The sequence below is a fragment of the Hoplias malabaricus genome, chromosome 8, assembly GCF_029633855.1.
Source record: "Hoplias malabaricus isolate fHopMal1 chromosome 8, fHopMal1.hap1, whole genome shotgun sequence".
Taxonomy (NCBI): domain Eukaryota; kingdom Metazoa; phylum Chordata; class Actinopteri; order Characiformes; family Erythrinidae; genus Hoplias; species Hoplias malabaricus.
In genome coordinates this window covers 7,615,149-7,687,237 of record NC_089807.1, presented here as the reverse complement: position 1 = coordinate 7,687,237, position 72,089 = coordinate 7,615,149, and the positions used below count along the sequence as shown (strand labels likewise).

Below are 72,089 nucleotides of genomic sequence, written 5' to 3'. Positions count from 1 at the left end.
ACGGCGCCTGGTGAGCAGTTGAGTGCTAGGTTCCTTGCTCAAGGGCACTTCAGTCATGACCTGCCAGCTCTGGGGATTGAATCAGCAACCTTCCGGTTACACACACAGTTCTCTAACCACCAGGCCACAGCTGCCCCAGTATTAGTATGCCATACTAATATACTAATTAGTATACTATACTTGTGTAGTATACTATATATAGTATAATGTACAAACTAGTATACTGGACCAAGACAGTTTGCTTTTTCATTCATTTACAGACACTGGGACTTTGTAAACACTGGTTTCGAGCACACAAACAGACTTTTGAGCTGGCGAATGGTGAGAAATACCTGAATTTTATAAAAAAGTGTCTTTTGATTACAATCGTGAACTATGTGTTTAAAAAGATCAAGATTGTTTTTATCACCGTGTCAAAGGAAAACATGGTATGCACTGGAGCAGCTGCATGGTTGGGATGAGTCAAACTGGCATTTGTGAGCCAGCACTAATCATTTAACATAATTGATCCCTTTTGGCTGAATGTACCAGACTTCTCAGAAATACTTAGACATGGGTGTAAAAGAGATATGCGTCATCTGTTACCACAGGAAAATTGGACAAGCTACATAGTAATGCGCTTTGTATTTATAAGAAACCTTGGCAGGTGTCCATATACTGTCCAATTTATAGTGTGCAATGTGTATAGTGTAACAACGTTTCTTCATCCAGAATCCTGGTTATAATCTACAAAAGTTGCATAAATATAAGCAGTCCAAAGTTGCAGGACACCCTTCTATCCGAATAACTCGGCATGTAATCAGAGAGAGGTCTGTCTTTTAGGCTGTAGTGTATGTTGGTTTGTTTTTGATCATACACCGTTATACCTATGTGAATATATATTTAATATATATATTTATATATTGTGTTTATAGCGTTGACCTTATTCAAGCTCTTATAATTACTGATATTTGACTAATGATAGCAATTAAAGTTTATAATTGGCTTAAACAATTAAAACGTTACTAATTAGTTTGAGAATGAATAATAGTCAAGCTAAGTGAGATCTTCAGGATTTTCAGAGATTTTAATGAACAAACTGTATACACTGTGATTTCAAATAGTGAAGATGTTTATTAACAAAAGAAGAAGGATATTTACTTAACATAGCGTAATCTTGAAATCTCACGGCATCAACGCAGGGGAAGCCGATTCGACTTTAAAGATAAGCTAGGCACTATGGCTTGTGATTAAAATGTGGCTAACTGAGGTTTGATTAAGTGTAAATTTATAAAGGGACTAAATTAGGCATCAGCTCATGGAGAATGTGAGAGTTCAGCTTGCTTACTCGTTCGCCGTTTTTCTACCGAGCCGTCGGGTCCCAAGGTTTGATTTCCGTGCTCCGGTTTCGCCTTTCGTCCACGCAGCGCCGTTAAAAGGGAATTCCTCCCGTGGTCAGTTAGAAGCTCTCGGCCTCAGGCGTAATGGCGTCTGACGGGTTGAGTTTTCACGGAGAACCGCGGGCCTGGACGGTTTCCTTGAGAAAGGGGAGGCTTCTTCCGAGTGGTGGCCTCGTGCTCGCTTCTCCAGAGACTGTGCCCTCAGAAGTCGGTTTATAACGCTAATATATATATCCGCTCTCAACTAATCTAAAAGGGTGATATCTTATTCTGGCCACGAATAAGTTTCACCTACTTTGATTACTCGTGAGATCAAACTTCGAGGGGCGATAAAACAAAAACACAATTAAAAGAAAAGAAGATATTCAAATCACTCGACGTATTCGTAAATTTCTCTCACACTAGCTAACTCAAGACGTCTCCTGGGAGCTTAGTGAGGTTTCTTCAAAAGTCTTCGTTCGTCGGCGTGAAGAGGAGAAAGCGTCTCGCTGGGAGAGGTTGGAGCTTGAAGAGATGAAACAAAGAGAACGCGTGCAGGCGTTCAGAGCGGAAACGAAGTTAAGAGTCAGAGAGAAAGAGCGAGTTGAGCTTCCGATCTTCTTGAGCTGAACTGCTGAGCTGCACTGCACTGCACGGGCGAACTGCTCTCTGCACACACACTCTCTGAACTGATGTGCCGAGCTGAACTTCTTTTCAAAGCCAGCGCGGTCACGCCCTATTGGGAGGTGTCCTTTCTTCGATTGGGTGGCGAGTCCGAGGCTCACGTGACTCTCCCGAAAGAGAGAAGAGGGGGGAGGTTTGAATCAGAGACTCACATAGAAGGAATAGAAATTTTGCGTATTGAAATTTCTTATACATGTTAGTAATATACAACAATGAGCGTCCTGGATTATTAATATCAAACATTTACATAAGATTTCATCTTGGGTACGTTGTGTTTACGTCCCATTTACGATATTGTTTTTAGAAGGTATTAATTCGTTTTTTTTTCAGAGACAGAAACTTCCTTTCATGATAAAAACAGTAATACACATCATTTCATTAGAAGGTGGATGTTCATCTGAGGACACAGAGAGTGACATTTATACATATTGCATAGACATACTTATTAAAATTTCATTAAGTCCATCATGTATTTAGACGGCCTTAGGCGAGACGTGATTTCGCAAACGTCCACCTGGGGTCGTTGTTGGTCCATGCCAGTTTGAGCATCTGGGCTGTCTGTTTAGTGGGCTCGAGATAAGGACGAGACACTTAGGCGCCACTGTCATAAACGCTTATAACTCCCCTCTTTGTTTGATGTCCTGTTCCTTAAGAGCATCATAAAGTTCATTATCTTTAAATTTCCGAATGGAGGAAGGGGTGTCTGGGCCAGGTGTCCTGGTCCGTCTTTTGATGTTAGATCTTATGTGCGTGCGTGTGTGTGGGGGGCTGCAGGGTCTTTGCCCCCCCGCGGTTTGTGGAATGTTAATTCGGTCGCAGACAGAAGATCCTGGTCAGAATGAAAAAGTTTTAATTCAAAACTTTTCATTTCTTCATTTGACTTTTCATCTCGTTATCCGGTCCATACTCCACTACAAGGCTTTGTCCGGATCTTGAAAGCCACCATATTGGATCAAGGGCAAGTTTTTCCAATAGGAATTGGTCATGTAGCATATCAAATAAATAAAAGGGTGTCTTATGATGTTTTACTCACCTGTACATTTCCAGAATGTAGTTCATCTGTTGCTCTGCATAGCCCCCTTTCACCATATTTTTCAATGGTCAGGACCCCTCCACAGAACAGGTATGATTTGGGTGGACAGTGACACTGATGTGGTTGTAGTGAGTTAGTTTCCACCCTCTTAGACACATCTACCTCATTGGTCCACCTTGTACATATAAAGTCATCCTCTAGTTCTTCATCAGTCCAGCAGTTTGATCGAGGAGTTTAATAACTCCAGCAGCACTGCTGTGCCTGATCCACTCGTACCAGCAGAACTCATACTACACATACACTAACATATCACCGTCAGTGGTGTGTTGTGGGGGCCCTGACCATTGAAGACAGAGTGAAAGAAGACAAATGTTTTCAGAGCAGCAGACAGCCTGTATCTAAATGTAGGACTACAAAGTGCACTTATATGGTCAGAAGAGCTGAGGTAATGGACAGTGAGTACAGAAAAAGTTTTGGAATTCTGTCTAGATCTGGAAATAGAAAAAATACTGAGAAACAATAATTTTCTCCTAGAATGGTCAGTAATGCAGATCACAAACAACATAGAGCTGCATATATTAGTTTTGACACAATCTGGTTGTTTATATTAGTGAATTTTATTTTATATTTTATTAATTACAAACTGGATTCCAAAAAAGTTGGGACACTAAACAAATTGTGAATAAAAACTGAATGCAGTGGATGGCAAATGTCAATATTTTATTCGTAATAGAACATAGATGACAGATCAAAAGTTTAATCTGAGTAAATGTAACATTTTAAAGGAAAAATATGTTGATTCAAAATTTCACAGTGTCAACAAATCCCAAAAAAGTTGGGACAAGTAGCAATAAGTGGCTGGAAAAAGGAAATTAATCAAATAACGAACAGCTGGAAGACCAATTAACACTAATTAGGTCAATTGACAACATGATTGGGTATAAAAAGAGCTTCTCAGAGTGTCAGTGTCTCTCTGAAGCCAAGATGGTAAGAGGATCACCAATTCCACCATTGTTGAGCAGAAAGATAGTGCAGCGATACCAGAATGGTGTTACCCAGCATAAAAAAGACTTTTAAGTTATCATCAACAACTGTGCATAACATCATCAAAAGATTCAGAGAATCTGGAACAATTGCTGTGCGTAAGGGTCAAGGACGTAAAACTCTACTGGATGCTTGTGATCTTCAGGCCCCATTAATGCAGATAACTATGTTCTGGTTCTAGAACAACATATGCTCCCATCTAGACGTCATCTCTTTCAGGGAAGACCCTGCATTTTTCAACAAGATAATGCCAGACCACATTCTGCAGCGATCACAACATCATGGCTACGTAGGAGAAGGATCCGGGGACTGAAATGGCGGCCTGCAGTCCAGATCTTTCACCTATAGAGAACATTTGGAGCATCATAAAGAGGAAGGTGCGACAAAGAAGGCCCAAGACGATTGAACAGTTAGAGGCCTGTATTAGACATGAATGGGAGAGCATTCCTATTTCTAAACTTGAGAAACTGGTCTCCTCTGTCCCCAGACGTCTGGTGAGTGTTGTAAGAAGAAGGGAGGATGCGACACAGTGGTAAAAATGGCCTTGTCCCAACGTTTTTGGGGATTTGTTGACGCCATGAAACTTTTTTTGAATCCGGTTTGTATTTAAACTAATTTTTATGTGTTTTAGAGATGAGGTCGGCAGTTCAGATAAATATATTTCAGTTGTATTAGAAGAGTGACAAAAATAACATGACTAGTGCACTCAGCGTATATTAAGTGTAACGTAATATAATTTAAATTGCATATTAGTAGTGAATTAGTAAATAACAATGTAAGTACACTTTATTTCTTTTGACAAGGGGTTTATAGTGAATCTTCTGCATGAAAAGGTCATCTGAAGTTTATCGTTGTTTAACTCTGACTTCATCTCCAAAATCTGGCTGAGGTAAGTCATTACCTCATGTTTTAACAATGAAGTCTAAAATGTCTCGAGGTGGTCTTGCAGACAATGGGACCTTAAATGTTCTGCTGTGCTCCGAGGAAGAATCTGGAGCATCTAGATACAACAGTAAAACAGTGATCCAAAACATTCAATGAAATTAACATGGAAATACACCCAGAAGAAGGGTCACGGTCTGTGAGGATTGTGGTATGTTCTTTTTGTGTCTGTGTGGGTGTCCTCTGGATGCTCTGGTTTATACCACAGCCCAAACACACCTCTGTATGCGGATTGGCCGTGTGAAATCCTCAGCAGGTGACTAGGTGAAGGTGTGAAATTGTCAGAAGGTGTGAGTGACTGGATGAGTGTGTTACATTATTCACAGGTGTGAGATTATCCGCAGGTTTTTTGCTTGGCGATAGACTGCAGTTCTTTCTCACTCACTCACATTCACCCTGCAGGTTGGTGGCTTTGTTTATGACTGCACTAGTCCTAATTAACACTGGAGAAACTGATGTCAACTTGTCATTGGGGAGAGAGCTGGGATAATACATTTTTCTTGAGGGACATCTGACTCCAGGGTCATACACTGGGAGAACAGTGGACAATATCAAGTCCTGGTACCCTGCCACCTTTTTCCTTTCTCAAAGACGGAAAATAGCTCATCTGTTCTTCATCTGTTCTGTCTGATGACCATTTCTGTAACACTGTGTGCATAGCAACACCAACTCATTTGTTTGATGTTTGATCAAGATTAGGGGTGTGGTGTTTGAAAATCAGAGGAAAAGTCTGGAAAATTTTGGCTGTGGAATTGGCAAGGAATAATGTTTTTGTAGCAGAGGCGATTGCTCTAAGACTGCACGGGAAGCTCAACTTCCCCTAAAATATCAAAAAATAAGTGATCAAATATATACTGTTGTGTGTACATGTCATTGAATAAATATGCACTACAACGCGCTCAACTTTTGTTCAGATTCAGCTTCTTATCACTGGTAAAGACGCAGCTTTCCTCTCAATCATTCCCGCAGCTTCACGGTGCTTTAAACAGACGCTGAGTGTCCACAGAGTTCAATTGCGAAGTAGCGAAGTACAGCGAAACGAGACGAGTCATTGGATAAATGCTGGGTTTTGTCCCGCCCATCGGACCCTCAGCGTCTCTGGGGGTCTATGGGGCAGTGGGCTGGCCTTGGCTGGCCCGGACGCTCAGCTTCTGCATGATGATTGGATGATCTGTCTGAGGTTGAATCCCTTTTTGATTGACAGCGAAATGAGCGAATCAGCGATCCTTTGGTGTAAAGATCCGTGGGAGCGTTACATTTTCATTCTGTTCTGAGTTGAACCGGACACTTTCTTAATCCTCTTAGCGGCATTTCGAGCTTCTATTTCTGGTGGGGTTTTTTTGTAGCTGCTTGTGTTTGGAGACTGACTTCTATCACTCTTTCTGACTTCTATTGCAGTTTCTGTCCAGCGGGTGCCTGTGCTCACAGATTTATTTTATCACAACTTATTATGTTACAGCTTCCAAAGCATGCACTTCACTGTCATCTATTAGTCCTGCCCTCCAGCAATGAGAACCAATCACATTTCAAGTTATTTAAAGCAGTAAATTTACTGCAACTAGAAGTCATTATGGACTTATTTACATATGCTTTTTTTTTTCAAATTCATTGTTTTATTTGTGAATTTTGCTTGAAATGAGTAAAGGACGTTCTTATTTAGAGTATTTGTTATTTACATTATTTATAAATCTTGTTGAAACATGTTGAAATGTAATTGAAAGGAAAAATTGATTTGAAATTCCATTGTTAACGACATAAAATGTTGCTATAACCACAAGGCTGCTTCAATATGCCGAACGTGGCACTGATCATATGCAGGTTATACATTAAATTGGCTTGAGAATATGTTCTCTAACTGAACCTCGTTGAATTGAATGAACTACCCCTGCACTACACTATCAAACCTGATCCTTTGTTGTATTATCACATTTAAAAGGCTATTTAAATGCAATAAACTATACTGAAAGCTTTGCAGGTAGTGTCACACAGTCACACAGCTCCAGGGTCCTGGGATCGTGGGTTCGAGCCCCGCTCTGGGTGACTGCCCCTGTGTCTGAAATGGCTCCCTCTTCACTAGTCCCTATTATTCACTATGTAGTTCACTATTATATGGAACTGGATCATTAGTAAATGATACCAAACAATGCAGTGGATTATGGGTAATCTGATATCTATTGGTGTACCTGGGTTATAACTACTCTTTGCAGTGCATTGTGGGATTGTTTGAGTGCACTGAATATTGTCCATTATGTTTTCGGACACTACTACAAAATGGCCGAACTCCAAAATAGTGCACTATATAGTGAATATGGCACAGTTTCAGACACAGCATGTCTGTGAGTAGTTTGATGTGTTCTCCACGTGTCCGCGTGGGTTTCCTCCATTGGTCCAAAAACACACGTTGGTAGGTGGATTGGCGACTCAAAAATGTCCATAAGTGTGTGTGTTACCCTGTGAAGGACTGTGAAGGGTTACAGACAATGAATAAATTAAATAATTAATGAATGAATTAGCTATAAAGCACTAAAAGATACACAATGTTACTTTTGTTGGGCATCAATTAAGAGTGATACCTGGCTTTATAGCCTAATAATCGTTACATTTCTCAGTTTTTGAAAATAAAATAAAAAATGTTTTGCAAGTCACACCAACTATGGTGCTTGCGAAGGTACTTGTTTTATTGTTATTAAACAACAATGAAATATGAGAACATACTACAATATAACACAATTAAACAATTGCACTTTGGTGACCAACAGAGGATCTTATTTAACTCTCTTAGTACCTCTGTGAGATATGTGCCACAAAACGTTTCTGGTAACAGAATGATTAGCTGTCCTCCAGTCCTCCAATGACCATAGTCCTGGAACTGTGTTAAACAATGGAATGATTACATTTCAAAAAGATCAGGCTTAACAGTGTTCTTTCACTAATCTTGGCTCTGTGTGGGTGCATGATAATGCTTCTATACAGTGTTGATGGTAAAGTTAATAAATCAAAAGAGAATATTTTACGTACATAACATGATGTTTGTGTGTTCAAAACTGCAGTGTCTACCTATTAATCGTCTTACGCTCACTCTTCACTTCATCTGGAACTTGCACATGTAGCTCTAACCAAAAGATGTAGAAAGATGGGTCTAGTAATGGGTCTAGTAATGCAGATATCACATGGACAGCTACAAATGGAAGCTCTACTGCCTGTCACATGGACCAGCATCAAAGAGAGTTCTGCAGTGATTTCACTAAACCAACACAATAACAAGTCGTATTCAACACCCTGATGAGGTGGCTGTTTGGCTGTTAAGGGAAATTACACAAGGAAGCCCTGCATTTACAGTACTTTTCCACTGTTATCTACTTTGCTTGTGATTTTGCCTTTCCATGAGGCCATTCTGGTCTGGTACTTATTTTTAGTCCTTGTTTGCTAGCGATTGTAAATAAACGCTGAGTGGCCAGAGAGACTTGTCATTCACCATGAAATACACACCTCAAAATCTCCACGCTACCTCTGAGATTGTGTTTGTTTTTATCTGACTCACACTTGGTCATAAAATTACACCAGGGTTTTTGAAGAGTTTCAGATGCTCATTGGTTCAGTGTCCAAATGACTCCAGAGAGTGGGGCGGAGCAACAAGGAACATTAAGACCTCTACTGATCTATGAGAACTGGGGAGTAGCATATTCAGTCTCAAAATAACAACAACAACAACAACATGCAAATACACAACCTGTTAATAAAGCTAAGCCAATATACAGTGAGGCAAGAATTTTCAGTGAAATCACAATTTATTAAATCAGTAAAAAAAAAAAGACATTAACAATAAATAAATAAATAAGAGGGATCCCCATGAACACAAACAACTGTAAAAGAATGGCAAGTGTAATATAGAAAAAATAGTTCAATAAAAACAAATATGATTAAAACTTCTACAAATTCACGTGGAGGTAGTTTAATGGTTCAAAACATGCTGAGTCTCTGCAGAGCGGGACAGTCCCGGAACACGCACCAACTCATTTGTTTGATGTTTGATCAAGATTAGGGGTGTGGTGTTTGAAAATCAGCGGAAAAGTCTGGAAAATTTTGGCTGTGGAATTGGCAAGGAATAATGTTTTTGTAGCAGAGGCGATTGCTCTAAGACTGCACGGGAAGCTCAACTTCCCCTAAAATATCAAATAATAAGTGATCAAATATATACTGTTGTGTGTACATGTCATTGAATAAATATGCACTACAACGCGCTCAACTTGTGTTCAGAATCAGCTTCTTATCACTGGTAAAGACCGGCTTTCCTCTCAATCATTCCCGCAGCTTCACGGTGCTTTAAACAGTGAGGACGCTGAGTGTCCACAGAGTTCAATAGCGAAGCAGCAAAGTGCAGCGAAACGAGACGAGTCATTGGATAAATGCTGGGCTTTGTCCCGCCCATCGGACCCTCAGCGTCTCTGGGGGTCTATGGGGCAGTGGGCTAGCCTCGGCTGGCCCGGACACTCAGCTTCTGCATGATGATTGGATGATCTGTCTGAGGCTGAATCCCTTTTTGATTGACAGTGAAATGAGCGAATCAGCGATCCTTTGGTGTAAAGATCCGTGGGAGCGTTACATTTTCATTCTGTTCTGAGTTGAACCGGACACTTTCTTAATCCTCTTAGCGGCATTTCGAGCTTCTATTTCTGGTGGGTTTTTTTTGTAGCTGCTTGTGTTCGTAGACTGACTTCTATCACTCTTTCTGACTTCTATTGCAGTTTCTGTCCAGCGGGTTCCTGTGCTCACAGATTTATTTTATCACAACTTCCTATGTTACAGCTTCCAAAGAATGCACTTCACTGTCATCTATTAGCATTAGCATATGTGCGATCAGTCTGTGAGTATGGAAAGGGTTATGAATAGGCGGCCTGCAGCTTGAGTCCAGACACTGTCCGATCCGGACCTGGACCTGTAGCTGATAAACTATTAAGAGCTGTTTAGTTTTTAACAGAGTGCTTGTTTTAAGTGGTGTGACTCTTCTAGTTTAGGTTTAGCGCTCCAGGAAACTGACAGACCAATCGCATGTGTTTCTGCACATCACACGTGAGGCTACTCAGCCAATCAGATCTGTGAATTATGATGAGCAATGTGACTCAAATGAGTGAAAATTTAAAAATAAGGTAACGATTACGGGTTGAAATTCTTATAAAACTGAACATGGATTCCCATCCTTCAGCATAAAGAGCCAACGAGCTTACTGTTAACGGAATGAAGTCCTGCCCTCCAGCAATGAGAATCAATCACATTTCAAGTTATTTAAAGCAGTAAATTTACTGCAACTAGAAGTCATTATGGACTTATTTACATATGCTTTTTTTTCAAATTCATTGTTTTATTTGTGAATTTTGCTTGAAATGAGTAAAGGACGTTCTTATTTAGAGTATTTGTTATTTACATTATTTATAAATCTTGTTGAAACATGTTGAAATGTAATTGAAAGGATAAATTGATTTGAAATTCCATTGTTAACGACATAAAATGTTGCTATAACCACAAGGCTGCTTCAATATGCCGAACGTGGCACTGATCATATGCAGGTTATACATTAAATTGGCTTGAGAATATGTTCTCTAACTGAACCTCATTGAATTGAATGAACTACCCCTGCACTACACTATCAAACCTGATCCTTCGTTGTATTATCACATTTAAAAGGCTATTTAAATGCAATAAAATATACTGAAAGCTTTGCAGGTAGTGTCACACAGTCACACAGCTCCAGGGTCCTGGGAACGTGGGTTCGAGCCCCGCTCTGGGTGACTGTCCCTGTGTCTGAAATGGCTCCCTCTTCACTAGTCCCTATTATTCACTATGTACTTCACTATTATATGGAACTGGATCATTAGTAAATGATACCAAACAATGCAGTGGATTATGGGTAATCTGATATCTATTGGTATACCTGGGTTGTAACTACTCTTTGCAGTGCATTGTGGGATTGTTTGAGTGCACTGAATATTGTCCATTATGTTTTCGGACACTACTACAAAATGGCCGAACTCCAAAATAGTGCACTATATAGTGAATACGGCACAGTTTCAGACACAGCATGTCTGTGAGTAGTTTGATGTGTTCTCCACGTGTCCGCGTGGGTTTCCTCCATTGGTCCAAAAACACACGTTGGTAGGTGGATTGGCGACTCAAAAATGTCCATAAGTGTGTGTGTTACCCTGTGAAGGACTGTGAAGGGTTACAGACAATGAATAAATTAAATAGCTAATGAATGAATTAGCTATAAAGCACTAAAAGATACACAATGTTACTTTTGTTGGGCATCAATTAAGAGTGATACCTGGCTTTATAGCCTAATAATCGTTACATTTCTCAGTTTTTGAAAATAAAATAAAAAATGTTTTGCAAGTCACACCAACTATGGTGCTTGCGAAGGTACTTGTTTTATTGTTATTAAACAACAATGAAATATGAGAACATACTACAATATAACACAATTAAACAATTGCACTGTTATCTACTTTGCTTGTGATTTTGCATTTCCATGAGGCCATTCCGGTCTGGTACTTATTTTTAGTCCTTGTTTGCTAGTGATTGTAAATAAACGCTGAGTGGCCAGAGAAACTTGTCATTCACCATGAAATACACACCTCAAAATCTCCACGCTACCTCTGAGATTGTGTTTGTTTTTATCTGACTCACACTTGCTCATAAAATTGCGCCAGGGTTTTTGAAGAGTTTCAGATGCTCATTGGTTCTGTGTCCAAATGACTCCAGAGAGTGGGGCGCAGCAACAAGGAACATTAAGACCTCTACTGATCTATGAGAACTGGGGAGTAGCATATTCAGTCTCAAAATAACAACAACAACAAGAACATGCAAATACACAACCAGTTAATAAAGCTAAGCCAATATACAGTGAGGCAAGAATTTCCAGTGAAATCACAATTTATTAAATCAGTAAAAAAAAAGACATTAACAATAAATAAATAAATAAGAGGGATCCCCATGAACACAAACAACTGTAAAAGAATGGCAAGTGTAATATAGAAAAAAATAGTTCAATAAAAACAAATATGATTAAAAGACTAAAAGTCTCTGCAGAGCGGGACAGTCCCGGTGCAAATCCAAAATCACCCACAAAAAAGACAGAAAATCACAAAAACAACAAAACGAGAAAGTAACGTGAGAAAGTCAAGCCCCCAAAAAAAAAAGATTTAAAAAAAAAGATCTAGTACACAGCCCAATAGGCACTAACAGCTGGAACAGTTTACAGTTATTTCTTAAAAATGTATGGAATGTAGTTGTAGCTGACCATTAATGAAAGCAATATAAATAACCAAAACCACAAAAAAGCATAAATCACATCCTTCATAGTGACATTTGCCATAACAGTCCGAACTACACAAATATATCTACTACAAACAGAACTCCTCACTGAGCAGCTCACTACCCGAGGCAAAACAGCAGCTTATTCACCAATAAAGGATGCAGTTCTATCAAAGCAGCAGCTAATTCATTTGACACCTACGTTCACTTAACCCACAAGGTATGAGTCAAATTAGAAGTTCAGCCAGGAAATTCCTCAGTTGGATGAGCCATCAGCCACAGGGAATGGAACGGTAATCTGTAATCAAACAGGCATGCACAGAAATATTCATGCTATCGCCAAGCTATCTCCATCAGCTAGCTCCAAGTGCAACAGCATCACGCTTCTTTCAGCCCACAAGAGGAACCATTCAGTCATGGCCTAATTTAACCGTAGTGTTGAGATAAGGCTTTGGTCTAAAGCATACACAGATAGCAAAAGTATTTGTGCCCTCTTCTGGTCCACTTGTCAAATGTCAAATGCCACCAAAAGTCAGTGTTTGGGCCACTTTTATCTCACATGCCATGGGCGGCATGACATTTCTTTGCCAGAGTGGGCCTGATCTGTTTAGTGTCATTTGGCCAAGTTAGCATTTTTAGGCTGTGTACCACTATTGGTTTATGAGGGGTTTGACAGCACCTACATGGGTCAAATGTCAGTAAATAACTACCTAGCTTGTTAAATACACTTTATTTAGTGCCTTCTGAGTTCCTGAATTATGCTGCTTTTCAATTGCATGGTACCTTCTTGTCTCAGCTTGGCACAGCTCTACACACTGTTCAGTCTTGGTCCCTTGATGCTTTTCCCATACAATAGCTCAATAGTTGTTGTTGTTTGGGACTGATCAGTAGAGTTTGTTCCTTCCTTGTTGCAGCGTCCACCTCTCGCTGGATTCTTTCGTCGGCCATCGATCCAAGGAGTGTTAGAACCTCTTCAAAAGACCACGGCGACCATGGAGAGTTGGTGCTGGTCGTCTGCGTTGCGTGGCGTAAAGTGACGACTCTCTCTGGACAATCAGTGCTCTGTGAGTTTTACACATAATGGTTCCAAATACCAGGTCCCAGATTTGACTGATTAAAAAGCGAAAAAAGCAGAGCTGAGCCTCCCCCTGTATGTACCATGTAGTGGAAAAGCCCCTTTTCATTGTGTTAACTGTTTGATTGCTAAAATCTGCAGGCTTACTAAAAGTACAGTAAGACTTGCACTGAACTGTTTCCCTTTACATTCTGGAGAAAAAGTTGACATCTTTGCCAAAGTGGCCCATGTCCTAATGCATTAGGGGTATGTTTTAAAAATATTTGTGGCAGAGAGGTGCACGCAGGAGCAAATAATATAATGTTGCTAAGAGTTTTATTAAAGACTAATATGTTAGTACAGACCACACCTGTGAAGGCTAAGACAGAGATGCCTACGCCCAAAGTGATGTTACTACATTTGTGGTAGAGAGGCTTAGACGGTAGAAGGGAGAAGTTTGGGCATGGTCCTACGCCCAAAATTAGGTTACTACATGACTTCCAATAAAGTCATATGTTTGTGTTGTAGATTTGGAGACATCTGGTTCCGATGATCCACAATGTAAAAATATATATTGCCCTATTTGGACAGAATTACTTTTAACTTTGGACATGGTGTAAGGTAATTATTACCAGAGTATTTCAGTAGTTTAATCCCTTTTGAATACACCATAGGTTCTCAAACCTTTTAGACCAAATACCACTCGTTATCAGACCAAAACGTCCAAATACCACAGGTACCACTGCAGTGCGTGGGTTGAGTAGCAGCTCCCTTTATTTATTATTTAATTATTTTTTTAATCCAGTGCGAATCCACCATAAACATTACTAGCATTATGTGGAATAAATGACATTACCCCAGCTCCCCACATAAAATTAAAAGGGACATTCTATTTTTATACATTTCCCTGTCATGTGTGTGTGAGTGTGTGTGTGACAACGGTGAAGTTCATGACAATTTGTCAGGAGTATATCAGCAGTCAAATGATTAAACCACTAAATCATGTGATATTTTGATTTCAGAATAATTCCAGATCTGAGGCGTTTTTTTTGATATTTTTTTGAGTTTTGATTTTAAAATCAGTAGCAGCTCTTACCAAGATATAATAAAATAAAAAAATAAAAAAAGTTTATTTTATTAAGTAAAAGAGATAAACTTAATAAATTTATACATTTGTAAATGTAATAAGTATATTTATATTTTTGAGGGGATCAAGTTGTTGGTGGCGAAAATTCAAGAATCGCTGGATAGTGATGGGGACAGGTCACCTCCGCCCAATGCTAGTTCTACATTCTAAGCCCTTGCTTATATCAATGTGCTAAGTGTACAATTTCAATATCCTTGGGATTAAATTGACCCATTTTTAGTTCATAAAGTATATTTCATATACGCTTTATGTCTAAGAATAGTACATTTAGTACAAAATAAAATGTAAATTAGATGTAAACTAATCCATCACAGTTATAAATGAGAAAGTGGTATATAACAAGTACATTTTACTTCTGTAGTAATTTACTAGTAATATACTCCTATCTTTATTATAACTGTGATGGAGTGTAAGATGAAATAAGCCTTTTACATTATCTTCAAAACCAATCTAGTATCATGGTGAAGTCTTATATATTTTACTAAAAGACTATTGCCCGTGTCCATGAACTGTTTATAGCAGCGTTTCTCAAAGGGTGGGGTACTGCAGGTGGGGCGCAAGTAATCGGAAGAAATGAGCAAAAAAGATTCCTCAGTAAAAAGCACCCACTCACAATGAATTCATTAACAGCCCTTAAACATGTTAAAAAAAACAACATTAGATCATAGACCAGAAAAATGTAGCTTTTCTGGAACCAAAATATGTAATTTATTTTATTTATTTATTTTATTTTATTTGTTTATATATTATTTATTTATTGTTTATTTATTTATTATTATTATTATTATTTTTTTTTTGTAAAATGCTAAACTTTGGTGTTTGACTGCATTGTCTCGAGGCTGTGTTGCCATGGTAATCTTTAGCATATTAGACCACGCCCACACGGTTCTCAGAGGAGCGTATTTTGGTCATTTTTGAGGAGAGATTTATCATATTTCTCTTTGTTTTTTTATTTCAGTTTTGCTGAAGATTTCACATAAAACCCAAGTTTAGAATTTTACAAAAAAATATATAAATAAATAAATAAAATTTTTGAAATGCGTTCTGGCCAGAGGCTTTAACGTGTTTTGACATCGAGTCGGACACAGGGTGGTCTTCTTTCAGTCTTCGTTAAGGCCCCTGTTCAAATATAAAGCTGCTCCAATCATCAGCTTCACCTCCGCTTCACCGTCAGAGTCTGGTTTATAAAGTTAGTGTTGAGCAGCTCTGGAGTCGAGGTCCGTGACGAGAGCACAACAGAGAACAGACGGATCGTTACAGTTCTGAAAGAGGCTTGTATTTAACTGTTAGGGAAACAGAGGAGGGTCTGAGAGTTAGTGAATGTTACAGTTTTCTCAATTGCTATAACACAGAACTTTGAGTTTCTGTTTCTGAATCAAATTCTCAGTGTCCTAAACCTATTTATTGAAATTGTCACCCATTTGTCAGAACCTTAAGCACTTTTCACCTATTAAGACACAACTTGCTACATATTTTCACCCACTGAAACACATTTTCACTGTGATGCACGTGGGTCGTATAATGGTAAGCACAGGGAGCAAAAGTGAAACTCAAATAAAGCACCAGTGTCACAACGTAAACACAGCCGCTCTAAACTGATCACACATGTGACCAATGATGTGAAGAAACCAGTATAAACCAGTACAAGGGTCCCGGTCGTAGAGGTTTCACTGTGGATAGAAACAGAGAGGCAGAGTAAGGGGAAGAGGTGGAAGAAGAGGAGGGACGAGACAAAGAATGATAATCTCAGATGAAATACGGACAACCGTCATTGACCACGTTCTTGTCCATGGATTGACTTTGAGGGAAGCAGGACTTCGAGTTCAGCCCAAACTGAGTAGATTCACAGTGTCCACCACAGTCCGAACATTCAGCGAGGAAAAGAGGTGATTGTTTTATATGTTTACAGTACGACTCAGTACAGATCTGTAAAAAGGTTTTTCATTACAGGATTTTCTTGAAACATTTGTAGTCTTAGTGCTGCATGCAATATTTTGTAACGCCATGTTCTTTTGTTGAATCGCAAGACTGCCACATCACGGGGGAGGACGTCTATAATGAACTCACACCAAGAGACACTCAGTGTTGACATAGTCCCTCAAAGACAAGTGTAATCATACTGCGTGTATATAAACACAGCAGAGAATGATCCAGCTGGATTCCTCAGACCGTTCACATGAATATATTTATATGGACGAAGCTGGGTTCAGTCTCGCCAAAAGGAGCAGGAGAAGAGGCAGGAACGTGATTGGCCAATGAGTCATTGTTGCAGTCCCTGGCCAGTGTGGTCATGTTATGTGCTTCCATCAGCCATCATGGGGTTCACCACAATCATCCCACATCAGGGCCATAAAACACTCAACATCTCTTGGCTTTTATGAGTGATCTTGAGATATTGTGTGAGGGCAGTGGTTCAATATCAACCAAGATTTCCTAAATGTTTTTCTTTCTCCATACTCCCCTTTCCTCAGCCCAACAGTTCTTCTCTTCATGGTGTTGGGATGTTTGTGACCAGCAACTCTACACCAGGGAAATTGTCTTGCAGGCCATGGAACTGGCCTCTAATGACATAGGGGTGGATGCATGCCAAACATGGACCCTGCATACTAAGAGTCATTTCCCATGCTGTTTGGCCAGGGAGAATGTGGCCTGTGATGTAGATGATGTCCTGTGTCCTGACCCAGCACATCGACATAATGCTGCACTAGAGTAGATACTGTATGCACTTCTGTTATAATGTATAATGTATATATATATTTACACACTACATAATTACATATATTTGTTAAATACGGGTTTTGTTTTGAAACTGCATTTTCCCTTGTGGACAATAAGGATTATTTCTACAGCTTCATGATCTGATCACTGTGTTTTCCTTTTTTCAGTGTTGTGTGTAATGACTGTTCAGTGCTGTTCATCTTTGTGATCGACTCGAGGCCTGAACATTGTTTGGTGTTAATCAAATGCTGTTCCACATCGTTATAAACGCAGTATTTTCCTGCCGTATCTACAGGAGTGAGCTTATAGCTAATATCTCGTGTATGAAGTGAGCTTTGACTCAGCGAATATGTCCCTCTCAAATATCAAACTCACTCCTACGCCCTGCACCTGCCTTTTCTCATTTTTGATTAAATATCAGGCCAATGTTCTGTGTTACTGAATGTTTGAACATCGATGTTAATGTTGTAGCTGGTGTTTTAAAGTTAAGCTACTGATTCAGAGACAGAAGCTGACGTTACTGAAATAAATTAGGAAATGTGTGTTTTATTACCATTTTTTGGGGCGATATGGTACAGGTGGGGCATGGAAAATTCCCCTTCGTCTGAGGTGGGGAATGGTAGAAAATTTGAAAACCACTGGTGTATAGTGAATATCTGGCAACCCCCAGTGAAAGAGCCAACCCTAACCATAAACCTAACTCTTAACTTTCAGATTTAACAGTGTTTACTGTTTCTTTAATGCTGTAACAGACAGAAAGTTTGATATAACTTCTTTGAGAGTTTGAATCCCTGCAGTGGGATCACTTCATGAATTTAAAGTTTTTGTAGGCGCAGGCCTTTAGTAGATTTCTTTTACATTTTAGACATGAAATTATGTTACTCCAGAAATTAATTTGTGTCTGTGTTGGTTAACACTATCTACAGTTCAGTCTACACTACTCCACCCCTGTCACGTCCTGTCTTTGTTTTCCTCACCATGTGCTAAAGCACATGGCTCTGGTTGTTGTTATTGTCTCTGTCCTAGTCCCGCCTTAGCTCTGCCCTCTCGTCAGTGTCCCCAGGTGTTCCTTGTCAGTGCTCTGTGTAGATATAGTCCCTTTGTTTCAGTGTTCCCTGGTCGGTTCTTGTGTGTGTAGATGTGTTTCTATGTCAATTGTGTTACACATTGCCACCAGTTCACAATTGCTATGTTCTACTAAGTTCTAGTTTGTTTCCTTGTCTCCATGCATGTGTTTGTTTTTTGTTTGACTTGGTTTAATTTAATTAAATATTCCTTGCGTGTACGTCCGCTTCCTGCCTCAAATGTGAAAGCCCCAAACTACAAGTCATATACACTTACGTATTCTTGCTTTAAAAATAAAGTTGATTGGTTTCTTAACTGCATCTTGATCAAAGCTAACAGGTGTGTTCCAAATAAACACAGTCTGAACAGAAGCAGACTTATTCTGTATGTTAGTCAGTGTAGTTGTGTTTATTATATCACTGATAAGTGCATAAAAATAAACAAAATCACATGATGCATATACAAAACAGAAATAACGCCAAGTAATAGACAACAAATACAGAGAAATATTGCTTTAATCTTGTTTGCCATGATCAAAATTGTAGTGAAAGTGAACTTGACAGAAGAACATGACCTGAGCCTCGGGATGAGGAGGAGGAACTCCCAGTTCTCATTTGGGAAGCTCTGTTGAGGGGGAACTCCAAACTGAGGGGTGGGAAGATCGTTTCCAACAACTGTAGACCTCCTTTTTTGTTTCCCACATTATACAGCTTTTTTTGACAGTTTTTTTTTTAGAAACTGGAAAAATATCTGGCACAAACTAAACAAGTGGGAATACCATGTGCCCCATGACCTCAGACCACTGACACAAACATCCCTGCAAATGTGACTTGTTACTAGGAGATGTAGATACAAACATGGATGTTCAACAACTTACTACTGTTATTGTTATGTGCTGCTAATTGTGTCAGGAAAAAAACAACATGAGATGTATCCGTGTATAAGGTTCTGATTGATAACGTTCTTGATCACTGGATATATGACGTCTGCTTCAGAAAGCTGCAGAATGTTATACAACAGAATGCAGTTGTTTAGGAAGCAGAATCTAAAGAAGTACACTTTGCACTTTTGATTAATGGACACTGCCTCAGAAGAAGCTGCACAAATGACAGAGCATTAATGTCTAACATTCTGTAGCTCTTTCAGAGGCAGGAGTCAGTAACATAAGTGTGCAGAAATGTGCTTCTTCAGAACCTGCCAGAGCATTGTACAATTCTGCAGTTTACTCTGGGGCTGTGTGTTACATAACCCTGCATTCAAATAAAAACAGTACTTGGAGTACGTACAAAACATTATGAAACAGAACTAAGTGCACAACAAAAAAAGAAAGAAAGATTTTGCACAGTTATTCTTCCAGTTCAAATGCTAACATGAAAGTCTAGGCTGAGATTTACCTGTTCATGGTGCTGTATTTGAAAATCTTTGTCCAATCACATTAATCTATGCCTGTTGGCTATCAACCAGTTACGTTTCTTCTGCCACAAAAGCAGCACTGCCTTCAGAACCATTCTGAGTAGTGCTTTTGCACGTGTGCATCTCGGACTGCACTGGAGTCTGCAGACTAGCGCCACCTAGCGCAGACTCTGCCCAGCTCAAACTAGGGCTAAAAATCATGTACTGTAACCCCAGCTTTAGATAGGAGCCAAGTTCGTGTCCATGTTTCAGGTAAGTGGACCAGTGGTACCCCCAGTAAAACCGAACGTATTTGATTAGCTCTTTTTACAACTGATGTTGTCACACAGCAGCTTCTCACAATTTCAGACAAAGATTGAACATGAAATGTAACAATTTAAATAAAGTTTGCATCAGAGTGAGATGGAATAATTTGAATGTTTTCAAAAATTAATACTTAAATATAGTAAGAAATTACAATACATCCTTAGTTTAGTCTGTAAGTGAACAAGTCTAAACCTTTAAATATACATGTATAAAAAAGCATTTACATGTGTATTTAAAAAAATATATACGTACATCATCACTGAGACAGGGTCTACAGAAACCAGTCAGTGAAGCAGAGGCTGTCTACTTGTGCTTGTAAAGGCTATAAAAACTTCAGATACACACTGTGTAAAACTTATCCAGCTCATATTTTAATTCGTAAACCTAACGAACGTACATGGAAGGTTAATTGCTGAGGTAGTCAGCTAACAGCTGGGTCAGATCAGTAGTAGTAACATAAGCAATAGAAGAGCTTCATCTCTAATTCTACCTCCCAGACAGCAACATGATGGTGGATGTGGTCTGGCCTAGATCCTCCGTCTTCAAGGCCTACTTGCCACATGAACTGATGTAGCATAAGAGGACACCTCCTACTCACCACATGTGGCACAGGAGTATCATGTAATCAGCAGTCATTTAGTTCTTAAGAACCTATCTGAGCCCCATCCACACACATCCGGTATTTTTGAATTTTTTTTACTCCCAGTTTTGAAAATATCCCCATCCTAACAAAGACAAAAATGGCTGCTTTCTCATGCCAGTCCACTTTCATTATATGAAACGGCTTATCCAGTTCAGGGTCGCGGTGGGTTCAGAACCTATCCGGAATCACTGGGCGGAATCACACACCCTGGAGGGGGCGCCAGTCCTTCACAGGGCCACACACACTTATACATTCACTCACACATTCACACCTACAGACACTTTTGAGTCTCCAATCCCCCACCAACGTGTTTTTGGACTGTGGGAGGAAACCCACACAGAGAGAACACACCACACTCCTCACAGACAGTCACCCGGAGTGGGACTTGAACCCACAACCTCCAGGTCCCTGGTGCTGTGACAGAGACACTACCTGTTGCTCCACCGTGCCGCCATAAAGATAAACATTGAAACTCTAAATATTTATGAGTAACAGGTTTAACGCCCTATGTAGTGCAATGTATTCATGAACTGACTCAATTTAGATTTATATACAGTAATATAACATTATATACAGTAATACATTGACTTACGAGTTTAATTCGTTCAGTGACCGAGCTCCTAGCTCAATTTGTTCATATATCCAATCTAATTCCCCCATTAAAATGTACTGAAATCCTGTTAATCCGTTCCAGACCCCCTCACACCCCCCTCAAAAAAAAAAAACCCACCAATTTTTGGGGTGTTTGGGAGTTTTTTCTTTTCGTGCTCTGTCGCATACTACAACTTACTCGTTACACGCTTAATGCTACAATGCTACAAAAAACTTGGATCTTGGGTTCAAGTCCCATCTGGGTGGAGTTTCGGTGTTCTCCTCGTGTCTGTGTGGGTTTCCTCCCACGGTCCAAAAAACATGGAGGGGAGGTGAATTGGCTTCTCTAATAACTGTCCTGGTGTGTGAATGAATGTGTATGTGTGTGTGCTCAGATATGGATTGCCGCTGTGTCCTGGGTGAAACCCTAGCGCCCGATGCAGTCCTCCAGGTGGACGGTCGTTCCTGGTCGAGAGTACGCTGTGTGCGTTTGGCTTCCGCTTCTCGCCAGTGTGTGTGTGGATTGAGTGTTCTGAGCAGTGTTGATTGTAAAGCGTCATTGGGTGTCTAGAAAGGGACTATATAAATGTAACGATCGATAGATAGAAAAAACAGCGATACGACAGAGATGCACAGCAAGGTAACTGGGTGAACTGATTGTTTGCCGGGCCACCTAGTGGCGGCTTGCGTAAGCTCACTCATTCGTAACTCAGATCTCTGCTTACGCATTATAATGCAAAAAATCCACCTAGCGACGGCTCGTATCTCGGAAAATTCGTAAGTCAGGGTTGCACTGTATTTCTAATACAAAAGTTATATGTTTTCATTTTTAGGGACCTGAAATCTAGTGCTATTCAGGTGTATATACTGTAGTTTTACGACTTATATAACTCACTATATGGGGAATAAGAAGCTGTCTGACATTTAGCCAGAAACAGCCATGCTGTGTGATCTCAGCATTAGTGAAAAGTTCGGTTTTGCCCGTGAACACGACACCAACTTGTAGAGTGTTTCAGACCTCCATTTTCAGTGACATAATATGCAGCCTTCATGTGGATGGGAGGTCAAAACTGCAATAAAAACTGTCAAATATTTTTAAAAACCTGGACACATGTGAATGGGGCTTTAGCTCAAATCCATTTCACCTCATGCAGCATGGCCATATCCTTTGCCAGAAATGACCCCTATCTCTGTGCTATCAGGGCTTTCTTCATCAACAGAGAGCTCAGAAAAGAGAGCACAAATGAATAAATAATTATATGCAAATATAGATTCTAAATCTAAAATATAGATTTTTTGCATATAATTTATAAGCTATACATTGTTAAAAATTACGAGACTTTTGCCCAGCAAAGGAGAGTTTCTACATCAGCGAAAGGCCGAACTGATCAGCAGCGCACAATATCCGCAAAGCTGAAATAATTCATCTGCAAATATTTGATAGCGTAAATAAATATCTTGTTTATACTTCACTTGTTATTAATCACAAGCAAGACGAACTAACACGTGTACAGTGCTCCGTGACACCTGGAGTGCACTGGATCTGTGTTTAAAACTGGGAGATGTTGGGTTTCATACATGTAGCTACAGTTAAGCTGCTGCAGTGGCACTGACGTGGTGGTGGTGTGTTAGTGTGTTGTTCAGTGGATCAGACACAGCAGTGCTGCTGGAGTTTTTAAAGCCCGCGAATGACTTACCATCCAAATCAAACCTGCTGTGATAGGTATTTAGTTAAAGGAGCAGTCAGTTTTTAATAGCAGTAGTTCATCCAGAACGTCTCTGATCATTATTTCAGGACACATACAGGCCACTAGGTGTCAGTAAACATTTGTTGCCAATAATATGAAGAAGGATGTAGAAAATGACTGATTGCTCCTTTTATTTCTGATGACTTCTAATTGAGTGGCTATGTTCCTGCTTTGTTTTTTTTTAAATTCGTTCATTAGTCATTTTTCTGTAACATCTGTCTGAGTCAGGGTTGTGATGGGACTCGAGCCAACCTTGAGTCACTGGGTGTACGATGGGAACGCACCATGGAAAGGGCTTTTTTTTTTACCAACATATGGAAGAATATCCACTGACATCATGATGACCTTGAGGGGTTATTTCAGTCTTCGGGGCCCACTTTGACTGTATGAGCCGCTGACTTCATTTCTTCTTTTTGTAGTAGAAATAAGAGACCACAGCTAGAGCGATGGCGAGGACTACACAAGTGATGGCAAGTACAGGGACTGCAGCTCCATTACTGGGATCATCTGGAATGGTAAAGAAACAGAAAAAGAATAATTAGTATCTCACAAATCAAGCCATTAACTCACAATTCACCCTTTTCAAGTCTCTAAATAAGAAAAAGCCCAGATCAAATCTTTAGTGTTAATCACTGTGGAACTTTACAGTGTGTGTTCTCAGTGACAGATAGGGGCTAATGGGATGGAGAGGTGAATACTTGATACCGATGGTTAATATAATTCTGTTTGTTTCTGTGGTGGAACACAAAACTGGAAAAAGCAGAGAGGAGTCACCACACTTTAATCAGAAATCACATGAAACAAGGACAGGTCTAGTGTCACTGATGCTGTGTGTGTGTGTGTGTGTGTGTGTGTGTGTGTGTGTGAATATGTGAATGTGCTGGTATATGTGAGTGAAAAAAACAACAACAATAAATTGTAGAGTAATGTTAAATAAACAGTTACGTCATTAATAAAGCTCCCCTTCAGTCGTAGATTAAACATTACAGTTTCTCAGCTCCACCCTCCTTCAGTACACTGTCCAGTTTTCCCATTAGAAATATTTAACTCATAAATAGCAGCTTCACAGGAGAAGGGAAACCCTTCTTATCTTTCAATGGAAGTCAGAGTAATTTTGAAGCATTCCTGCCTGGTGCTCAGTGATTTCGGGAAGGCTCCGGACCCACCGCAACACTAAGCTGGGTAAAGCGCTTACAGACAATAAAGGAAATAATGGATTTTAATTTAATTTAATTAATTTGTTTATTCTGGAGCATTTCTATTGGTCCATTCATCATGAAATGTTCACACCATGTGAAGGACAGCAGCTGTGTCCTTTATCTGCACCCACTCTTCTGTTGCTATTCACTGGAAAAGTTCAGTCATAGGCATCAGTGTTTATTCATTCATAGTACACACACACACACACACACACACACACACACACACAGGCTAACTAGACTAAAACTGCCAAAAAACACAGGTATTAAGGCTAAGCACTGCAGAAGTGGATCCTTGTAGATTATTCCCTGAATTTCAGAATGATTTTTCACGACTCCTGGTGTGGACTGTGTGAGATATATTTATACATTTAATTTAATTCAGATATTAATAACACTTGCTGTGTTGTATATTAGAAATATGAGTAAAACTGTTGTCTTGTCTTAAAAGCCAGACTCGACTCACTAAGAGGGCAGCCGTGGCCTGGTGGTTAGGGAAGTGGGCTCATCACTGGAAGGTTTCCGACAGGTGAAGGCACCAAACCCCCAACTGCCCCCTGGGTGCAGTCGTTAGAGCTTCCCACCGCTCTGGGTGTGTGTGCTCACTGCCGAGTGTTCACTATAGTGTGTGTGTGTGTGTGTGTACAATGTGTGTTTCACTGCACGGATTGGGTTAAAATGCAGAGGACAAACTCATCTGTGTGCAGCACAGTGGCCAATAAAGTGATGCTAATTCAATCAAAGACACCAGTGTGGACTTGCAGCATTAGTTCAACACTCAAATGACTTGTGTATGTGTTATTTTATAATGGCTCAACCAATCAGATTTTAGAAGCAGATTTTAGTAGCACAGAAGCCCAGGCTTTTTCACCTGAGACCTTCAGGTGCCCTACAGAGCTGAAAGACTGTGTTTATATCCGAATCACAGTAGGAAAGTGTGCAATATTCAGATCAGAAGAGCAGCACCTTTCACTGTAGTCTGCAATATCCAGAATACAGTCTTAGTGAGTTACACTTCAGCTTCCATAACAGCGTTAGCTCAATCAACACTGCACTCTGTCTGTATTTGACCACAACCACAACTGAAAGACCAAGTGGAGCTCTATATTCAGAGCTTTATTCAGAACTAAAGCCTGGTCTTCTTGGTCTCATAAACACAGGCCTCAGTGTTCCATTTTTTTAGAAAATAATTGCAGTACTGGCCAGAAAAAGCATGATTATATAATAATATATTTAATCAAGTCCTTCAGCCGAAGTCTGTGTGTGTCCTCGTGGAAGGCTGGATGGTATTTATATTGGTGCAGTGACCTATGCCAAGGCCAGATAAAAGTAGGCAGTGAAACTGTGTCTGACCTTCAGCTGCAGTTGAGATTAAAGCAGTGCACTTTCTCAAAGCACTGTTTTGGAAACTAAAATGTTTAAAACTGTGAGAGAGCTACATTCTTAAAAATAAACATCACAAATGGTTCTTATTTACTTTTAAACGGTAAAAGTTCACAAACCGTCGTATATTTTAGATTCCTGCGACAGACCTTTTTGAAGTGAACGACGGGAACCGACTCCAGATTGTAATTTCCTGCTGTTTTCTGGTAAAATATTGCTGCTTTTAAAGGCTGTTTCTGATGTGATTCAGTTACAAACACTTTCATTTCTAAATACTGTCTTGTACGGCCCTGACATGAGACTGTGAGGCACTGAGGACGCTGCCTTCTGTTTCAGACACAACCAACTCTTATCTGGATGTGGCTTTTTCTTTTTCTTTTGCACAGTTTAATGTATATTTTGTTGAGTGATGTTTAGTTGATGTTTTGCTGTTCCACTGCACAAATTTACAAATGATTTCCACAGAAATTACACCTTTATTTCTAACTAAGATGGGTCTTTGTTTTAGTGTTTTTTACTTTATTTTTGTAGCAATTTGAGTATATAAATAAACAATAAACATCTGATATAATGTATGTTTTAAATTAGTAATTAATTTTGCATATAATTTTGTAATAAATTAATTCAAGCATCAAAACATCTGAAAGAATGAGTGGAGCTAGACCTGTCGTGATTGTTACATAATCGCACCATTGTGATGATGTGCATTTACTGCGATCATATTGTATTTGTTTCAATCCCAACAAACAGAGCATCAATTACGTGGATTTCTAAACAAATGGTGCTAATAAACAGTGGCTGTATAATGTGGCAATAAAAGAAACCTGAGAAACCACCGCAGTTCACTGAACTTGGGAAGACAATGGCATCAACACATTCTTCCCGGCAGCTGGCTCTTCCAGAGGCTCTCGGGCGAGGATCTTAGGCTACGTTCACACAACAGGTAAAAGTGACCGAATCTGATTTATTATTCTGCTGTTCACACAGTCTGTATAAAGTGACCTATATCTGACATCAGTGTGAACAGATCACGCTCCTAAACTGAGCGTCACGCACAAAGAACGACGCTTCAGGCGCTGACCAGAGGGAAATGTCCAAACGTTCGTTTTTTTAAATGAAGGAATGGGACCGGACTGGTGTTTTACTGCAGCACTGTGTCACAGAACCTCCCCTTGTCTTTACTCCAAACGAGCTCAAGCTCAAATTTCCCAGGTCTCTCACCAACACGAGTCTCAAAAGAGAAGAAGACGAGCGCAGACATAATGAGTTTAATATTAAATCCAGGAGCCACAGTTATACAGCTTCATATCGACGCGAACAACATCAATCTGATGTAAACGACTGAAAAAAGAAGGTCTTCTCTTGTTTGTTTTATATAAATCTCCACGTGTTTTATCTCCTCAGAAATCACAGATAGGACCTGGTTTCAGGAGTTTCACAGGTCTTTCGTTTCCCAGTAGTTTCTACAAAACGGAAATCCTTTGACCTGGTCATTTCCACCCCCTAAACACCTCAAATAATAAATAAATAAATAAACACACTTTGGGCCGCAGTCCTGAGAGTTTTCTCAGCGCCAGAGTGATGTAAAAGTCACATGAACTCAGACCTGGTCGTTCAGACAGAGTTTCCACAGATGAACACGGATCGTATGAAAGTGGCCCAAATCCGATGTGAAAAAGTCAGATTCAATGTGATTTGTGGTGTTCTCACAGCCACATGAACGACACCGCGTCACGTCTGACTGGGCCTTTACCCCGCGGTGTGAACGTAGCCTTAGTGTTCTTCACCCAGAACACGCCGAGCCAGTAAACAACCGATGTTTAAGCCGTAGATTTGATTAGATTTTTGGCTTATTTTGAGAATTTGCAAATAACGTTTTCAAAAATTACAATTTTAATTAAAAACAGGACAGGGGTCAAATATCGTTACACATCTTTATAAATAAACTGCTCAATAAACTGACGTTCATTACCATAACAGTGTGTGTACATTATTATGTTATCATTAGTCATAGAGGCCTATTAAAATACTGGGGGTGTAAAAAAAAACAGACAGTTAAATCATTAATCTGTTACGTGTACGACAAATAATCGTCAGTTAAAATTCCATGATCGTGACAGTCCTAAGTGGAGCCAAAAGAACTGGATCTCTAAAAGGAGCCAGAATTTCCATGACCAGTGGATTCAAAAATACAGACTTTCAATCAAACTGGACTAGATGTCCTTTGGAGTGACGCAGTTCATTCCCTCAATGACCATGTCCTCAGGGTTTATTTTAGAGAGATTAAAATGACACATTCATGACAACTTTATTTTTAAGAATGCTGTTCTCCCTTCGCTGTTATATCTCTGAAACTGTATTACACTGGCCTCTCCCTGCATGGTTCTATATGTCAGCTGATGTAATGAACCGCTGTCTGTGTCAACAGCAGAATACCTCATACATTTTAAACACGGACAAAACACATATCTATTGATGCAGGTTTTTTTTTTCAAGATTTTTGCAAAATCCCTGCACTTACTGAACTGTCTGCTTCTTCCCCATTGTCAGGATTTTGTTGTTTTGTTCTTGTCCTCGTGTCATTGCCCTCGTCATTTCTGGGAACTGGGGCAGTTCTGTATCTGAGCTTACAGATGTATCCTCTTGTTTTGTATCCTGTTATATAAGCCCTGTCTTTTTATTATGTGCTCGTCTTATTTGGTGTGTGTGCTCCTGTGGTTAATGCTTGGACACGTGATGGCTATTATGACGTTTTCAAAGCATTAACACCATTAAACCAATGGTGCTGGAAAATGGTTTTGAGGCATTCAAAGGAACACTGTTATATTTAACCTTACAATTACAGACTGAAAGAACTGTGATGCTCCACTGAGCTGTGATAAGGAGAACGGCGCGTTTAGAAAACGGAGAATAGAGTCATTGCCACTGTGGGCGCTGAACTATAGAAAGTACACTATGTAACTTTTGGAGGAGGGAAGGTAACCCCTCCCTCTTCTCCATTGATTTCAGTACAGTGCTGTATAATTTAATTACACTAGGGGAAGCCCCTAAAGCAAATAATAATAATAATAATTTATAATACAGGGTGGGTCATTTATATGGATACACCTTCATAAAATGGGAATGGTTGGTGATATTAACTTCCTGTTTGTGGCACATTAGTATATAGGAGGGGGGAAACTTTTCAAGATGGGTGGCGACCATGGTGGTCATTTTGAAGTCGGCCATTTTGGATCCAACTTTTGTTTTTTCAATGGGAAGAGGGTCATGTGACACATCAAACTTATTGGGAATCTCACGAGAAAAACAATGGTGTGCTTGGTTTTTTAACTTTATTGTTTCATGAGTTATTTACACGTTTCTGACCACTTATAAAATGTGTTTGAAGTGCTGCCCCATTGTGTTGGATTGTTAATGCAACCCTCTTCTCCCACTCTTCCCACACTGATAGCAACACCGCAGGAGAAATGCTAGCACAGGCTTCCAGTATCCAGTAGATTAAGTTTAATATGTCACATGACCCTCTTTGCAATGAAAAAACAAAAGTTGGATCCAAAATGGCCGACTTCAAAATGGCCGCCATGGTCACCACCCATCTTGAAAAGTCCCCCCCCTCCCATATACTAATGTGCCACAAACAGGAAGTTAATATCACCAACCATTCCCATTTTATTAAGGTGTATCCATATAAATGGCCCACCCTGTATACATACACAGTAAGATATAACACCTGTCTATATGCTTCCACCTAAAGTCTAGTCTAATTTCGTACATTGACTTTCTGATTATCTAATTTCTATTTAAGCTTATTCGCACAAACTTTTATTATGATACAACTGCCTTAGGTTGATGTTTTGAACATAATATTTTTTGTTTTTTTCCACTGACATGATTCTCTGGCTTTTATATCAACAGTGTGTTGATTGCACATTTCTGCTACTGGTTCACACTCACTGAGCTGATTTAGTGTTTGTAAGTATTAATATGTTGGAAGAGTGCCTACTGAAAACCTTTAATTCAAAAAGGTATATAATGTATAATTAAGCATTTACCCACATCAGAAATACTAGGTTGAGTACCGTTAATCACAGAGTTAAGCTGAGTCTGTTTGCAGTGTATAAAGCGAAACAAGACTAAACACGATTTCTGTAGCGGGAACATCATTAGCAACAGTTACAGAGGATTTTCTGGCCTTTCAAAAACAGGATAGGCTCAGAACACATGCCCTTGTCATTGTAAGGTCTGGAGAAACTTTGCCGCTTCATACCAATGTCTGTGTTTAGATGTTATTTTTATACCTAGATACATTTTATACACAGAGGGCAGGACTAATAAATGCAGAAATTATTTATATATGGCGTCACAGTGGCGCAGCAGGTTAGTGTCGCAGTCACACAGCTGCAGGGTCCTGGAGGTTGGGGGTTCTAGTCCTGCTCTGGGTGAGGAGAGTCTGTCTGTCTGTGAGGAGTGTGGTGTGTTCTCCCTGTGTCTGCGTGGGTTTCCTCCGGGTGAATGTGTGTGTGTTGCCCTGTGAAGGACTGGCGCCCCCTCCAGGGTGTATTTCTGCCTTGCGACCAATGATTCCAGGTAGGCTCTGGACCCACCGCGACCCTGAACTGGATAAGGGTTACAGATAATGAATGAATGAAGTATTAATATGTTTTCATAAGGTGACTGCGTTACATAGTGCCACTGAGCATCTTTATGCTTTTCCCCATTTGATTTAGTTTAAAGCTGTTCATCAGAAAGCCTCTCCTGTATTTGTGTCTGTGATATTTATGTAATGTACGTACAGAACAAGATTGTGTTTATAAGATTCGGTTTTTGATTGGCATGTAATATACCCTGATTGATATGCTATCAGACATTTGAGGAAATGTGAGTAATTGGAAAAGAAGCCCTTACATTCACCTTGCATTAGAATATGTATAAGATAAGACAAAACAAATATGAGCAAAGGACAACATGGAATAAAAGAACAAAATTAGATTATTTTAAATAAACTGAGGTCAAGGACGTTAAAGAAAGCCAAGTATATCTTCTGTCTTATCATTTTAACTCTGTTTTACGGAGAACATTATCTGTTTGACAGAAGTCAAGCCTGGGACTTGTAATAGTTTATAAATCTGACTGTAAAAATAATGCATAAATAAGGTATAATATGTGAAATCTGTCAAATATAAACAACCAAACAAACCAAAAACTGGGGTTTACAGATTTGCACTGTGAAATAAGCCTGGTATATTTGAATACTCTCAGCTTTTTCAGTGATTTAGCTGCTGTAACGTGACTCCAGTGTTGAAATTGAGCAACAGAATCATTGTGGGATCATCTATGGATCATCTCCATAGTAGACATCCCTCACTTCCAAATCCCAGCACTCATTACTGTATTGCTGTGTTTGAGCAAAGAGCCCTGTCCCTAGCCATGTCTCATCGCAGTGTTACTCAGACTGAGTCTGATACACTGTGTACATAAAACATCACTCAAAAAGCTATATAATGTATAATTAAGCATTTACCCACATCAGAAATACTAGGTTGAGTACCGTTAATCACAGACTTAAGCTGAGTCTGTTTGCAGGGTATAAAGCGAAACAAGACTAAACACGATTTCTTTAGGTGAAACATCATTAGCAACAGTTACAGAGGATTTTCTGGCCTTTCAAAAACAGGATAGGCCCAGAACACATGCCCTTGTCATTGTAAGGTCTGGAGAAACATTGCCGCTTCATACCAATGTCTGTGTTTATATGTTGTTTTTATACCTAGATACATTTTATACACAGAGGGCAGGACTAATAAATGCAGAAATTATTTATATATGGCGGTACAGTGGCGCAGCAGGTTAGTGTCGCAGTCACACAGCTGCAGGGTCCTGGAGGTTGGGGGTTCTAGTCCCGCTCCGGGTGAGGAGCATCTGTCTGTCTGTGAGGAGTGTGGTGTGTTCTCCCTGTGTCTGCGTGGGTTTCCTCCGGGTGACTGTCTGTGAGGAGTGTGGTGTGTTCTCCCTGTGTCTGCGTGGGTTTCCTCCGGGTGACTGTCTGTGAGGAGTGTGGTGTGTTCTCCCTGTGTCTGCGTGGGTTTCCTCCGGGTGACTGTCTGTGAGGAGTGTGGTGTGTTCTCCCTGTGTCTGCGTGGGTTTCCTCCGGGTGACTGTCTGTGAGGAGTGTGGTGTGTTCTCCCTGTGTCTGTGTGGGTTTCCTCCGGGTGACTGTCTGTGAGGAGTGTGGTGTGTTCTCCCTGTGTCTGCGTGGGTTTCCTCCGGGTGACTGTCTGTGAGGAGTGTGGTGTGTTCTCTCTGTGTCTGCGTGGGTTTCTTCCAGGTGACTGTCTGTGAGGAGTGTGGTGTGTTCTCCCTGTGTCTGTGTGGGTTTCCTCCGGGTGACTGTCTGTGAGGAGTGTGGTGTGTTCTCCCTGTGTCTGCGTTGGTTTCCTCCGGGTGACTGTCTGTGAGGAGTGTGGTGTGTTCTCCCTGTGTCTGCGTGGGTTTCCTCCGGGTGACTGTCTGTGAGGAGTGTGGTGTGTTCTCCCTGTGTCTGCGTGGGTTTCCTCCAGGTGACTGTCAGCTCCAGGGTGTGTTCCTACCTTGCGCCCAATTCCAGGTAGGCTCTGGACCCACCGCGACCCTGAACTGGATAAGCGATAATGATGATATATATATATATATATAAGCTCAGCCAATACAGGTGTTACTTCAGTGGGAAGGATACTATAAGAAGTGCCTGTAAAATTCTGGCTGGTTTGCTCGACTTTAAGTAAGTAAAAATGTTCAGAACATTCTTTTATTCTGGAAATGTATCAGTTTCTGATTCTAAACTATTAGAACAACTAATTATTGTACGCACCTGATGTCTTCGTTCACCTCACTGTTACTATACAGGTACAGTTCTACTTGGTTTGTCTGCTACAGCCAAAACACATTCTCTGAATAGGAAGATTACGTTTTAAGGTGCCTGTGCGCAGTTACAGTAAAGCACATGACGTTTTAACGTGGCTGCCCGAAGTTATCAGTGACGTCTCTTCACTCTCAGTCACTCTTCTCATCACAAAAGCCCAGATGGGAATCTGAGATAACACCCACAGAGGGTCATAAACCACACTCCAGGGACCTTTTATGTCACAAGGTCTTAAAGGCTCAAGCAGCTCTCCTCAATGGAATGCAGAGACACACAGACCCACATGGTATTCAACTTTGATTCAATGTCCACTCACGTATCTGAAAGACTGTTAAAACTAAAGCAATCCAACAATCCTTAATTCCTAAGTGGTTACCTGGTAAACAAGGTACATATGGGTACAACCGCGTGACATCAATCCCATTTAGACGATCAGAACGGGTGGAATTAATTTACATGTGTTTAAAATCACCTGATTATATGAAGTTATGTAGGAACCAAGGTCGCCACATACTCTGTGTGGGCTGCCAGAATCCGAAACCTGTTGTGCCCTTGGGTCAAGGTGGACAGTGGAACATAGGGACGGTGTCTACATGCGACAAAGTAGTAGAGTAAATCTCCTTTAAAGAAATACCAGCACATCTTTTAACCTGCCTCTTTCCATCTATGATTCCTTCTCTCTTAGTACCACAGCGTATTCATCCGTATTTTCCTTCCTACCTGGAAGTTTCAACTTTGAAGACATTCCTGGAAAGACTGCGCATTTCAGCTCTGTGGTTTCAGAACTGCCTGGGCATAAATCCTTCTGTGTGTATATATAGAAGGTAAGCATTAAAACACATGCTGCATTTGAACCTTTAAACTGCGATGGGGCTAAAGCACATAGACGCTGTTTCATTCACAAGTGGAACACAGCAAAACAAAACTGACATCTGATATTACACTGTAGGTCCAAACTTTTATAAGCATTTAAATCAAACCTAATTCATTTATATATTGCTTTTCACAGCTGACGTTGTCATAAAGCAGCTTCACAGAATTGGCGTAAAAACAGAAACAGCATTCGTTTTGTAATAATCATCTACCCTAAGGTGCCTCCTCTGTTCAGACTTTCATTTTGTGTACGTCCTATAGGAAACGTAGCTTATGTAGCAGGATGAAGCCAGTGGATAGAGCTGTAACCACACTGGTTTAAATCCACAGATATATCCGCAGGACGACTGCTGCTGGTCTCAATGCTCTGTCCATCTCTGTGAAATCCTTGTGCAGGTATGCAGTGTGTTCTAATGCATATTCACGGCTATATTTTATTTGTTTAAACGATTCCCATCACTGTGCTTACCATTACTATACATGGCATGAACATTAGCTTTGTGATTACATGCCAGTGTATGTTGGTTTTAAGCCGCCTTTTCTCTCCCACGCTCCAGAGTGAGGTATATCTGTGGGGTGATTAGCGCTGGGCTTAATGCTCTGTTCATCTCTGTGAAATTCCTGTGCAGATTACACCATGGTCCAGCTTTCTTCACACAGTGCAGACTCCACCTGGTATCACATAGTCAGGTTTAATTTAGTGGGGGTATCCATCCAATACTTTTTACACAAGCTGCCTGTAAATCATTCCAGCAGTGGGGTAATAATTACGTTAATGTTCTTCCTGAAAAGGACAAGCTGTGTCCTGTGTTTAACAGTGGAAGCATCTTCCCTTCAACATCAAAGACATGTTGATCAAACTCCGTAGGCCTAAGCTAGTAAGTTTCTATCTCATTTATCTACTCATCTCAAGGCGTGTGGAGAAATGTGAGCCTTGTGTGAAGACTGCCATGGTTGAGAAAGGACCAGCTTAGCGTAAAGAAAACAAGCTTCAAAACAGTCAGTACACAACGGAACATGGGCCGTTTGTTCCTCAGGGCGATGCGGTGACGCACCTCCAAAAGGAGAAGGGAGGAATAGTTTTTCTTAAATTCTCTCCAGTAAAGACATCCGGGCTTTGTATCAACTAAGCTCTGCCAGATGATTTGTCCCGTCTCTTAAGTATCACGGTCCAATCAGCCTTAGGTTTTGTTCCGTACAGTCCCTATTTCAAGATGGCCGACAATTGCCCCAGACTCCTCTGATAAACTCTCATGTTAAAGTTCTTTTATTTTTTCGAGCTGCAGAGCCTTCAGTTCATTCTCAGTGGGTTCCGGGAGCTCGCCTCAACATACTTTTGTCACATACAAGGTGAGGCCTGTTCCAAATGGCCCCCTACTCTTTTCCCTACATTGCTCACTATATAGTGAAGTAAATAGTGAATAGGGCACATATTAACTTTCACAAATACACCACACATGTTGACAGTTTCACAGAGACACACACACACACACACGCATAAGTGTCATACAACTGCCCCACCTACCAACATGTCTGGACTGTGGGAGAAAACAGGTGCATGGGGAAACCTACACAGATACAGAGTGAACACACCATACTCTTCCACATACTTCTGGGTTATTGAATGTGGGATATGAATCTTGAAAAGCTCCACTGTCTTGTTTTAATCTGTTTAACATCAGCCTGAAGTGCTGTTTTCACTTCGTTGTGCACAGTCAATGGCTTTTATTGTACCATAGTTTAGGCAGATTCTTCCTTAATGGGTCACAAATATGGAAAAATGTCATGGTGCAGTAATTAAGGGACGATATATTAGTCATGTTACATAGTGAATGGGAGCTCTATAAAGGATCTGTCATAATCAGAAAGTGCTGGACTAAATCAATTTTTCTGGACTGGCGCAACCAAAAACACACACACACACACAGACATAGGGGGAAAACACCACACTCCTCACACACCCGAGGAGAGGATTCCCAGGACCCTGAAAAACCACCGTGCCACACCCTTCAAGAGTCAAGTGCAGTGGTTTTGACAGTAATTTTAGACTAAAGTAAATAGGCCACGTCTCCACGTTAGCACAGTAAACTGTCACACCATGAGTGGGCAGGAGCATTTCTGGACAAGGGACCTAATCCCAATCTGCTCCCAGGGTGCTGAGTTGCCCGCCCGCCACTCTGGAGTGTGTGTGTGTGTTTTTACTACCAAAATTTTGCTGACAATTAAGCTAATTTCTTCATTTCATTTTCCAAAGTTAGTCTTTATTAATGCAGTGAATATAGTTGAAAACCACTGGACATTTTATTTTTTCAATAAAGCTCTACATTACCTACTTAACTCAGATTTTTAATTTGAAATGTACACATTTTGTACATTTTACAGCTCCAGGGACCCGCTCCGGGTGACTGTCTGTGAGGAGTGTGGTGTGTTCTCTCTGTGTCTGCGTGGGTTTCCTCCGGGTGACTGTCTGTGAGGAGTGTGGTGTGTTCTCTCTGTGTCTGCGTGGGTTTCCTCCGGGTGACTGTCTGTGAGGAGTGTGGTGTGTTCTCCCTGTGTCTGCGTGGGTTTCCTCCGGGTGACTGTCTGTGAGGAGTGTGGTGTGTTCTCCCTGTGTCTGCCTGGGTTTCCTCTGGGTGACTGTCTGTGAGGAGTGTGGTGTGTTCTCTCTGTGTCTGTGTGGGTTTCCTCTGGGTGACTGTCTGTGAGGAGTGTGGTGTGTTCTCCCTGTGTCTGCGTGGGTTTCCTCCGGGTGACTGTCTGTGAGGAGTGTGGTGTGTTCTCCCTGTGTCTGCGTGGGTTTCCTCCGGGTGACTGTCTGTGAGGAGTGTGGTGTGTTCTCCCTGTGTCTGCGTGGGTTTCCTCTGGGTGACTGTCTGTGAGGAGTGTGGTGTGTTCTCCCTGTGTCTGCGTGGGTTTCCTCCGGGTGACTGTCTGTGAGGAGTGTGGTGTGTTCTCCCTGTGTCTGCGTGGGTTTCCTCCGGGTGACTGTCTGTGAGGAGTGTGGTGTGTTCTCCCTGTGTCTGCGTGGGTTTCCTCTGGGTGACTGTCTGTGAGGAGTGTGCTGTGTTCTCTCTGTGTCTGCGTGGGTTTCCTCCGGGTGACTGTCTGTGAGGAGTGTGGTGTGTTCTCTCTGTGTCTGCGTGGGTTTCCTCCGGGTGACTGTCTGTGAGGAGTGTGCTCCGGTTTCCTCCCACGCTCCAAAAACACACAATGGTAGGTGGATTGGAGACTCAAAACTGTCCGTAGGTGTGAGTGTGTGTCGCCCTGTGAAGGACTGGCGCCCCCTCCAGGGTGTATTCCTGCCTTGCGCCCAATGATTCCAGGTAGGCTCTGGAAACACCGCGACCATGAATTGGATAAGGGTTACAGATAATGAATGAATGAACAATGAATGAATGAACAATGAATGAATGAATGAATGAATGAATGAATGTTCAGTAATATATATTTTATTCATTTTGTGTTTCTTCCTACACTGATGTAGACACACATTTTGAAACTCTCAAAACAACAGATTTGATATGGAAAGATAAACTGATCTGATCCTGATAACCAAATTCATGATGACACAGTGAATGCTGGGACTTTCGTGTGTTCTTATAGGCAAGTCATGAACTGATGTGTCTTTGATATTTTTCATCTGGGTACCAACCATTCTTGGCATTTGTTCTTGAACGAAACTTAAGAAATAGAAAATAAGGGCATGAGCACACATGTACACACACTGAGAAACAGCACAGGATTTATTCAAGTGAAGTGGAAACAAACTACAGCTCGAAAAGATCTCTACCTCTGCCAATTCTACAGATAAACAATTTCAACTCCAGCCAACTGCACCCGTTGAAAACACACTGAGAGAACACAGCACCCTCCTCACAGACATTACCCTGAGAAGTGGATCAAGTTCAGGAGCTTTGTCTGTATATGCATGTTTCTGTGTGTGTAGATACAGCGTTTGTGTGTGTGTGTGTGGTGTGTGTGTGTATATATATTATATATACACACTCTCAGTACTGTGCAGAAGTCTTAGGCACATAAGATAATGATATATATTTAAACGAATGCCTTCTCAGTGAGTGTGATTTGTTCAAATGTTTTGTTCTCCTTGATTTGAATGAATTTGTTAAATCCACAGCACATTATTTTAATAAATCATTATTGATTCACCACTAAAACTAGGCACTGGCTGATCACCTCAAATAATAAACACTCCACGAGGAGAGACTTGGACAAATTTAAACACATTCACACACAGAGGATCACACTGGAGTAATGTGATTGGGTTATATATATATATATATATATATATATATATATATATATATATATATATATATATATATATATATATATATATATATATGTGTGTGTGTGTGTGTGTGTGTGAGTGTGTGTGTGTGTGTGTGAGAGAGAGAGAGAGAGAGAGAGAAAGAGACATAATTCAGCAGAATTTCTGAACTGTACAACTTCAAAAGATCCACATAGTTCATGTTATTGTTTTTTTTTAGAGAAAACCCAGTCTTGAAAAACTCCATTGTCCTGATTTAAATGCCCTTCCATTAGTCTGAATCACCCTATACATTTTGTCATGTGTTGTCAGACTTCTTTATCGATGGGAAAATTACTCATTTCAAAATTATTCAGTTACCCTTAGGGTGCTTTCACATATAACCTGATTGTTTCAGAAAATAAAAGTAGCAGGTTTGAAATGTGCTTGGTCTGAAGAAAAACAGTGGTCTTGGTCTGGATCAGAATTGATCCGGAAGTAAGCAACAGTGATGTGCACTACAGAGAGCCTAACCGGAATCACTGGGTGCAAGGCAGGAACATAACACACCACACTCCTCACAGACAGTCACCCGGAGGAAACCCACGCAGACACAGAGACAACACACCACACTCCTCACAGACAGTCACCCGGAGGAAACCCACGCAGACACAGGGAGAACACACCACACTCCTCACAGACAGTCACCCGGAGGAAACCCACGCAGACACAGGGAGAACACACCACACTCCTCACAGACAGTCACCCGGAGGAAACCCACGCAGACACAGGGAGAACACACCACACTCCTCACAGACAGTCACCTGGAGGAAACCCACGCAGACACAGAGAGAACACACCACACTCCTCACAGACAGTCACCCGGAGGAAACCCACGCAGACACAGAGAGAACACACCACACTCCTCACAGACAGTCACCCGGAGGAAACCCACGCAGACACAGAGAGAACACACCACACTCCTCACAGACAGTCACCCGGAGGAAACCCACGCAGACACAGAGAGAACACACCACACTCCTCACAGACAGTCACCCGGAGGAAACCCACGCAGACACAGAGAGAACACACCACACTCCTCACAGACAGTCACCCGGAGGAAACCCACGCAGACACAGGGAGAACACACCACACTCCTCACAGACAGTCACCTGGAGGAAACCCACGCAGACACAGAGAGAACACACCACACTCCTCACAGACAGTCACCCGGAGGAAACCCACGCAGACACAGAGAGAACACACCACACTCCTCACAGACAGTCACCCGCAGGAAACCCACGCAGACACAGAGAGAACACACCACACTCCTCACAGACAGTCACCCGGAGGAAACCCACGCGGACACATGGAGAACACACCACACTCCTCACAGACAGTCACCCGGAGTGGGACTCTACAACCTACAACCTCCAGGACCCTGAGCTGTGTGAATGCAACACCTGTTGCGACACTGTGCTGCCCAACTAAAAATGTTTCTCATAGATACAGGTACATCGCAAATTAGAATATCATCAAAAAGGTAATTAATGTCAGTAATTCAATTCCAAAAGTGAAACTCATATTATATAAATTCTTTACAGTGATCAATTTCAAGCGTTTATTTACATTAATGTTGATGATTATGGCTCACAGACAATAAAAACCCAAAAGTCATTATCTCAGAATATTAGAACAACCAACACAAAACACCTGCAAAAGTTTAGTAAGCCTTTTAAATGCTATCTTTGTCTGGTTCAGTTGGCTAAACAATCATGGGGAATCCTGCTGATTGACACATGTCCAGAAGGCAGTCAGTGACACACTCCTGCTGTATCCAAGCACATCAACAGAAAGTTGCTGCTGGGGTCAGTGCTTCAAGAGCCACCACACACAGATGTGTCCAGCACATGGGCCACAGCTGTTGCATTCCTTGTGTCAAGCCTCTCATAACTGCCAGAAGTGTCTTACTTGGGCCAAAGAGAAAGAGGACTAGACTGTTGCTCAGTGTCCAAAGTCTTGTTTTCAGATGAAAGTAAAGTTTGCATTTCATTTGTAAATCAAGGTTCCAGAGTCTGGAGGAAGAGGGAAGAGGCACAGAATCATGCTTCCCTGTGCAGACGAGCTTTATAGAGATGCTGATTTCAATTTCCAGTAAGACTTGGCACCTGTCCACACTGCTAAAAGCACCACGACCTGGTTTAATGACCACAGAATCACTGTGCTTGATTGGCCACCAAACTCGCCCTGACCTAAACCCCATCTATAAGGATCTATAGGGTATTGTCAAGAGGAAGACGAGAGACACCAGACCCAACAATTTAGACAAGCTGAAAGCTGCTATCAAATCAAACTGGGCTTCCATAACACCTCAGCAGTGCCACAGGCTGATCGCCTCCACGCCACACCACACTGATGCAGTAATTTAGACAAAAGGAGCCCTGACCAAGTATTGAGTCCATATACTGTACATATTCTTCACTCTGCCAACTTATCTGTATTAATGTTTTTTTCTTAAATTGGTCTAATATTCTGAGATAATGACTTTAAGGCTTTCATTGGCTGTGAGCCATAATCATCAACATTAAAAAGAAGTAAACATTTGAAATAGATCACTCTGTTTGTAATGAATTTATATGAGTTTCACTTTTTGAATTAAATTAGTGAAATGATTAACTTTTTGACGATATTATAATTTACAGAGATGCACCTGTAAGATATACGCTTGATCAGAGCTATAAATAAGTCGTAGTAATTAGTTAACAAGAGAAATGACTCTGTTAGTTTCATTTATATACAGCTACCCTCCAAAACTACTTCTTTATTGTAGCCCGCACTAAATGGCGAAACCAACAACCTACGAATGTAACCAGCGTAACCAAAAACGAACCAGGGTTTCATGTGTGAAAATGCCCCCATTCCCTCCAAAGAGTGTTCAGCAAAGTCAAGGTGAAGTAAGGTACAACAAACCCGTCAGGACATGCTCGTGTTACGTAATCCAGCACCTATTTACAATGACATAATCTTTACCGATCTCATTCAGAGTGAAACGTGCTGATTACCAATAAGATAAGGGCAGTATTGTGAAGGAAAGGAGTCCATATTTTCTGTGCTGTGTCACTGACATGGTATCCCCCAGGGGTATTATATTACATACCTTGTCATACACACAGTTTCGATGGAGTCTCTACGAAACCATAACCCTCACAATACACAGAAAAAAATAGACCCTGAATTGGATAAGTGGTTACAGAATAATGAATGAACAAAGAGACTGACGTAGGTCATACATGGGTTAATCATCCACCAGTACCCTGCAAGTATTTGGCTACATAACGTAATAAAGCCAGACACATTTCTGGCATCATTTTGTACCTGTCCTGTTGCCACACATTTCTGTGGCAACCCACACACCATCGGTTATTGTAGCTGTTTCCCAAAGCCAAGGCCACAGCCTTTAAATGACTGCCCATTGTAAGTCTCTTTAACCCTCCTGTTATGTTGCTAGGAAGATCTAGGAAAAGTAGTTTAAAGTATTTTTTCAGTCTGAAACTTCTTCTGCTCGCCTTAATTAGTGTAATCAACATACAATATGAAAACGGTTCATCTCAAATATTTGCAACCACCTCCTGCATATTTATATTACATAGATACTGTTAGGGTCACCGCGACCCTGAACTGGATAATGGTTACAGATAATGAATGAATGACAAACCCTCTGGGGTTTCTGGTTTCCTCCCAAAGTCCTAAAACATGGAGGGTAGGTGAACTGGCTTCTCTCATAACTGTCCTGGTGTGTGAGTGAATGAGTGTGTATGTGAATGAATGTCGGAATGTGTGAGTGAATGTGTGTGAGCCCAGGTATGGATTGGCGCTGTGTCCTGGGTGAAATCCTAGTGCCCGATGCAGTCCTCCAGGTGGACGGTCGTTCCTGGTCGAGAGTACGCTGCGCGTTTGGCTGCCGCTTCTCGCCTGTGTGTGTGTGTGGACTGAATATTGTGTGTTGATTGTAAGTGTCCTTGCGTTTCTAGAAAAGCACTATATAAGTGTACCTTTACATAAAACACATTTAGATGCATATTTGGGGCTCCTCATCCTGGCTGGGGTCTATAAGTCAAAGGATGAATCGATATCCAGTCTTTCAAAAGTAATGAAGTTAAAAAAGTTTTTTTTTATGTAAAATGAGTGAATTATCCTAAATGAAACCATTACTTTGAACCACTACCTGTTAGAGGTAAGGAACACCACTGCACTAAATATTCATTCATTCATTCATTATCTGTAACGCTTATCCAGTTCAGGGTCGCGGTGGGTCCAGAGCCTACCTGGAATCATGGAGCCTACCTGGGCGCAAGGCAGGAACACACCCTGGAGGGGGCGCCAGTCCTTCACAGGGCAACACACACACACACTCACACCCACGAACACTTTTGAGTCGCCAATCCACCTTCCAACGTGTGTTTTGGACTGTGGGAGGAAACCGGAGCACCCGGAGGAAGCACTAAATATTGATTGAATAATTAGTAATGGAGTTAGTAATGACATATTCACACTGCTGGTTAGGAGTTTTTTGGTTTCAGACATCTTTTGGATAATTAAACATGCACCGGGTCAAATTGACCCGCGGACATCATTGCTGTTCCTGAAAAACGAACATAACAGGAGGGTTAACCTCTTCGTGAATGAACCTTCACATACCATTGAGAAAAACAGCCTTTTTGTAAAACAATTTAGAAGACACTCTCCATGTATTGCTTCGTGTCAGTTGCCTACAATTCACTGTGCATCTACACCACAGAGGAAACGTTTAGTTTAAAAAACAATTATTTGAATTCTTGCAAGTTGGTGCAGTGCTCTCGCTCACACACTTTCTTCTCCACTCAGAAATGATAGGGTTGTGCAGGGATTGTTTCTCCCACCAGATGCCTCATACTGACCGTTAGAAAGAGCAGTCCTACAGAGAAACTACAGAGTAGCCCCCGGAGGACTGTGCTGATGAGTGCTCACACTTCAGTGGCTGTAGCCTAAGCTTTGGAATGCAGTTTGCGAAATGGGAATTTAAACGGGTATTTAAATAAATAGCTAAACCAGAGGAAGTGCTGCTGATCTATGACCTCAGTTCCCCAGGGTCAACACAAGCCTGGTTATGTTACAGATGTATGACAGCAGAGTTTCAACTTTAAGTATGATCGGCGTACAACACTTTTACTTTCTCTTGAGTATGTTGATTTAAAAAACATGAAAATGCATGTTGTTGCTGTTATAAGCATTTGTACTTGGGAAAAAGCTGCCACTGTAAGAGAATCCAAGATCATGCACAGCATAGTTGGCCTAGATAGCAGACTGAGGCAAAATCTGTCGCACCAGACAGCTCAGTTACAGCACTGAAAAGCATTGTTTGGGTTGGATGGATTCGGAGTAGCCAGATTCCTCCTTAGTTAACAGTGTCATTCAAGGCCAAACATAAGCCACAATTAACTGAAGCTGTGCATCGTTTTGTTTACTGAACAAGTGCTGTTGTCCGTGTACTCCCTCAGTGAGTCATTTTTACTGACGTTTATATCAAAATTTGTAGTGCAAAATCATGATTAAAGATTTCCGGAATCAAGGATCCTGTGTGATTCACGTCTCTAGGGGCCGAGACAGAGACACTCACTTTGCCTATAGATGAGTGTGCTCGGGAGAGACGTGCTGTGGCATTGTTTGAATATGACAAATGGATGCTTGTGAGTAAAAGTCACTTTCCCCAAAAGCAATAAAGACTTTCTCAAAGCAGATGAGAACACAACATCCTTGGTGACAGAGTTCTGTGTCAGTGGGACTTTTAAGAAATACAGCTGAGACCGTTTAGACTGTTTTATACGAAATGGATTGAGATCAACATATTTGCTCATCTACAAATGTCCAGAAACTGCTCACGGACTCCAGAGGGTTAGAGCGGTATATTCATTTTCAGCCCCCGTCATCATGGAACAACTAGTGATCCTTAGGGAGACTTTCCTATGCTACTCTAGCTCTGTACACATTTACTAATCTACTCTGGCTCCTCCCATCTCATGGTTCTCATATGTCTGTGTTTAGTTCTACTCTCTTATTTGTGAAATATGGGTTATGTCAAGCCAGAGACATTCACAAGTCCACGTCAAATCTCAAGTCTCTAATCACAAGTCCACGTCGTATGTTTTCTGTGTTTGAAGAAAAAAAAAACTATTGTTAGAGGTCTGTGTGGGACCGATTTTAATCCTCCTTTATGCCATGGGCTGGATTTATTAATCCTGGAGATTACTGCACACGGCCTGATGCCTCATGCAGCACATTTATCACATTTGGAGGAAAGGAAAAGAAAGCAGATGTTGCCTCATATGCCTCACACTCTGGCTCCGAGTTTGACTCGCGGAACAACCACAGAGAGTGTGTCTTCGCCTGAGATCTCTCATGTGGGTAATTAGCCCTTGACTGAGGGGGCCTTGGACTATTTTGGGCTACGGCACTGAGAGTTTTCAAGACAAATTTTAACGAAAAATGGCTCAGCTCCAGCGGGAGAACTTGTCAGTGCTGATATCTGTTGCATATGGCAGGGGGGGAACTGAATGCAGGTCACCAAACACACACAAAAGACATGTATTTCGAAAATAGTAATATAAATAATGTTAATTACACAGATTGAGTCCCAAATCCCGAGTCTGAAGTCACTGGAAGTCGAGTCTGAAGTCACTGTTTGAGCAACTGAAGTGCGACTCCAGTAGAGTCTCAGAATCTAGAACCATCTTTGGGTTAAGCTAGTGAAGAACAAGGATGGGACAAAACCAAGACTCAGTGATCTCACCAACATGACTGAAGCAGACCGGTATTTGCAGGTCCTGGTTGAGGAGCTGGTTCTTCAGAATAAACGTGATGTTGAATACTGGAGAAGAGGCCACATAGCTGCTTCTGAGGAAGTAGAGTCCTTCTTCTCCATTCGTGCCCTCTAAGAGTTCTGTGTTAGCGCTGAGGATCTCGCCCTGTTCCCCCAGCCACCTCACCTCCGGCTTGGGGAAACCTTCAGCCTCGTACAGCATGGTCACTTTATTGGTGCTGGATTTGATGCTCAGCCTGGGCTCTGTGTAGAAGGCTTAAAAAAAAGAAAAACAAACTTTAATTACCACTACAATAGACTTCGCATAAAATGGCCTCTAAGCCCACACCCATGGTTTATAGTTTTAATTAACACCTTCTTATTTGTTGGGAAGTTTCTAAGTAGCACATGACACTGAATACACTGTAAACTTTGGGACAGGTATTTATTGTTGTTTTTTTTGTGTGTCTTTGGCAAATTTTTGGGTTTCTTCAGTTTATTATTAGGTCTTTTCTTTGCTGTTCTTGGCTGCTCTTCATACATTGTGTTATTTCCACTCGTTCTGTGTGGCCTCCACCATGATCTGGGTCCACTGTGTCCTTGTGTGAATATAGAAACAAATTAAATAAATGTCTTCTGAAGCACTGTTGAAATTCTCATGGGAAATTTGGGGTTTATTTCATTGGGGTCGGAGGCCAAGTGGCGGGTGAGAGAAGCGAGAGAGAAAGCAGCGCATTTGGTTTCAAAATAGGAATAAGGGAATTATTCTTCTTTGCAAATTAATGAAAAGAAGGAAAGAGGCTCTCTGTGTATCCCTCTTCATCCTGTTTTTGGGAAGAAAGATTTTTTAGGAGCGAGGGAGTGCACACAATCAAGGAGGGTGATAAACGTCTGACAGAAAACCTCTTTAACCTCTTTTTCTCAGTGTGCAATTTATCGTCTCAGAACCAGCACCCAGGAACTCTACTGTAAAATCTGAAGCCATCATTTCAAACCACAGTCACTGAAATGTGTGGCAATTATCAATATGGGTTTGTGTCAAGAAAAGGATTGGAAAAGACTGCACAGCTACAATTTTCATGAGCAAATTGTGCAAACAGATTGACTCTAACTCGACCATCATCAGTGTTATAGATGATATTACACCAGATAAAGTGAAGGCTATGTCTTGCAAACAGAAAATGCCATGGAAAAATGCAATAATGTTCAAATCCAAAAGGGAGAAAGTTAAAACGCAGCCAGTCTTTGTATTCACAGAGAAATCTTCAAAGAGGGGCTACGTGAATACAACACAATAATGTGCAAATGGCTGCTGAATTGGTTTTAACAGAAATTTGTATTTAGTTTGGATTTTTAACACTAAAATCCTGAATATCAGACGAGTGATTAGTGCATCCATATCCAACAATGAGCCTGTACCCTCTCCATAAAGACATTAGAGTTATCATTCATTCATTGTCTGTAACCCTTATCCTGTTCAGGGTCAGGGTGGGTCAGGAGCCTACCCAGAATCACTGGGTGCAAGGCAGGAACACACCCTGGAGGGGGCGCCAGTCCTCCATTCACTCACACCTACAGACACTCTTGAGTCGCCAATCCACCTACCAACGTGTGTTTTCGGAGCTTGGGAGGAAACCGGAGCACCCAGAGGAAACCCACGCAGACACAGAGACAACACACCACACTCCTCACAGACAGTCACCCGGAGGGAACCCATGCAGACACAGAGAGAACACACCACAGTCCTCACAGACAGTCACCCGGAGGAAACCCACGCAGACACAGAGAGAACACACCACACTCCTCACAGACAGTCACCCGGAGGAAACCCACGCAGACACAGAGAGAACACACCACACTCCTCACAGACAGTCACCCGGAGGAAACCCACACAGACACAGGGAGAACACACCACACTCCTCACAGACAGTACAGTTATCAATGAAGTTTTAATTGTTACAATTGCACCAGGTATACTCCAGATCATAAACAACTCACTCCTGTCAGGGGGGTTTCCTAGCTCATTAAAAACTGCAGTTGTGGAGTCTCTTCTTAAACAGAAAAAGGTAGAATCATCTCACATAACTAACTACAAACCAATTTAAAATGTACCATTTGTTGACAACATCACTGAGGAAATTCTTTTTTGTCCCTAAACAGATGCCTAGACAAATTCCATTCTGGGTTCTGGACCAAATAACAGTACCGAGACAGCTCTAATTAAGGTTATTCACTTTAATACAGAGTGATTCATCTCATACCTACAAGGCAGGAACTACTTTACATTATGATAATTGAAAATAATATTTATGGTGTCCCCCAGGGTTCGATTCTTGGCCCACATCTATTTAATTTATACATGCTTCCCCTTGGCCAGATTTAGACAAGACTATGACCTGTCCTATCACAGTTATACAGACGGTCCTCAGATTTACTTGGCCCTGTCCCTAAATGGCTCTGGTCCAATCGACTTATTGTGTAAATGCCTTGAGCGTGTCACTAACTGGATTGGACAAACTTTCTGTTATATATTTACTAATAGATTATTCTATTTGGTGACAGCAATGAGAGGCAGAGCTTGGCTGCATATCTGGATTCAAATCTAAAGTGCTAGCTTAAAACCTTTGAACTCAGATCTCAGTTTTAACTTCATGTTCAAGCAGTTAGTAGATCAGCATTTTACCATCTTAAATATATCAATATCATTAGAGATGTTTTGACTAAATCAGAGGAATGTGTGAGGGTACGTTGCCTAACCTAGCGTCACCTAACGTGACCCTGAAATGGATAAGTGATTCCAGACAATGAAGCTTATGCAGACCTCGAGAAACCTATCCATGCTTTTATTTCTAGCGTTCTTCATTCATTCAGTGTGAGTAACCATTTATCCATGAGTTTGGAACACACCCTGGAGGTTTCTAGCATGATTGATTACTTTAATTATTTCTAATGATCTTTATTGGAAGTCCAGTTAAAACAGCTTCAGTTCCAAAATGCAGCTGATCCAAAATGAGTTCACACTAAGAGTAAAAGAGATCACATCCCCCTCATCCTTAATCCTCACAATGGAGACCAGTCTGTTACAGAGTAGACTTTAAGGTGTTGTTACAGGTTATAAATGTCTAAATGGGGTAGGATGTTTATGAATGCCTTCATGGTGTAGGACCTGAGTATTTATCAGATCTGCTGCAGAGATATGAGCCGAGAGCTCTCACATCTTTAGGAACTAGTCCCTTAGCCTCAGGCCAGAACTAAACATGGTGTGGCAGCATTTAGCTCCTACAATGCTCTTAAATGGAACCAGCCGACTGAGAACATTCGAAGAGCCCTGACTTTAAACACTTTTAAATCAAGACTAAAATCATTCATATTTGTGCAGCTACAGCTCGGTTTATTTTTACTGTAATGGCAATTTATAGCTTCTGTATTTTTTAATCAAATTTACTGTCTTTGCTTTTATTATTTTATATTGTTTTAATTCTTGTAAATGCTTTAACATTTATTAATTCATCTACTGTATGAGTTTCTGTTTTGTAAACCACTTTGTGTTGCCATTGTTTATGAGAGGTGCTCTCTATATAAACTTGCTTTGTCTATCATCTCCAAAAATGCAAGGGATCTCTACTGAGACATGGGGGACCCACTGCCTTTCAAAGTGTGCGATGGTATCAGCTTAGCATCAAAGATCAGTATTTGATGCCCAGGTAAGAACATGTTAAACAACCATGACACCTTGGGCAACATAGCTACCGCTACATTCGCATACCTCTATCACATGGGACTGGGAGTTCTGACCAGTGTGTATAGGAGGGCCTGGTTTCTCTGCTATCTACGAGGTTAATGACTGAGTCTGCTGACTATAGGAACCTGTCTTCTTCGTCACAGCTTGGACTGTCATCGTCAGTGGTTTGTGTCTGTTGCTGATGACGACCAGGGACCCATTGAAACTGACTCGATGTAACCCTCTGGCCCTGCGGTGTTTAACTGCTACTATGCACCCTTTATACTATTGGTGCTGTAAATGCTGTAAAATGTATTATTATTATTATTATAAAAACAGCTTATTCACACCAAGGTGTATTTTTTTTCTGATAAATACAGTACACATCAAATGTTTGGACACGCCCACTCAGGGAGGGTTTCCTTTGTTTCATTCACAGTAGCCCCCTGTTGCTTTGACGACAGCTTCACACACTCTCTCCGTTCTCTCAGTCGGCTTCATGAGGTCGTCACCTGGAACGGTTTTCAGTGAACGGCTGTGGCCGCGTGGGTTTCCTCCGGGTGACTGTCTGTGAGGAGTTGATGTGTTCTCCCTGTGTCTGCGTGGGTTTCCTCCAGGAGACTGTCTGTGAGGAGTTGATGTGTTCTCCCTGTGTCTGCGTGGGTTTCCTCCGGGTGCTCCAGTTTCCTCCCACGCTCCAAAAACACACGTTGGTAGGTGGATTGGAGACTCAAAAGGGTCCGTAGGTGTGAGTGTGTGAGTGAATGTGTGAGTGTGTGTCACCCTGTGAAGGACTTGCGCCCCCTCCAGGGTGTGTTCCCACTTTGTGCCCAATGAGTCTGGGTAGGCTCCGGACACACTGCGACCCTGAACTGGATAAGGGTTACAGATAATGAATGAGCTTTAATGTAGTGGATCCTTCAAACCAAATCTGCACATTATCTTTTTGTCTAAAGACTCTAAAATCATGGGAAGACAATGAAAGTGGATTACATAAGTACCAGCATCAGAAATGATTCATGTATCATTTTTCTTTTAAGCACTAAATTATACACACTGGGTTCACCCCACTCTACGGTATAAAACACAGGGCGTTCCAGCACCTCAGTCAGGATATAAATCTGTATAATGAGTTTATCTGAACGTCAGTGAGGGAGTTTGAGCAGAAGGTATTTCCAAGGCCAGTGTGGGAGAGTGGCGCTCCTAATCTTAGTTGGCCTGCTGCATAAAACAGTACAGATTCTTACTGAAAAACGAAGGCACATTTGCAGTCCAACAGAGAAACTACTATTAAGGTTGAGTAAATGTGATGTTTCCATGAAGAAAGAACCCTTATTACCTCCATACTCCAGCTGGACCTCTCCTCTGTCCGTGCCAGCGGACGTGCTGACCACGCACTGGTATCGATCCTCGTCATTCAGGCCCACGTCCATGATCCTGAGAGATGCATTTCCCTTCCCCAGCTCTGATATGAAGAGTGACGTTCGGTTCTTGTATTCCTTGCTCTGGAGCTCTAGCTGATCTTTCTTGTAATAAAAGCTGTGAACCACCTTATTTTTGGCCCCATTTATCTGCCAGGTAAGGACCAAGCTGGAAATGTCTGAGCCGGGGTCAGGAGTGAACCGACAGCCAAGGACCACCGGCTGACCTCGCACTGCGACCACACGGCTTGCCGGAATAATCACCGTCAAAGAACCTGAGAAGATACACACAAACACATTATTTTCAATCATTCCTATTAGTGATGTCCCGATCTGAGTCTGTTAATACTGAGTATCGGCCGATACCGAGTCCCAATCCAATATTTATATTTTCCTAGATATTACTGTTACACAGAGGACACATCAAGTACATTATAGTTTTTAAATTCAGCTCAGTGTTTCTGCTCGACACTTTATATCCCACATTAAGAAAGAAACTGCCTGCACTCAAGCTGCTGCTTAATTTATTTATTTTTTATTATTTATAACGAAGTAAACAACAAATGCCTTCACAAACAGCTCGCATTGCATTAGTAAAAATAGGAAGAAGTACCACCACTGAGAAAGCAACTCTACACACACAACACACACACACAACACAGATGGCTTTGGGCATGGTGAGTTCAGGCTCATGTCCAGCAGCGCTGAAGTGACCTAGATTGAAATTATTCAAGCTCTGAGCACAGGTGCAGTTTACAGCAGCTGCATACACACAGTAGAAGTGGTGTTCGACACCCAAATAAGTGACATTCATTCAGTAATAAAGTACAGACTTCTCATTAAGGAAACCAGCCAATGCCACAAAATGACTTTTTTTACCCTTCACACAATAGCAACCGTACAAAGAGTGAATCTGTGAGAAGTGCAGAAAGCTGAGACACAGGAAAGGGCTTCCTTCTGCTAAACAGAGCCTTACAAAGACTGAAGGAAACAAACACTCGCTTTCTAACAGTTTTGGAATCTGTGAATGGGCTGTGAAACTGAGACTAAAGTACATTCGTTTTCATCGGTTCCTTGTATTTATTGCAGATTTTATGTGAAATATATTGGGTTTTTTTGTGAATTTACTGTGAAGTTAAATCACATCAGATTACTGTGGTAATTGTATTAATAGTTAATAATAATAATACATTGAATTATTCACAGAACACAGTGGGTACCTCAGACGGAAGACACCTTGTGGCACCAGAGTTTATTGTGTATTCATTGGCTCTTTGTACTGTACACAGTCGAAAAAAACGATCCCATTTGCTGTCACTGTGGTGGTACCCACAAGAGTAGATATATATTCATTACCATTAATAAGGGAACAGAACTGTACCTTATTCTATTACAGCTATAGATTTGTGATAGAGTTGTGCTGATTTCATACGCCACACTTCATCTCCAGGACTTATATTCGCCTCTCCTTCTGGAGAAGGTTATTTAAAGTACCTTTAGGAACACAACTGGACCTTAAAACCACTGTTGTACCTTTTTACCTCTGAGAGTGTAGTAATTATGTTTTAGTCATTGTTATGTTCATGGCTTTGTTTTTGTGTACTCTGTTTTTATTGTATTGTTGTTGTAATGAATGTGTTCCCAACAAATGGGGGGAAGTACAGTACAAACAGAAAGCGGGGGTTTGGAGTAAGATATACAGCACATAAAAGCGAAATCAGACGTTTTGAAGGGCTTTTTTTTCCTGTTACTGATTCTCACTACAGTTAAATCCAACAGAGTGAAAGGAGTGAACAGAGCAGACTCTGAAAAAGGGCACCGAGATCAAATGGAATACAAGACCTTTTGTTAACGTCCACTGACCGAGAATGATCCGAAAGCAGCTATTCTGGAGACGTTACAGGCTTGTACTGACAAAACACAGTAAACATTTCAGTGGTCAACCGTTGTCTATTAGTCAACAATTCCTCAATGATTACTGACTGATTCAAATTTACAATGTACAGTACACATTAAAACGAAAGTACGCTGCTTTGGCTCATAGTAGATCAAGGAGAATTATAAGAAAAAAAAAAAAAAATGTAGTGCAAAGTATCACTCATATGTAAACGTATTTATCTCAACAGTTGAATACATATTTAAATAAGTAAATAAAAATGCAAGAGGGTGTATTGCACTGTAGCTCCCAGGTATGGAGTATTTGAAATTAAGCAGCATCTATCTAGAGTTCAGCAGCCTTACTGCATACGAGAAGAAGCTGTTTTTGAACCCGGCTGATCTGATGTATCTGATGTATATTAAGTGTTCAAAGTATTTTGGGTTGAAACTCTCCTTTCTAAAGTTTGCTGGTAAAATCTGCTCATTGTGTTGGTGAAAGAAACCAGATTTTTGGGGAAAATAAACCTTTGGAGAGCTTTGTTTCCTTCCTATTGTTTTGTTCATGATTAAAAAATAACAGTTGGGGAGAGACCACATAGTACCAGATGTTTGAGAGATTCCGTGTCTGAGTTAAACATCTGTTCACTGAGAAATACAAACCAGGCGTTTTTAAGCATAATCAGCCCTAGGTGTTCCCATCCATTTATTTTTACCATTGCTGCTGTTTATAAAAGCAGGTAGTCACAGGTGGATTTAGATTTTAAATAACATGACTAGACAACTGATCTGTAGATACTGTGACACCCAGGGCCTCATTTATAAAGGGTGCGTATCACACAAACAGGTCTGAAATGTGCGCACATAACATCTCAAGTAGAAACTGTAATTTATAAAGAAATACTCTGCGTAAAAATGAGCATATATTTAAGAAAGGTTTGACCCATGTGTATCCATGAAACTTTGCAGATAGAGCGCAAATTAGTGACAAAATAGTGACTCATGTGGCAAAATAGAGAATTGCAAGTAAATGTGCAAACCATCCTCGCATAAAGATAATAAAAACAAATATGAAAAAATTACAGAAGATTAATACTCACTTGTTTAAAATAATGTTAAAAAAATGCAGAATGTTTAAAAAAAATAAAGTTTTTTTGCTTGCTGTATCTCATTCTGCTTTATTTGTATTGTTTACCTCTCACTTGGTTTATTTCACTCTGTATTTTATTCAGATATTGTTTTTATCTCACTGTGTCAGGAACGCGCGGACTGATGGGAGGCGGACGCACTTGCTAATAACACAGACATTTATTTAAACAAAAGATAACAAAACAAAGACTTGGATGAGACAACAGCATACTTAGACAAAGAAAGACCTAGAAAGGGAGACTTGGACAGAAAGACTTAAACAGAGACCTAGACGAAAGACACAGATACAGACTAAACCTAAACAGAGGGAACTAGACAGACAGAAACTACAAAAGTACACCAAGCACAGGAGAGACAAGACAAACAGACCAAGGAGAGACAAGACAAACAGACCAGGGAGAGACAAGACAAACAGACCAGGGAGAGACAAGACAAACAGACCAGGGAGAGACAGAGACAAACAGACCAGGAAGAGACAAGACAAACAGACCAGAGAGAGACAAGACAAACAGACCAGAGAGAGACAAGACAAACAGACCAGGGAGAGACAAGACAAACAGACCAGGAAGAGACAAGACAAACAGACCAGAGAGAGACAAGACAAACAGACCAGAGAGAGACAAGACAAACAGACCAGGGAGAGACAAGACAAACAGACCAGGAAGAGACAAGACAAACAGACCAGGAAGAGACAAGACAAACAGACCAGAGAGAGACAAGACAAACAGACCAGAGAGAGACAAGACAAACAGACAAGACAAATGTGGAATGTTCAACTAACACACACAGAGACAAGGGAACTTAAATGCACACCACAGATAAGAAACACCTGGGACAGCTAACGAGAGGGCAGGATTACAAATAACACTGACGAGGAGGAGGAACAAAGGTGGGACAAGGGCGGAGACATGAACAACAACAAACAGAGCCATGTGCTAAGAGAGCACATGGTGGGGAAAACAGACACCACAGGACAAGGGCATGACACACTGTAATAATTTCATTTGCAAAGTGCTTTTAAACTCTGTTTTGAAAAGTGCCATATGAATTTATTGCATTTATTATTATAATAAATTAAACTCCATAAAAAATAGACAGTGATTTGTTATGGGCTGGAAATAGTTATCAGCAGATAACTTAAAGCCTAAAAGCTTTAACAGGCACAGAATCACAGGTTTATATATAAATAGATGCGAGGCTGGTGCACTGTGTCATAAGTGAGCTTATTTTGGCTTCACTAAAACCCAGCTCACTCACAAATAACACAACAACATTCAGAGATCGTGTAGATTTTTAGTTGAATGAGCCGATTTAACACTGTTTACTTCTGCAGTCATGTTCTCACTGAAATAACTTGTGTTTGTTTGCCACGACTGAGTCACCACTCAACACTTTTGATCTCACCTCAACCTCTGAAACAATAACCTCTACTGCACAGTCTCCATAAGTTTCTCTTTTTTGTTTTTTGGTCCTCCATTGTCTCCACTACTTTAAGCAAAAATGAACGGAGAAGCCCATAATTAAATGTTCATGAGGTTATTTGCATTGACCATCAATAGGTAGATGTGGGCGTTACTCATGCCTCTATAAATCAGTCACTGTACAAGTGTTCACGTTAGTGGCTGAATATTTTAAAACCTTTGTGCAATTTGCTTTTAAGTGGGCAGCTGAATCTTTAAAAGACAGCGACATTTCATCCAAACACACACAGTCACACTTTTATTAAACCAAAACCGATGTATTCTACAGAAGGGGATTTTGAGCCTAACAATTTACATGTGTGAAATATCCTTTGTTTTTTCCTTTTTGCAGGTGTCAGAAATCATTACATGAAACAAGCTATTGGGAAAGGGGTGAGGGGATGGATTGGGGGAGGCAGCTTCTAGTGTTTAGTCTAAGGGTCTATGAAAAAAAGAGAAGCAAGGTTAGTAAGGATTAGGATGCTCTCGCATGATCGAGCAATGAGCTTTTCCCACACGTAGAGAGGGACAGGGAGAGAAAGAGAGAGGGAAGAAAGGGAGTGGGAGAGGTTGACCTCGGGTGGTAGTCAAACATATGGCTGATAAGCAGAGAAGTAGCATTGGGTGTCTGAGACAGAAAGGCGCCAGTGTCTAACAATAACTGTGTCATTTTATATAATAATTGTGGATTTTAAATTTGTGTTTATTTCATCTCCAGGACGTATACTATGTTATACTACAATACTACAGGGGTTTTACAATGAACGTGAAACACCTGGTTTTAGACCACAGTAATTTATTAGTGTGGTGTAGGGCCTCCTTTTGCGGCCGATACAGCGTCAGTTGGTCTTGGGAATGACATACACAAGTCCTGCACAGTGGTCAGAGGGATTTGAAGCCATTCTTCTTGCAGGATAGTGGCCAGGTCTCTACGTGATGCTGGTGGAGGAAAACGTTTCCTGACTCGCTCCTCCAAAACACCCCAAAGTGGCTCAATAATATTTAGATCTGGTGACTGTGCAGGCCATGGGAGATGTTCAACTTCACTTTCATGTTCATCAAACCAATCTTTCACCAGTCTCGCTGTGTGTGTTGGTGCATTGTCGTCCTGATACACGGCACCGCCTTCAGGACACAGTGTTTGAACCATTGGATGCACATGGTCTTACTGGTGCAGTGTGGAGTTAATGAAGATTGGCACCAGGCTGCTCCAATTTAGCCATGAAACCTCCCACACTACAATGACAGGTGTTTCAGTTTCATTGTCCAACCCCTGTATGTTATCCTACCTCTCAGAGGGGGGCAATTGTTGTGATAACTGCTAAGGAGACTTGTTCACTGGACAAATTAAGAACTGGCCAATCTAGACAACTGGCACATTGCACTGTACAAATTAAATAGGAATCTAACTTAACAGCGTCCTCTAATGTTGAAGAGTTTATTTTCTGTGGTCACTTCATGTAGAAATACCACCAGTAACCACTAGATTCATAAAGGTTTCTCTTACTGTACAGTGTTTGTGGAGAGCTTTATCCAGGAGTTCATTATAAAGGTCTTCTTTAATAAAGTTACTTTGCCTCTACAAGGAATCAACAATCAGCTGTGGTCATTAACAAATAAACTGCCATTGAGACGCCCTCACAGACATTTTGAAGAGAGACCAGCTTTATCACGACTTATATACAATTCTATACATTTTTCACTCTTCAGATATTTTATTTTAGGAGCAGAACTTCCAGAATAAAGAGTATTGTAAAGTTTACGGGAGTTGTATTTACCAAATCGCTAGCTGCTCTCTCAGCATGGCTCTGGCTGATCCGGCATCCATACAGGGTTGTACCCAAAATTAATCAGTACCCTATTCACTATATACTTCACTACATAGTGAGCAATGTGGGGAATAGAGTAGGGGGCCATTTGGAACACGCCACACCTTGTAAATGACTAAACTACGTTGGGGCAAGCTCCCGGAACCCACTGAGAATGAACTGAAGGCTCTGAAGCTCAAAAAAAGAGACTTAACATGAGAGTTTATGAGAGGAAGCTGGGGCTATTTTCCACCATCTTGAAATTGCCCAAAAAAGGAGGTGGACCTGTACGGAACAAAACCTAATGCTGAATGGGCTGTGATGGACTGTGACTTAGAGGCCGGACATTAAGAGGCTTAGAGGCATTAACAGAGCTTGGTTTATACAAAGCCACGTGTAAAGCCACGTCCTGTAGGAGAGACAAGGCCAAGGTGTTGGACAGGGTACATAGGCGAAGGAGCTGCATCATGGCAAAACCATGGAGACGGGGGAAAGGAAAGCAGAGAGGAGGGAGTTAGCGGGTTCTTGGCAAAATGGTAAAAGTCAACCTGCAAAAAAAGCGGTTCAAACGCCAGGAAAAAGAGCACAGCAACAGGCAGGCAACAGACATGAGGAAGAGAATGTATGCAATCTCAGTCTGGCTTATGGTTACTAGAAAGCTAACTAACTAAAAAAAAAAAAAAACAACTCTCCAGCACCAGACGCATGTTCATACCAGAAAATATATAATGATCTCTCTCTCTCTCTCTCTCTCTCTCTCTCTCTCTCTCTCTTTCATACACACACACACACACACACACACACACACAACCTATCCTTCATATCATATCTCATATACCATAATCAGCATATGGACGTGTTGTATTTACCTACATGTGTAGATTACATTATGGTATTGAAAAAATTCTTCATATGAGGTTTACAGATAATACAGAACATCTAATGGATTAACAAACTGTTCCATAGACATTTTTACATTATTGCTTTACATTTGATCTATAAATACATTTATTTGACTTACATTAATAATTTAACTGTAAAAATACATCATATTTTCGAAACAAATCACACGATAAATATTGAAGGCAGCTTTCCTTGATTTGTAGAAACTTCTTTGGAATTGATCATTGATCATCCACCCACATATCCCATAATAGTCAGTGCAGGGTTCATTAACCTCCAAGGGATATGAGAGTACAAGACCCACCAGTGAACCTCAGATCAGAAAGACAATCATATTACATTCGGTCCCAAATGCTAAAAAACTCTAAAATTCTATTTTTAAATTTCAATTATTTTTTTTTAATTCAGATTCAGATTCAAATACAACATCAACATCCCCCATCTCCCCCCATTTTGGAGAAACTGTGGAGCACGTTTGGAGATCTGCAAGTCTGGTGTGGTGTGAAGGATTATAGGTTCAAGACACCGCAAAGAATTCTGAGCAGTGCAGGAAGCCAAAGAATTTGAGGAGGATCGTGGCTTTGAGTTTGATAGCGGGGAATTATATCCAGAGGGTGGAGAGACAACATACTAAGATGTATGAAGTGAGAGGCTGGTGACGAGGTTGAAGACTGGGAAGGAGGGTGACCTGATAGTATCTGGAAGAAGGGTGTGGAGAACTTGAATAAGCTTGTGGGAAAGGTTTCTGTGTGTTGGCAAAGGTAAAGAATGAGGTGGAGGTTTGGAAGCTGAAGTATGAAAACGTGTTGTTTTGAAGTTGATGGAAACGTCTGAAGGCTTAACAGCACGTTGAGAGAGAGCTGGGTGCTACAGCCTGAAGCACAGGGTCTTTTTTGTGAGATGGCTGAAAAATGGTGGAGAGAGGATGAAAACGGAATGTCTGAATATATTCTCCATTTTTGTCGATTTTTAGTTTTCTATGTGATTGAACACAGTGGTGGTCCTTCACATCTCGTGCACATTTAATGATGAATGAACAATTGAAATGCTCCAAAATTAATCTGAATGCAGCAGATGGTGTCTCTGTCACAGCTCCAGGGTCCTGGAGGTTGTGGGTTCGAGTCCTGCTCCAGGTGACTGTCTGTGAGGAGTGTGGTGTGTTCTCCCTGTGTCTGCGTGGGTTTCCTCTGGGTGACTGTCTGTGAGGAGTGTGGTGTGTTCTCCCTGTGTCTGAGTGGGTTTCCTCCGGGTGCTCCGGTTTCCTCCCACGCTCCCAAAACACACGTTGGTAGGTGGATTGGACACTCAAAAGTGTCCGTAGGTGTGAGTGTGTGAGTGTGTGTGTCACCCTGTGAAGGACTGGTGCCCCCTCCAGGGTGTGTTCCCTCCTTGTGCCCAGTGATTACAGGTTGGCTCTGGACCCACTGCCGCCCTGAACTGGATAAGGGTTACAGACATTGAATGAATGAAAGTTAAGAAGATTTTTCTTTCTCCTATAAAGTTACTATTTTGGGAGATAAGTGTTTTTAATTGGACAGTGAAAATGCAGGCATTGGCATAAGATGAGTGTCTGAGGGTTGGGCTAATTCTCTAAATCTCTGAAATCCAAAACAAGAGAGAGTCAGCTATGCGAAGCCTTTAAAATGAAGTGGTGTATGTCTACCAGACTTGGCAGAGAATGAGTGAGTTACTCTAAATGTTCTTTATTTATTATGTTAACAAGCACCTCATTATCTGAATGAATGATGTTGGCACAACTGACTGATTCATGCCCCCAAATAATGGCAGCGAGTGTAATGGGGTAAAGACTGGGTAACACAACTGAGTCACCAGCATCAATTGAGAGGAGTCAAGATCTGGGGCCAAAGAGATGCGAACCAGCGACCACCATCGCAGTCATCAAACCCGGTGGAAGGAGCAGTGTCCGTGAAGATGCAGGGTTCCTCAGGTTTAAAGAGTGGGTTTCCTCCGGGTGACTGTCTGTGAGAAGTGTGGTGTGTTCTCCCTGTGTCTGCGTGGGTTTCCTCCGGGTGACTGTCTGTGAGAAGTGTGGTGTGTTCTCTCTGTGTCTGCGTGGGTTTCCTCCGGGTGACTGTCTGTGAGAAGTGTGGTGTGTTCTCTCTGTGTCTGCGTGGGTTTCCTCCGGGTGACTGTCTGTGAGGAGTGTGGAGTGTTCTCTCTGTGTCTGCGTGGGTTTCCTCCAGGTGACTGTCTGTGAGGAGTGTAGTGTGTTCTCCCTGTGTCTGCGTGGGTTTCCTCCGGGTGACTGTCTGTGAGAAGTGTGGTGTGTTCTCTCTGTGTCTGCGTGGGTTTCCTCCGGGTGACTGTCTGTGAGGAGTGTGGAGTGTTCTCTCTGTGTCTGTGTGGGTTTCCTCCGGGTGACTGTCTGTGAGGAGTGTAGTGTGTTCTCTCTGTGTCTGTGTGGGTTTCCTCCGGGTGCTCCAGTTTTCTCCCACGCTCCAAAAACACATGTTGGTAGGTGGATTGGAGACTCAAAAGCGTCCATAGGTGTGAGTGTGTGAGTGAATGTGTGAGTGTGTGTCGCCCTGTGAAGGTCTGGCTCCCCCTCCAGGGGATAATATAAAAAGTGGCATTATATATTTCATTCATTTGACTTGCTGCACACCCATCCTGCAATTTCTTTGTGCCTTCCCACTTTACATTAAGAAATACATTAAGTTATATACTACATGTTTAATATTGCAGCTAAAATAGTGGTAGCACCTGAGTGTGTAAAATATTCGTAAGGATTCTCCACCTAGCCACAAGAGCTGATAAAATACAGCAAGACCTTTGAGAATATGGCGAGATGAATTATATCCTTCACAGTTATCTGAAAGAAATGTATTCATCTGTAGCCACTTTTTCCTGTTCAGGGTCACAGCAGGTCTGATGCCAAGGCAAGGCAGGTTTATTTATAGAGCACCGTTCATACACAAGGGCAATTAAAAGTGCTTTAATTGCACTTTTTTCAATAATAAAAGTAATTGAAAACAATTTTAAAAAGAGCAATAAAAGAAAACACATAAACAAAGTAAAAGAAAACATGATTAAAATGATTTAAAAAATTAAAATGATACAATAAAAGAAAAGACCTAGAAAAGTGCCATTACAGAATAAAAAGTGCAGAAGTTTCTAAAGTTGGGGCTCTTCTAATGTTCTCAGTCGGCTGCTTCCATTTAAGAGCGGCGCTGGAGCTAAACACTGCCTCTCCACGTTTAGTTTTGACCTGAGGCAGGACTAAGGGACTATTTCCTAAAGATGTGAGAGCTCTCGGCTCATATCTCTGCAGCAGATCTGATAAATACTCAGGTCCTACACCATGAAGACATTTATAACCAGTAACACCTTAAAGTCTACTCTGTAACAGACTGGTCTCCAGTGTGAGGATTAAGAACGGTGGGTGGTCTTTGGCTCCGAGTGAGAATCAGCTGAATCAGAGACAGTAATCAATGCTAGAAATAAAGGACGGATCAGTTTCTCCAGCTCTGGTTTAGTCACTGATCACTCTTACTGATGATCTGATGATAAAATGCTGATCTGGTAACTGCTTTAACATGAGACTAAAACTGATCTGAGTCCATTACTGCACCAAGGTTTTAAGCCGGTTCTTTAGATCTGAGGGCTCGAGTCCAGAGACGCAGCCAATCTTTGCTGTTCCTTATTCAGCTGCAGAAAATTGTGTCCCATCCAGTTAATAATATGTTCAAAGGACTTACACGATGAGTCGTTTGGGGACAGGACCACGTAAACCTGAGTATCATCTGCACAGCTGTGACAGGAACAGCCCATAATCCTGTAGAATCTGGCCAAGCGGAAGCATGTATAAATTAAATAGCAGTGGACCAAGAATAGAACCCTGGGGGACACCACAGGTCACTGGCAAGTTCTCAGAAATATTATTTTCTATTTCTACAAAGTAGTTCCTGCCTTGCAGGTATGAAACAAACCATTTTAGGACTGTTCCTGAGAGTCTAACCCAATTTGTGAGTCTATATATAAGAATATTATGGTCAGTGGTATCAAAGGTAGCACTGAAGTCAAGAAGTGGTAGAAGAGTAATTTTCCACTCTGGCAAATGTCCTTAATGACCTTAATTAGAGCAGTCTCAGTGCTGTGATTAGCTCGAAACCCAGACTGGAATTTCTCTAGGCTGCTTTTAATGGACAGAAAGCTAGTGATTTGCCTGAAAACAATTTTCTCAGTGAATTGCAATTAAAAGTATAAAATCAAGCCTAGAGGCTGTAATAACATCATTAATTATTAACTTAGCAACTTGTGCACTTTCCCATAGAATCTCTGTCTCACATTTTATATGTTGTAGATTAGCTACAGTCACAGTATTCTACAGTCACAGTACCTACCCAAAATCACAAAGCACAGGCAGGAAAACACCCTTACAGTGTGCCGTCTGTCACAGGACTTTTTAATAGCGTAATTCCACCTATAATAAAATTCTGCAGTGCAAGGACATTTTTTTTCAAATATTCTTACAGAGAACTGCACTAACCCCAGATTCCTGTTTTCAACCATAAATTGGTTATTAAATCCTGCTCCAGTCCAATCCACTTAGAGTGATCCTCAAAGTATGAAGAATGTGCATGTGATCTGCTCTACAATAAGCCAGCAACACTGAGCAGTTTTATTATTAACTCCGAGGAAGAACTATGCAAGATAATAAGTGAGAGCAAACCATCAATTTGCTTTCTTTACCCTGTCCCCACTCAATTTTTAAAAAACATTCTTAATAGTGTCTCTGCTTCTCTCCTTAACTAATGCAGCTCTTGACACTGGTATATTTCCTATCGCTTTTATAACTGCTGTCCTCAAACCCCTATTAAGAAGCTGAATCTAGACTATAGTGCTCAGTAATTACAGGCCTATATCAAACTTACCTTTAATGAGTAAGATACTAGAAAAGGTAGTTTTTGATCAGCTAGTATCTTAGAGAAATTCCAGTCAGGTTTTAAATTGAATCACAGTAGTGAATGATCTTAGTGCTGCTGCAAACAAGGTCTCAGTTTTGATTTCTCTAGATTTGAGTGTGGCCTTTGACCCTATTGATCACACAATTTTCATCAATGGATTACAAACCTGGGCTGGTTTATCTGGATGTGTCTTTAACTGCTTTCGAACATACATTACTGAGAGACAATTTTATTCAGTCTCAAAAAATTACAACATATCCCATTCATTGTGTTGCACAAACAAGCTGTCTTGGTCCACTGCTTTTCTGATTATATAATGCTACCACTGGGGAATATAATCAGACAATGCAACATTCATTTTCATAGTTATGCAGATGATACCCAGCTAAACACATCACATACATGCTCTCTGCTCCCTGAATACCTGCCTATGTGCAATGTATCAATGGATGAGCAAAAAAGGTTCCTAAATTAAATGAGAATAAGACAGAAATACTCTTAGTTGGCCCCAAAGCCAAAAAAGATGCCCTCTCCAAAAGTCCTACAGTGCAAAGGAGATAAATCCAGTAATTCTGATTCCTTCCAATTGAGAAACTTTGCTTAACTACATGCGTTTTTAACTCAAGAAGCTGCCAAGCTGATTAATTAAGCTACAACATAATTTGTGTCATACTGATGAGTTATTTACTACCAGTGACTGACAAAGGACATTCATTTATTCATTGTCTGTAACCCTTATCCAGTTCAGGGCGGAAGTGTGTCCAGAGCACACCCGGAATCACTGGGCGCAAGGTGGGAACACACTGTGGAGGGGTGCCAGTACTTCACAGAGCGACACACACACACATTCACTCACACACTCACACCTATGGACATTTTAGAGTCTCCAATCCACCTACCAACGTGTGTTTTTGGACTGCTGGAGGAGCACCCGGAGGAAACCCACACAGACACAGAGAGAACACACCACACTCTTCACAGACAGTCACCCGGAGGAAACCCACGCAGACACAGGAAGAACACACCTCACTCCTCACAGACAGTCACCCGGAGGAAACCCACGCAGACACAGGAAGAACACACCTCACTCCTCACAGACAGTCACCTAGAGGAAACCCACGCAGACACAGAGAGAACACACCACACTCCTCACAGACAGTCACCCGGAGGAAACCCACACAGACACAGGGAGAACACACCACACTCCTCACAGACAGTGACCCAGAGGAAACCCACGCAGACACAGGGAGAACACACCACACTCCTCACAGACAGTCACCCGAAGGAAACCCACGCAGACACAGGAAGAACACACCTCACTCCTCACAGACAGTCACCCGGAGGAAACCCACGCAGACACAGGGAGAACACACCACACTCCTCACAGACAGTCACCCGGAGGAAACCCACGCAGACACAGGAAGAACACACCACACTCCTCACAGACAGTCACCCGGAGGAAACCCACACAGACACAGAGAGAACACACCACACTCCTCACAGACAGTCACCCGGAGGAAACCCACACAGACACAGGGAGAACACACCACACTCCTCACAGACAGTGACCCAGAGGAAACCCACGCAGACACAGGGAGCACACACTACACTCCTCACAGACAGTCACCCGGAGGAAACCCACGCAGACACAGAGAGAACACACCACACTCCTCACAGACAGTCACCCGGAGGAAACCCACACAGACACAGGGAGAACTCACCACACTCCTCACAGACAGTCACCCGGAGGAAACCCACACAGACACAGGGAGAACTCACCACACTCCTCACAGACAGTCAACCGAAGCAAGGCTCCAACCCAAAACCGCAGGACCCTGGAGCTGTGACAGAGACACTACTATTATTTCAGCTCTGGTCCTGTTCTGAAATATGAGTACACCTGAATACAAAGTACATCCGTTTCAGACTGCCATAGTTTGTGGCACAGACTTGGCAAGTTGGACTCGCAGGTCTCCAGGGCGGTGTGTGGTAAGGCAAGTGGAAGTCTTCTTTTCCTGTGTATTAACAAGCACAAGTATGGAAAGGAATCTGGTATTTGAATCCTGATAATTCAAAAGGTGGTTTATTTTTAGAGCATTAATCCAGGATACACATTGGAACACAAGACCAGAGCTTTTAGTTTCACTCCACACTAAAAACCACTCTTCTCAAGCAAGGCTAAGAAGTTGGGTTGTACTCCTCTGTGGTCATTGAAAAATGACCTTTCACCACTGCAGGGAACTATAGGCAAAGTATAGAGCAAACTGATTGATCATTTTTTACCAATCGTATATTTAACCTGTGATAATTCACAGGTGGATTGTTTTATAACCTTTAAAAAAAGGTTCATCTGATCACATACACCCTCACACACACACACTTTACACTCCTACCATCTGGGAAAAGGATCTGAAGCATTCAGGCTCTCACATCCAGACTGGATAACAGTTCTACCATCTAGCTAGAAAACTCACACACACACGCATGCACATACACACACACACACACTAGTGCTGAGCAATATGGCTGCAAATCAATTAATTAAATGTTTTACCTCAATTATGATTAACAAATTATTATTTTGTTTCGTTGTTTGCCTCATAATTCACTGATGAGGCTTGTATTGTAAATATGCTCCAGTATTAAAGCCCATTAAAGAACCCATTTTGAAATATTGTGGGGGTTTTTTTTGTACAATTTTAACTTGTGTGTTATGTGAAACGAAGTTTAAATAAAAAACACAAAACAGAACTATGATAAATCTCTCCTCAGAAATAACCAATACTGCTCTCCTCTTGATGTAGAATGGGCAGTAGTAAAACTGGGTTAACGCTTAAGTCAGTATTACCCTGACCAATCAAAGGGCTACCATAGCCACGCCCCCTCTCTGAGTCGAAGAGACTGGTGAGCTAAGGCTTAGGAGCCATTAGTAAATGAGCTAGCTATTCACCAAGCTATGGGGTATGGAAGTGAGAGACATAAATAGAGCAAGCAGAACACAAAACAATACAGAACAAGCATGAATGGATTCGTCTGCGTGTTTAATGGCGTATCAATAGAGATATCAGCCGTACTGAACCGGCGTGTAGAGCAGAGTAACAAAGGGGATAACAGCCACACTCAGTCGGCAGTGTAGCAGATACACTCTAGAAGGTATCCAGTCTGTATCCAGTTTATATACAGATATATATATATATATATATATATATATAATGTAAATAATCAAACGAAACCACACCACAGACACAGAAAACACAAAAGAAGTCTATAGGTTCGAACATGAACAGCTGTATAAGGCCAGTTCTACTCGCCTGCGCCAGTTTATTGTGTCATGCTATTTTGTGTAAAATGGCAACCGCAGTTCAAAGTAAAAATCCTGCAAATGCTCTGTGTTGAGGCTGTGTTTCCATGGTAACGTGAAGAGCATTCTGTAGTCCAGTGATGGAGGGTTGTCCAGTCACACGGTCATTAGTACTGGACCATGCCCATGCTATTTTCAGAGATATTTTGGTCAATTTTGAAGAGAGATTTATCATATTTCTGTTTTGTTTTATTTATTTCAACTTTGATGAACGTTTCACACAAAATCCAAGTTTAGAATTTATTCAAAAAACACTACATTTCAAAATGGGTTCTCAGGGGCTTTAAAGTTTTCTAATGTTGCTGAGAGCTTGACAGTCTGATTGTGACTGGTGCGTTTACATTTGATTACTTTACGCTCTGTGTCGTCTTCACTAAAGTCAAAACATGTCCAAACCAGAGATGAGGCAGTTTTCTTTGATACAACAAAGATGCTCAAGTTGCTAGGTTCACCTCTGGGTTCAGGTTCTCCTCAGTGCTGCTTCCATGTGGCAAAATGACCTAACTACAGCGTGGTAATGTGGTTTTAGGCGGAAATAAAAAAAAAGTCATGCTCAGAGGGTCATGCCTGTGCAGCTCAGAGGGTGTTTATTAAGATGTTTTTCCTTGTTTCAGCTTCGACTGTCCATCCTCACAGCTCCACTGATCATACAGGAGCACTCTGTTGCTCTGCTTATTTTATTTGTCCCTGTTCACCCTGTTCTTTCATGCTCAGGACCTCCACAGAGCAGATATAATTTGGGTGGGGCATAGATCTCAGTGCCGCAGAGACACTGTGTTGTGCAAGTTAGAATAGATCAGACACAGCAGTGCTGCTTCAGCTATAAACAGTTAATAGTCCACCAACCAAAGACCTCCAGTCGACAGCATCACAACACACTGTGCAGCGACAGATGAGCTACTGTCTCTGACTCTACATCTACAAGGTGGACCAACGAGGGAGGAGTGTCTCACAGAGTGGACAGAGAGTGGACACAGGGTTTAAAAACTCCAGCAGTCACTGCTGTGTCTGATCCACTCTACACCAGCACAACACACACTAACACACCACCACCACGTCAGTGTCACTGCAGCGCTGAGAATGATCCACCACCACATCACACCTGCTCTGTGGGGGTCCTGAGCGCTGAGGAACAGGGTGAGAGGAGAGCTAACACAGTATGCAGAGCAACAGGTGGCCTATAGCCTGTAACTGTAGAACTACAAAGTGCTCCTGTGTGGTCAGTGGAGCTGAGAGAATTGAGAAACAAGGAGGAGGTGAAAGTGCTGTGGCGGATCATTAAGGATTCAGTATTTTGGAATGTTCTACCTGTATATTCATGCAGAAAAAACACCACTTGAGCTGCTGAGAACCTGTTCTTCAAGAGTTAACTGAAACTTGTGGATGAACTAGGACTCAGACGTTTCCGTGAGGTCTTTATATAGTACGTAAACTCCTGCTGTGAACTTTAAAAAGCTGTGGTCCACGGAGACACACCCGACACTATACCACACATTTTACTTCATAAACTCTGCTTCAGTTTAGAGCTGGACGATACGGACAATATTTATATCACAATATATTTCTCTTAATTTCAGTCAATACTAATAATAATTCTGATATCAATATGAACAAAAAAAAACAGAAAAACTGCCTAGAACTAAACGCAACATGACATCATCAAAAAACGACCTCTTGTCTTTGTCAATATTCATATATTTAAACAAACTTTAAAGGAACACCAGGTAATTTTTTTTTTTTTTCTCATATGGCTCCCCTAGTGTAATTCATTTTGACAGACCCACCGCGACCCTGAATTGGATAAGCGGTTACAGATAATGAATGAATGAATGAATGAATGTACTGAAATCAACGGGAAGGGGGGTGGTTTCCTACCCTCCTTCACACATTTACATAGTGCAGTTTCTGTAGTGCTGAGCCCACAGTAGTGACAACAGAGGCTCTGTTCTCCCAATTACAGCTCAGCAAAACATCACAATGATTTTGATTTTGATCAATAATAGTAATTTTTAGGCTAAAATAATACACAGTGTTCCTTTAAAACTGAGTGAACAGTGCCCCGTAACGAACGCCGGTCAGTGACAGATGCTGTAAATGTGTATTAAAAATGTGTATAAAAATCATATCATTGTTATTGAAACATTTGATATTGTGATGTGTATATATTGATATTGAATTATTGTCCAGCTCTAACTCAGTTCAATTTTAATGTTTATTTTTTTTTAATAAATTGTCAGACATGTCCATGATGTACAGAGACACATCCGACCAAAATACTACAACATTTACTTTGGTAAAATATAACTTGGTTATATTTTAATTATTATTTTTTTTAAGTTACAAATTGCTACTGTGAGACATTCAATATTCTACAATATTTAGTTTGGTCAAATACACCTCCATTGATAGCAGTGAGACGTCCACATCACATACGAATAAAAAAAATCACCTGCAGTGCACAGAGACACTATTGTCTTCTCTATGCGCCTGTTGTACGTTTTTAAAAATGTATCCGCACTTTGCTGACGGTCCCTTACGGCATGGACAATACGGTATTTTTGACTAACAAAGGAATCGTTTGTTAAATGTCACAGATTTTAGGACGTAGTTTCTGAGCGAGAGCAGGACGAGACCCGAATACCCGCTGAATATCGAATATCAGCCGAACTTTACCGAACTTTTCTCTGACCCGGTGGCTCTGTGTCTAAAGCTAGACCTCAGTGAGTCAGGTATTAAATGTAGAACTCAGTTCTCCAGCGAGGTCTTCGTTCTCGTTTGCGCGTGCCCTGAACACGCGTCCTCCGCAGGTGTTTAAACTCACAGCAGGCGCTGGAAATCTCTAAAGAATGCACTGATTTCATTCCGACGTCTGCGACAGACAGAAATTGCTTTTAAAAAGTCCAGCATTGGTTACACAACACACCAGCCCAGAGTGTTGTAGTGGAACATACCACCGCGCACTGACCAACAGCCCCTCAGTAAACTGCACTCAAACAGGACTCTTGCAACTTACCCTCGCACGGGATGCTGAGGAAGATGAAGGTGAATATCAACAACGCAACCCAGTACACATTAGCTCCCAGTCGAGAAATCATCTCCGAGACCTTGCAGGAGAAGGGTTTATCCCGCGTTGAAATTAAAGACGTGAGGTGCCTACATTTTCTTTTGCTGCTGTTTATCTTTTAGGCTTCTTTCATAGCCACTCCCCTCCTGGACTACCTCGCCCTCCCTATGTCATTCTGGAGAACACACTAACATGATTATGATACAATATTGACACAGTGCTGAATAAAGTTATTTACTAATCTTTTTATAAAGAATAACAAAAACAACCTAATGATGGAAAACAAAAGTGTAAATTGGACTGTGAATGGAAAAGTGCTAAAATTCTGTTTAACCAGCAGTGTTCCGTCCAGACAGACAGTCACCCGGAGGGAACCCACGCAGAGACGGCCACCGGAGTCTCACTCTGAGCCAGAGATCACCCCACCGTTCTTAATCCTTACACTGGAGACCAGTCTGTTACAGAACTGTTGAGTTGTTGTTGAGAATTAGACAGAGGAAGGATGTTTTATTTGGAAGTAGAGATGGAAAACTTTACAGAGATGTTTAGAAATTGTTATCTCTCTGGACTGTTCCATAAACAAGCAGCAGGGTTATAAACCAATGATACACAGGCAGAGAAGAGACAAACGACTCTGAAAGAGTTCACAGAAGACCTAAACAATCCGAATACAATATAGAATTAATATGAAGTTAATCACTCTCCAACGATCCCCTCTGTGATCATCTAATAACTACTACATTTTCTGGACTAAACTTACTGAGTTCTAAAACTGAGGAGTCACTTGTAATAGCAGTTACAGCTACATAACAATGATTTTTAAGGTGGTGTTACTGGTTATAAATGTCTTCATGGTGTAGGACCGGAGTATTTATCAGATCTGCTGCAGAGATATGAGCCGAGAGCTCTCACATCTTTAGGAACTAGTCCCTCAGTCCTACCTCAGGTCAAAACTAAACACGGAGAAGTGGTGTTGAACTGAACCAGTCGACTGAGAACATTAGAAGAGCCCTTTAAACACTTTTAAATCAAGAGTTAAAGCGTTCTTGTGGAACAGCACTGTAGTGTTTTTTTTTTCTTTCTTTTATTGTGTCATTTTAATTGTTTGAATCTATTTTAATTGTGATTTATTTGACTCCTTTTATGTTTTTTATTCTTGCTCTTCATTTAAACCCCTTTTACTGTTCCTCTTTGACTCTGTAAAGCACTTTGAATTGCTTTTGTGTTTGAACAGTGCTTTCTAAATGAACTTGCCTTGCCTAAAAGTGGAACGCGTAGGAGCAAGAGAATCAGAACCGCAGAACCGTGCACACGTCGATGTCATTTGATGTTAAAGGTTTAATATTTCAAAAAGCTGATTTACAGCCAACTATTAGGTATAAGCAGTGCATCATGCATCACTTAGCATTAATTCTAAGAGGAGGATGTGGCACCTGGTCATGACACATGGTAATTAAACAGTAAGAAAGGGTCATGTGATCCACCTACTAATGTGAACCCAGCAGACAGTCATTCATTCATTCATTATCTGTAACCCTTATCCAGTTCAGGGCGGCAGTGGGTCCAGAGCTCGCAATCACTGGAGAGGCGGTCCTTCACAGTGCAAGACACACACACACACACACTCATTCCTCTGGACACTTTTGAGTCACCAATCCACCTATGAATGTCGCCACACAGACACTGACCCAAGGAGATTCCCCTTGCTGCCCCTTGTTTAACGCCTTGTGGTGAAAAAAAAGACTACGAATCACTGTCTTGTTTATCACATGTTCTCAGGCTGATGGGAAAATCTAAAGAGTGATGACACTGGGCAGATGTCACTGGGGTAAATATATAAATTTGACTGTTTCTTTCCTCCTTCCTTCCTTTTTTTTCCATATGACATTTTTATATCATTTTTATTTTTATTCTTTGGGAACTTTTGTATAAATATTCCATTTAATCCCAAAGGTATTATGTGGAAGTCAAGGTTTTAAAAGTGGATCTGTTTATTTTTACACATTGATTTGTGCATCTGAGGCCGCCTCAAAGTTTATAGCCACTTCTAGAACAACGTTAAACCCTACTCTTTATAGCGATACCGCTATTTAGAGGCTTCACAGGTCTACCATCAGAGGAATCAGACAGATGTGCCCTGTCTAACCATAACAGGATTAATCATCATAAAAAAAGAAGCAGAAATGATATGTCTGTCGTGGCAATGATGCAGCTGGGAAGTTTTGTTTGCAAAGATAATCCACACATCACAACAATCAGCAGGATCTCACTTCTAGTCACAAAAGCATCATTTAGGTTTGGCCATGACAGAGGAACCCAGTTTCAGAAGTGACTCAACCACACAGTGATACAGGTCTGTCTGGACTTAAAGCAGCAAAGGGTAAAATGTCAGAGGGTTAGCAGACATATCTTTTTTATCTGAACTCCACCCTGATGCAGCATCAGAATCTGCCAACATCTGCCAAAGCATCGAAAGCCACATTTCATTCGGAAGTTTCATGAGAATCTGTCAGGGTCCACAAACCAGAACCATCTGCAGAACCTCGTCCAGCTGATATTAGGGGTAGGTTGTTCGCCTCACATTTGTGGATCAGGCTGCTGAGTGTGGATCGGGTGGAATGCGAAAGGAAAGTCTCAAAATCCATGAGAGGAAATGAACCAATCCACGTCACGGAAAACACCACAAACGCAGATTCAACAATTTACAAATAAATTTTAAATTTGAGACTTCGACTTTACAGATATTTCCAATGTAAATTTAAACAAATGTATATTTCTGATCTCTGAAAACCAAACGTGTGTTTATGAATGTAACTGTATTTGTACAAACTGCAGACTGTGAGACACAGGTGTGTTCATTTGTGAACAGTGAAACATATCTGTGACTTGTGTTTAATTTGTGGATTAACATTTACGCATTTGTAAAGTGTTTTGAGACTAATCTCTCTCCATAACCATCCGAGACACAGAGCATATATCAGTCCACTTTTACTGACTGTAGACCACTGCCATCGGACCACTCAGATTACTGTCCTGTACAGGATAGAACTAATTTATAATCTCCTCAAACAGATTTTACATTCACAGAGACTTTTATTCTGGAAAACACACTAATACAAATATCACCAACTATGAGAGATATAATAATGAGTATAAGCCTGATATACAATGATTAAATGATAACAATGTTGACACTGTGCTGATTAAAATTATTTACTGATCTTATTTATAAAGAATAACAAAAAGAACCTAATGAAGGAGAAAAATGTAAATTGGACTGTGAATGGAAAAGTGCTAAAATTCTGTTTAATCAGCAGCGGTCCGCCCAGAAAACACTGTGTAAAACACTAGTGGACCTCCAACTTTGTGCTCAGTGGATCAACAGTGGTCCGCCGTCTCCATGCTCTCAGGGCTGAGGACCTACTGACTGCTGTAAGACGGGGAAGATTTTATTTGTTCATTCACTTTAAAACGTCAAAGTTAAACATATATAGATAATGGATGAATAAAAAAATGTTAGGTTACAAACCCAAAAACTAAAGTTCAGGAATAATTCAAATAAAATTGTAAATGAAATAATAGGAAACGCTAGTAAAAAAAAAAAGATAACTAAAACTGACCAGATTCATAAAAAGTTCCTCCGGGTGACTGTCTGTGAGGAGTGTGGTGTGTTTTCCCTGTGTCTGCGTGGGTTTCCTCCGGGTGACTGTCTGTGAGGAGTGCGGTGTGTTCTCTCTGTGTCTGTGTGACCTCACAGACAGTCACCCAAAAACACACGTTGGTAGGTGGATCGGTGTCTGTAGGTGTGAGTGAATGAGTGAGTGTGTGTTGCCCTGTGAAGAACTGGCGCCCCCTCTAGGGTGTATTCCTGCCTTGCGTCCAGTGATTCC

At 41.2% G+C, this 72,089-nt stretch overlaps 1 protein-coding gene across 1 annotated transcript; it reads right to left on the bottom strand.

The window, feature by feature from the left end:
* Window positions 1-18,750: 18,750 nt before the first annotated feature.
* On the bottom strand, window positions 18,751-68,294 carry LOC136705968 (CD276 antigen). Its single transcript, XM_066679827.1, has 4 exons — window positions 68,149-68,294; window positions 49,570-49,926; window positions 44,501-44,785; window positions 18,751-23,561 (listed from the first exon to the last, which is right to left on the bottom strand). Exons 1-4 carry the CDS (start codon window positions 68,228-68,230, stop codon window positions 23,455-23,457), a joined length of 831 nt encoding a protein of 276 aa, XP_066535924.1. The 5' UTR covers window positions 68,231-68,294; the 3' UTR covers window positions 18,751-23,454.
* Between the last annotated feature and the right edge of the window lie 3,795 nt (window positions 68,295-72,089).

What these genes read in the sequence shown, in the direction of transcription:
- LOC136705968 (XM_066679827.1), bottom strand. Translation starts at nt 68,230, where the DNA reads ATGATTTCTCGACTGGGAGCTAATGTGTACTGGGTTGCGTTGTTGATA. An exon ending in GGTCCAGCTGGAGTATGGAG is followed by an intron (nt 44,786 to 49,569) that starts GTAATAAGGGTT and finishes CTTTTTTTTAAG; the next exon opens with CCTTCTACACAGAGCCCAGG. An exon ending in GGTCTGCTTCAGTCATGTTG is followed by an intron (nt 23,562 to 44,500) that starts GTGAGATCACTG and finishes TTACCATTCCAG; the next exon opens with ATGATCCCAGTAATGGAGCT.